The following is a 70,331-nucleotide window of genomic DNA, read 5'->3' as shown; positions in this document are numbered from 1 at the left end:
GTGCCAGAACCTGGAGTGAACTACGTGGTATACACATGCGCTTCGAAGGTGGGACTTGAATGTGTTGATGCAGAACAACAAAGTGATTGCTTATGCATCACGACAATTGAGGCCATACGAGTTGAACTATCCAATCCACGACTTGGAGTTAGCAGCGGTAGTACACGCCTTAAAGATTTGGAGACATAATCTCTACGGAGTTCGAAGTGAGATCCTTACGGATCACAAAAGCCTGAAGTATTTCTTCGAGCAGAAAGATTTGAACATGCGGCAACGAAGGTGGCTCGAAGTGGTGAAGGATAACGATCGTGGCATCAACTACCACCCTGGAAAACAGATGTAGTGGCAGATGCTTTGAGCCGGAAGGACCATTCCCAACTGGCTACTTTTCTCACTAGAGAAGAAAGCCTGATACACGAGTTTAGCAAGATGCGTTTGGAAGTGGTGAGAGCACCTGAAACAGTAGAAGCGCGAAGCGCCACCTTAGCTGTTGAATCTGATCTAAGGTTGAGAATTATGGAAACACAACGGATGGATGTGATAATGAGGGAAATTCATGTAGAAGTGCGAGCGGCCAATCTGTGAATTTTAGTGAAGAATGTGATAATGCCCTTACTTTTGAAGGAAGACTATGCATGCCGGATAACGAGGAACTAAAAAATGAGGTTATGAGTGAAGTTTCATGACTCCTTACACCGCCCACCCAAGAAGTACGAAAATGTATCAAGATCTGAAGAATTCCTTTTGGTGGAATGGTATGAGGAGAGACATAGCATCATTTTTCGAGAGATGTTTAGTCTGCCAGCAAGTGAAGATTCTACATCAACGACCGTGTGGGAAGTTACAACCACTAGAGATTCCAGAGTGGAAATGGGAGCACATCGCCATGGATTTCGTGACAGGTTTGCCAAGGACTCTAAGAGGGAACACTGCCATTTGGGTAGTTATAGATCGACTTACCAAGAGTGCGCATTTCATACCGATTCTCATCATCTATGGGTCCAATAAACTAGCTCAAATTTACATAAGGGAGATAGTTCGATTGCATGGAGTCCTAGTGACTATCACGTCCGACCGTGACCCAAAATTCACCTCAAGATTTTGGATAAGTCTACAAAAGGAGCTTGGAACCAAATTGAACTTCAGCACAACTTTCCACCCACAAACCGATGGACAGCCCGAAAGAACGATCCAAACTCTCGAAGATATGCTGAGAGCCGTGGTACTCGACCGAGGAGGAAGTTGGGAGGCAGCACTACCACTGATCGAGTTCGCCTATAACAATAGCTTCCAGGCAACGTTAAACATGGCGTTGTACGAGGCATTATACGGAAGAAAGTGCAGATCGCTGCTCTACTAGGACGAAGTTGGCGAGAGAAGAATACTTGGACCCGATGCAGTTGAAGAAATGGTGGGAATCGCGCGGCGAATTCGTGAAAGGATAAAAGAAGCTCAAGACAGACAAAAATCATACGCGGACGTCCGACGAACTGATTTACAATTCCAACCTGGCGACAAAGTTTTCCTGAAAGTATCCCCGTCAAAAGGGATAACACGATTCGGCGTCAAGGGCAAACTGAAGCTGCGATTTATTGGGCCTTATGAAATTCTTGAAAGAGTGGGCCCCGTTGTATACCGTTTGGCGTTACCACCATACCTTGGAAATGTGCACAACGTTTTTCATGTGTTACAATTACGAAAATACGTGTTCGACCCGAAGCACGTGATCCGTTTCGAAGAAGTCGCCTTGAATCCAGATTTGAGCCTCGAGGAGAGACCTCAATCTTTTGGACCGAAAGATCCAGAATGTGAGAAATAAACATGTTGTTTGTGTGAGAGTACTTTGGGAAAATCATGGGCATGAAGAAACCACGTGGGAGAATGAGAATAAAATGATGGATTTGTACCCATAATTCTTTACTTGAGGGTAACAAATTTCGGGACGAAATTTCTGTTAAGGTTGGTAGGATGTAACGCCCCGTTTTTCTAAACCTAATCTTTGAACCCTAAAGTACTTGCAATTAATGATATATTTATTGCGAAGTCCGTTAATTAATTGTTGAGTAGAATTGTTGTTGGACTAGAGTGTTGTGAAATAAATTATTACGCGGAATAAAATAATTCCTTTCCGTGAGGTATATATATATTGGACTCAATTCGCGAGCTGGATCGAAGAAATTGAATAAATAATATAACAATCCAGTCCGTGATAAATAAATTGTGAACTGCACAATTTAAAAATAAAATACAATGGACTGCGAATTAAACTAATCTAATCAAATATTTATTCTCCGTGTTGATTGATCATCAACCGACATTAATTCAAATATTAAATAAAGATTTTTTTTCAGAGATATTCCTCCTCCGTGATGAGATTTTCCTCCCCCGTGATCTGCAAATAAAATATTAAACAAATCAAAATAAGTAAACTAACGTCCAATTTGAAAGAAAGAAAAGAAGAAAAAAAATCGCCCCACTCCCTTTCCCACGTTGAAACCGTCCCTCTCTCCCATGAATCTCTCCCAATTCCCTAAATCTCTCCATATCAATTAACCACCCCCCTCTCTACAATACTCGTTCACAATCATTCTTCCCTATTTTCATTCCTCTGCAGCGACTCACAAGAACAAAGCAACTCTCACTCAATAGAGTACAAGCCGCAACTCAAAGATCGAATTCGAACTCAAGCCGCTTGCAAGGACAAAACTACCTTTCTCTCCATTCCAATCTAGCCGAGTTCAAGGTAATCTTCAAAACATTCCCTCTCACTATTCTACTAGTTTGGAAATCAAACCATTGCAATTTTCTCTGTCAGAAACTGAAAAATTAAGAGAAGAGAAAACGGAAGCAGAAATCTCTTTTGTTCGAGCCTTTTCGTTCCCAATCTGCAAAGGTACATCTATTTCCCTCTACAATAGCCTCAACTTTGTGCATCTCGTAAGCTATGTAACCAATCTAACAATCTGGTAATCAAAACAAAATCGAATAAAGATTTAACCTTTAACGAATCGGGTTGGTAACGGAGGAGTCGGGGCAGTTTCGGGGTAAATCGGGGCAACGGAGAGGCAGAGACTGACCGACGGACGCTGCTGACAGCAGCGGCGTCGCGTCTTCCCGGCGAGACAGCAGCAGCGTCGCGTCTCCCGGCACCTTCCCGGCGAGGGGGCTGCACAGCAGCGAACGCAGCTTGTAACAGACGTCGACGACAGCGTCGTTACCCCGGCGAGCAGAAGCCGACGGCTCTGTGCAGCGGCGTCGGGTACAGCGGAAAACAGCAGCGACGGCTGTGTGCTTCAACTGCCGACGGCAACGATGCCTACGATGCGATGGAGGAAGCAGCTGCTGTGGCCGAACCGACGACGACGGAGAAACGGAAGAGGCCGCCGGCGTGAAGATCGACGCGATGGTGGAGAGATACCTCCACTCCGACATCGACGACGGCTGCGGTGCACTACGGAGGGCGGAGCTCCGGGATGAACGCTGAGGACGAATCGGCGACTGGCGGAGTTGTGGTGGAGCGACGGGAATGTGGGATTTGTTGTGAATTGGGGATTTTTGTGAAATGGTGAAGATGGAGATAAGGAATGAGGCGTAAAGGAGGGATGAGTATATTGGGCTTTTTGTTTCATTTCAAGGAAATTGGGCCTCATTAAAAAAAATTGATGTTTTGTTAGTTGGGCTCTCTTGCTTTTTTTTTTCTTTGGGGCTTCATAATTAAATTGAAGATATAAGGTGGAGAAATAATTAAGTCTTGGGCTTTTAATTAAATCTTTGGGCCAATAACTAATTAAATCTTTTAGTAATAATTAAATTAATTATAGGGAATTATTTAGTTAATTCTCGGAATAATTCGATGTACAAATAATTTTCCCTAAGTTTCGAAATAAATATATTTGCGAGGGAAGGTATTTTCGACGATTAATTCATGTGCTTCAGAAAATCTTGGGATCTAATTCGATATCATTAAGAAAATACGAGGAGCCAACGGAGGAATTTTGGGCGCAAACGGCCGCCGAATAATCAAAAAAACGAGAGATAAATAACTTTAATTTGAATGCATGCATTTTTAGTTATTTGTTTGAAACAATGTGTTGATTTACCTATTATATAAATTGTTAAAGGTGAATCATCGCAAGGGAATCGTGATTGCAAAGGAAAGAACGTAATTTCAAATTAAGCACTCGAGGTGGGCTTTCTTTTACTAAACTATTTTACGTTTTCAAAAGTATGATTATGGTGGAATAAGGGTGGTTTAAATTGTTATGTCATGCCATGTTTGTTTTGATGATGAGATTGTTGTCTGATGCCTAGTTTGTGAGTTCGCTCCATTAGGCTATAGGGCTATGTTGAGATTGTTGCCTGATGCCTAGTTTGTGAGTTCGCTCCATTAGGCTATAGGGCTATGTTAAACGAATTCGGGTCTGAGTAGGGCCGAAAACCCTATCAGGCTAGTGTACACAGGTGAGATCGTGAGCCGTCCTTGCTAGTCGGCCGGTCTCGTGGGCGAATAGTGTGGCCACACTTTCGTCGCACCATGGAAAGAGAATGTGATTAAATGATGGAAAGAGGATGTGATTGAATGATTGATGAGAAAGTGGGGAGATTGTTTTGACTGGCCAGTCTATGAAATTGTTTGTGATACTCGATGATATTTCTTTTCTAAATGTAAAACTCGAGTTCACTATGGTATGGATGACATAACTTTCATCAAATGTTTTCGGCATAAGCCCACTGAGTATATTAAGTACTCAGCCCTGCATGTGTTTTCCCTATGTGCAGGTTGAGCGGCGACGAGCAGTTGGTGGTGTTGAGCAGTTTAAAATTGAAGCATGGTTGGTTAGTTGTGAACTACGAGTGTCGTTGTGTCTCCACACATGACGTCACTCTTTCTCTTGAACGCTTCCGCTGAGACATTGTCTTTACTCACCATTCTTTTAGCGTTGAACCTAATTATTTGGATAACGTCGACCTCTTGGCCCTTTGTTGTTAAATATTAATTATTGGTCAAACTCTTTATTAAAACCCTAGTTCTCTTCGTCTATTTATTAAATTCTTTTAATCACGATCGCCCGTATTTATTAACCCTAAAGGGCGGTCGTGACACACATTCTACTCATTTCATCAACCTATGTTCCCTAATATTTCTTAAAATCTTAGTGATTAACTTGTGACAAATAATGGTGGATGGGGAAGTACTTAGTATGAGTATACTTTAGTTTTTTCTGTGTTATGAATTGATTTCATTCCTTTGGGTCCATTCTATTTGAAAGATTATGTTTTATTTTATTTATTTTTTTGAAATGGTTGGAGTTGATTACAATTAAAAATTAAAAGATAATATCTCATGCATAATATGCATTATATTTGGTTCGTATGAGTCATAATCCCCTCTAAGTAAAATAATCTTACAATTTCATTTTAAATGAATAAATATGGTTTAGATCAATAAATACTATGGTTTAGATTAATAGATATTAGAAATAGTCAAATATATACTTTAGTGGGGTTGTTGAGAGAACAAAAGTTATATTATTCCAAATACTAGTATTAGGCATGCACAAATCGAATCGGACCGGCGGTTAACCACCGGTTCAGAACCGCCGGTTCATAAATCGGAACCGGCGCGATGGTTCACACAGTCCGGTTCAAGTTCAACGAAATGCGAAACCGGAACCGCCGGTTCAACGGTTAAACCGGCGGTTCAACCGAAATTTAAAAAAAATATTTTTTATTTATAAAAATTGATTTTTATATTTAAAAATAATTTTTACAAATAAATGAATACAAGAAATTCATAATAGCCCATATATATTTGATGGACTTGCGAATTTATGAAACTATTCTAGGTTGTTTCTCTTTTATAGAGACATCCTTGAATATTTTTGTTTCACTTTCAATGTGTGATAAAATATGTTGAAGTTTCTTTTATAACTACATGTTTGGATTATTCATTCATCTTTTTCCAATGTGGGATACAAAACTTTCTTTTGTTTTCTACTTTTCTTTATTTTTTACTACATTTTATTATTCACTAATTTTATCTTTATTTTTGTTATGATTCTTTTTCTAAGACAAATTTATAGATAATAATAGCATCAACTAGAATAGTTTAATTAAATTTGAATGTTGCATGTTGCTAATTATTTGTATATTTATAGAATGTGGACGTGTTCAAATAATTAGATTTAAATGTAAATATGTTGCTAATTTTTCTCAATATATTGATTAAAGCGTGAAAAAAATAATAATTAATATAATTGGTATAATAATGATAAAAATAGATAACTAAAGAATGATTTGTTTAGTGGTATAATATAGTTTATATATTTATATATTAGTAGTAGACTAATAGTAGGGATGTCAATTTAGCCCGCAATCCGTGGGCTGACCCGAATAGCCCGCCAAATTTATAGGGTTAGGGCTGAAAATTTCCAGCCCGATAAAATTACAGCCCGATTAGCCCGCACCCGATTAACCCGCAGCCCGTTAGGGCCAGACCCGAAAACCCGATGGGCTGGCCCGGAAACCCGATAAAATTTATATTGTTCTATTTGTTTGACTCTAATTTGACACTTCATTGATTATTTTATAATACAGATTACTGAAAAAATAACTTTCCATTTTATATATTAAATATATAAATTATATATTAAGTTTTTATTAATATAATAATAGATAATTGAATTAGAAACTTCAATTTCACTAAAAAAATATATTTAAATTTCTAAACATGCTTTAAAATTTCTTGATGTTTATGTTTTATGTTGCATAAATCTCAAATATTAGTATTTGATCATGTTAATATTTGAGTTTACGCATATATCTCAAATTTATCATAATTAAATATTTTACATTTTATAAATATAACTAATTTTCACCATTATTTATTGGATAGATCGCATGTTAATTTTATCGGTAGCCTGAAACCCGAGCTTTTAGGGTTAGGGCTGAACTTTTATAACCCGAAAAAATAACAATCCGATTAGCCCGCACCCGATTGACCCGCAACCCGAATACGGTTGGCCCGAAACCCGGTGGGCTGGCCCGATTGACATCCCTAACTAATAGTATGATTTTGTATAATAGTTGTTATTCTAATAGATGTAGTATAATTTATATAAATAAAATTATTATTTGTGAATATATTATTGATAGATAAGAATAAACAATTATTGAGTAATATGATTTGTATATATATAAATAATTATTCATATTATAGTTATCACTAGATTAATATAATTTGTATAATAATTATTCTCTTAATGTGTATAATGGTATTTATTAGTTAACATACACATAAACTTACACAAACAAATCGATAATGATAAAGACTTAAAGAATAATACTTTATGTAATTATATTTGTTGTTAAGTTGTAATAATAGAAGATAGTCAAGATATAAACTAATATAAACAAAGATGATGGAGATGTATCATGTAGTTATAAATAAGGAGTTTTATCTCACATTGAAAGAAAGAGAAACACATCCAGGAACAAGTAGCTATAAAAGGGAATTATCTAATACACTATCTTTTCAATCCAAAGGCTCAAGTCCAACATTAAGTGTAAATTGTAACTTATAAGTTGTGACTTGTGACTTGTAGTCTCGTTGAAATAAACACTAAAACGTGAAGAAAAAAATTACGAACCGCCGAACCGGCCCGGAACCGACTGTTTCGGCCAAAAACCGGCGGATTTGAACCGCCGCCAGAACCGCCGGTTTTTTTAACCGGAACCGGAACCGGAACCGCCGGGGACCTTGGCGGGCCGGTTCAGGTTCAAGGAAATCTTGAACTGTGAACCGCCGGTTCTGAACCGGAACTGGCGGTTTTCGCACACGTCGGAACCGGCAGTTTTCGAACCGTGTGCATACCTAACTAGTATATTATTGTACTCCAGTATTGTTTAGAGTTCTGGTAATTGAGGTGCAAGTATAACTAACCTTATCGCCAACTATGACAAATGATACGCAATTAAATAATTGAATTTAACTTATGCTTGACAAACGGAACCACGTGGCAGTATTGCGCTCTGCGATCAATAGGGATGTCAATCGCGCCAACTCGTTCGGGTTCGGGCCAACCCGTTCGGGTTGTCGGGCTATTCGGGTTATAAAAGTTCAACTCTAACCCTAACCCTTAGGGTTTTGGGCTAACCTATCGGGTTATTCGGGCCAACCTGGAACATGACCGGGTCAACCCGAATAGCCCGATTTCAAATTCGGACTGCGAAATTGCAACCCTAACCCTGTATTTTTATCGGGTTGTTCTGGTCGGCCCGCGGGTTCCGGATTACATTGATATCCCTAGCGACCAATATTTCATTAATAAACTGAAGCACAAATAATAATAATAATAATAATAATAATAATAATATTATTATTATTATTATTATTATTATGTCATCATCTCTTCTTATGCTTAGTAGAATAATCCCTCTCAAAGATTATGATATCTAAGGATAAAACTGATGATAGTAAAGGTAGTAAACAATGACAAACATCAATTTCCTAAATAGGTAATTTTGTAAGGATTTCGGATTCTGTTTATTTAATGTAATAAATCGACGATTAATTTATTGGATCGTATTGAATTTCCATATTGTGCAAGTGACAATAATTGCCCTTGATATTAATCACAGCGGTACATTATCTTAGATGTGTATGAATTGTGATCGATGTAGTACCGTATATTTTTCGATAAACATTTTAAAGCCGTTCACTGTAACGGTGTCTATTGTCTATACTCTTACAAAATTCCCTATAGTAGTTATCTTTTAATAATATTATTATTATAAATTTGTTTTTTTATTTGTTCTAAACATTTTGGAGGCTTGACTTGATCAATGGAGGATTTTTTTTTGGGTCAGCAAGTTTGGGCTTTTCGATAATTACTTATTATTGGGCCTTTAAATATGAACTAGGAACTGAGAGCCAACCCAGCTTAGAGCCAGCCCAACAATTTTTTCATTTTAGCTATTTTTTTTCTAAGGACAAATTGTCCATTGACTATATATCCGCAACGCTGTCTCTTATCCGTCTCATCCTTTAACTATTCATGGGTCTACTGTACTTTTCACTCCATCTCTTAACTAAGAGACAGAACCTGCAACCCTCCATCTGTTATCCGTCTCTTAACCATCTCTTAACTTACTATTCATTCAATTTCATTTTTTATTTTTTTTCCAGCAAATTCAATTAATAAAAAACACACTTCATTAAATAAAATAAAAATACAACTTAAAATCCTAAAAAATACATAATTAAATTCGTGGCAAAATAAAAAAAACATAATTTAAAATACAATTTTATAGAAATTAAAAAAACTACTCCGCCGGCGAATCATCTCCTGAAGGCGGTGGCGGTGTACTCAAGCTACCTGGAGGCGGAATACCAATTTGTCTTGCCATATACTCAATTCTGGCAAGATGAGCTTGGTATTGTGAAGGCGTCTGCGGGAAGTGTCCGCCATCGTGGCGGTCAAGATGAGCTTGATTCGCCTCGGCCCTTCCTCCCTCTAGCCGCCTTGGTCCCTTGCGGCCGACGGCGCACACGGGAGGACTCCCCGACATCGTCTGCCATGCCCTCAACCTCCTGCGATGCAGCCTCTTGTGCGGCGCTGCCCGAACCGCCCCCACTAGACGAGTATTGGCTACCCGCCGTGTGCTTCGTGCGCTTCAAGGTCGAGCCCGAGCTGGACCGCACACCGTCGGCCCACCTTTCCTTGTCTTTGACGGCCTCCCAGACATCGATGTCTGAATTCTTTACCGGTGTCGTCGAAGTAGACTGGCAAAACCGATCTCAGAAGGTCGGCTCTCGTGGCTCCGCTTTGGTGATGAGCCGCTTCGTTCTTGTAGATGCCGCAGAATTTTTTGACCTCTATGTCGACTCGGTCAAAGTGAGCGCGGAGCATCTTCAATGTGCGGCGGCGGGACCCTCTTGGCTTGATCTCGTTGTAGGCCCCGGTGACCTATTCCCATAAGCACTTCCGGGATTGTTGATTCCCGACGATGGGATCGTACGAGACGCTTATCCAGGCGTTGTACACCGCCATCGTGTCCTTGCGGCTGTACTAATGCCGGCCTACATCCTCCTCCTCCTCGGTCGCCTCCGCCTCTTCCTCCACGGCGTCGAATGCCCTGGAGCTTTCACCGCCTCGTCCTCCTTCCGAATGGGGTTCATCCGGACAATCCTCCCGAATTTGGGATAATCCATGCGAATACCTCGGGGCGGAGGGACGAGCGTATGCATCCACATCAAAATGGGGTGGTTGGTACCCCCCGGCGTCGACGAGCCCTGGGTGCCCGGCGTAGACAAACCGGAACCGGAACCACCCAACACGTTGTACATGCCCCCCAGTCGCCAAACGCGTTGATGTCAAATCCGCCGGAGCCGCCACCGCCAGAATTTCCGTCGCCGGATATTTTGTAATGAGAGGTTAGATGAAAATTGGAGAGGAAATGGAGATGATTTGGAGGATTTGATGTGTATTTGTGTGGGAAATGTGGATGAAATATGAGTATTTATAGCGTAAAAAAAGGAAAACGGTCGGGCCGACGAAGTGGGCGTCACGATGTGTATTATATATATATATATATATATATATATATATATATATATATATATATATATATATATAAAAATTAAATTTGAATTTAAAAAAATATTTATTGCGTCAGCGTGACGAAGCCCACTCGCGGGCCGACGAGTGGGCGTCACGCATGGCCTCGGAGCACGCCACGTCGCGCAAGCATGTGGGGAGATAGCCCGCGAGGTGTCTCGGTGGGACGGGCGTCGCAGCGAGACCGAGACGAGACGGGGTGTGCAACGCGTCTCGCCGCCCTCTCGTCTCGGCGAGACGAGATACGAGCCACCCGCGAGACGCGTTGCAGGTGGCCTAAGCAAATAGGTACGGAATATCATCCAGTGGATATTGACTATCAATCATAGTAAAACATTTATTAATTATGCATAAATTTAAATCTATCATTACATGTACGATACTTTAATAGTAATTAAAATAAAATTGATGGTTTGAATTGATATTGATTCAAAATGTTTGTTGGATTCGAATAAGCAGTAGTCCACATTCTATGTTTCGCAAGATGATAACCTATCATTGGTGATAAATTATTTACTTATCCTCACTGAAATTTACACCAAATAAAAAAATTTACTGAATTCCTTAATTTGAATATTTTTTTGTGCAATTGAATTTCGAGTTATCTACGCCAAATTACACATTTATGTTGTCCTTTAATATGGATTAATATTCATACGATACTGCGAATTTTGCCAGATAATGACATCAATCTTTTCAACAAACAAAAGAGACAAATAAATATTTTCCCATAAAAGATATTTTATGAAAATGAGCAATCTACTAATCCAATACAGGCCATACAATTTAAACTGGTACTCCAAAATAAAAAAAAAAAATCGGAAAACAAAAAAGAGAGTGGAAAAGAAAATAAAGACCTTTTTCAGCTACAAAAATTATATAATCATCATCTTATCTCTCTCTACTCATCACTTTCTTGTCTTTTTGACTTGTGCTTTTTTTCATATTTATATGTTTCTTTCTCAATTATTTAGGCAATCTATACCTTTGTTCTTCATTTTTGTCTCTCAATCCCTATTCCATTTCACCTTTTCCCTTTCTCTAAATTTCATCATTAGAAGCAACTAATTTCATCCTCAACTTCATCATAATTAAAAGCGGGCAAATTTAATCGCAGCATGCAAAAGCTGTTCGCCATTTCAGATCTGTCTCACTGATTTGATTTTTCATTTTTCAGGTATCCTATGTTTATAATTTCATCCATCTACAGTAAAGTGCAGTTTTGTTTCTGCATAAATTTCTCTCAGATCTGAGGCTTCTCTGTTTGTTTGATTTTTAGTAGTACCTGTTCTTGTTCTCTGTTGTTTGGCTGAATTGATTTTTTTTTGCAGTTTTCAGATTTCGAGAAATCTCTTCGCGTTTGCCTATGAAGGAAGCTTCAATTCCTTAAATTCCCAAGGAAGAAGAAGTATTATTAGTTTCTTGTTTCTCTCTCTTGAAATTCCGCCTCATTAATTGGCGTCAATTCCGCTAAAAATTCAATCGATTCTTCTGATAAATCGGTGATTAATTCACGGCAATGGAAATCGTCGCCGCCGGCGAGAAGCTCTATTCTCAGAATCTGAGAGACTTTCTGAGAATCAAGGAAGAAGATCATCGGAGGAATCTCAACCAGGGCACATCATCCAGTAACGGCAGCTCCTCCCGCCTGACACTAAGCGCCATTCTCAGCGATAAAATCGGCCAGCCTCCGCCGCCGGCCGAGGAGGAGCCGCTGCGGCGCGTCGAGTCGAACCGGACACTGCTCGACGTCATCCGCGAGGACCAAACCATCAGTCTAGGCCGCGGCCGGGGAGATAGCCGCAGGAGTTGGCGGAATTTGAAGGACAAACTCCGCCTTCGCCGCCGCAGAGGTGCCGGCGCCAACAACCGCCATCACCAGTCTTTCCGGTCCGACGACTCGGGCGAGTCGACTCAGCCCGAGTCCAGAGCTCCGATTCCACTCAGAAACCCTAGGCGGTCAACGGAGACCGCGAGCGAGAGATTCGAGCCATCGATTTCGCCTCCGAGGAGGCAATCGACAGCTGAGGAGGACAACGGTTCGGCGGCGGAGCAGCCGGTGAGGATGTCCCTGATGGCTTTGCTGGCGGAGAATGATCGGCAAATGGGGTATGAGAGCTCTGCGTACGTGATGGGAAGTGAGGAGGAGAGTGATAAGGATGCAAAAGAGGAAATCGGCGTGGAATTGGAAAAGTGCTGCGTTTGCATGGTGAGGCATAAGGGGGCAGCTTTTATCCCCTGCGGGCATACATTTTGCAGGCTGTGCTCACGGGAGCTTTGGCTACAGAGAGGAAACTGCCCTCTTTGCAACAATTTCATTGTTGAAATTCTTGACATCTTTTGATCACTTTTCTGCTGGATTCTTGACATCTTCTTGTTGCAATTCTCTTTTCTTTTTATTTTTTTTATCATTCAATTTTTGGTTTTAGTGGTCAACGGAAATTCTTTTTGCTTTTAACTGCTGGAAATTATTGAATTTTGGAAAGGAATTCTGTTTGTCTTTCAGTATTTTGGGTTGTTTTAAATTATAGATGGAATACTTTCTGTAGACAGTTTTTTTGTAAAACGAGTTTTAAAATTGAATTGCAATAATTAATAAATTATTCACAAACAGAATAAATATTTGCATATAAAATGAATTATTATCAAATTTATTATTATAAAGTTAAATTTCTATCCTATTGATGGAGTACGTACTAAACAAGCCCAACAGCAGTAAAGCCCATCAGCCTAAAGCCCAAGAAAGAATATCAGTTCGGCATGACTAAAGAGTATCAGTCCGGCATGATTAAAGAGTTCAGTTCGGCACAACCAAAGAGTTCGGCCCCAGCCTACAGCTCGGTAAAAGCCAACCAATCAAACTCTGCTCTCAGGTCGGCATCAAGCTCTACTCTCAGATCGGCAAAAGCTGCTCGGCAATAATTCAGCAGTTCGGTCTCAGTATTCGACCGAACTAGGAGATAGTGGACTCATGCAGGATTTCCACCTCCACTACACCCACGATCTATTTAGTGGTGTCAAGCAGTCATTAACTCATGCAGGATAGTGGACCCATGCAAGATCGCCACGATCTCCACGACATCCACTACCTAGTAAATGGCTGCATGCCACGATCTTGGTTCAATGTATAAATAGAACCTAGATCAGATAGATAGGGTTAGACTCTCTCGCTTTCTAGAGATAAAATATAAAATAGCAAGTCTGTATTGTAAGCTGTAGAAAACAGATCAAGCAATACAACTCTGCCCTCTTTTCTTCCCGTGGACGTAGATTTACCTCAGTAAATCGAACCACGTAAATTCATTGTGTCGTGATCTGCATTTTCCTGCATTCATCACCATCAAAAATTCGCGGATTCATGCATTCATCACCATCAAAAATTCGCGGATTCATCACTGGCGCCGTCTGTGGGAAACAGAGAACCAAATTTGTGATAAAGCGAATTTTTGACCCTTTTTCCACCCCAAAAAAATGCATACCAGATCACATACCACCCGTAATACCGTTCGTGATCACCGTGAGGAAGCTAGTCCAGCTCGCAGGTCTGAAAAACGGCCTCGGGAGACATCTACCTCCGGTTCTCACGAAGGAGGAACAAGCCACTCCAGGAGTCATCGCACCGAGTCTTCCCAGCAGCCCGATTTAAATGAAGCTGTCAAGCTGTTCTTGGCCGAGAAGCAGGAGGAGTTCTTAACCTTCCTGCAGAAGAGCCAACAGCCGGAGAAGACAACGGCGGATTCTCCCTCCTCATCCAGACATGAAAGTCACTACCGCAGTAGTGACGTGTCTTCCAGGAGAAAGAATCCTCAACCCCGACATGTTCCTGTTCCTCCTCGGTACCGGAACCACAGGAGAACTCCATCTCCTCCGTACCGAAGAGATGTCGGGTTCGCCATGTACGGAGCATTAAAGACTCCGTTCTCGGACGATATCACCCGAACTCCTCTGCCGCGGAACTACCGGACACCGTCAATGACTTATGACGGGCTAGTGGATCCTCATGACTTCTTGGGACGCTATCAGTATAATATGGCGAACCAGGGTCTCAATGAGGTCCATATGTGCAAGCTGTTCCCCGAGCTGCTCATCGGGAACGCCAGAAGGTGGTTCGACAGCCTTCCTCAAGGCAGCATTAGATCCTACCGAGATCTAATGGATGCTTTCCACAGGAGGTTCTTTCAGAAAGCGGAAGCCCGGATCACTTCGGCTCAGCTGCTTTCTATACGTCAAGGTCGCGACGAAAAGATCAGCGACTTCATGACGAGATTTCACAAGGAATGCCTACAAGTAGATGATCTCAACGATCTACTTATCATTTCGGCATTCCAAAATGGAATCCTGCCCGGAGCTCTCTACAGAAAGCTCGTGGAGTGCGGTCCGCAAACAGCTCAAGAAATGTGGGACATTGCGGACCAGTTTTCCCGTGCGGATGAGGCAGACCGTCGAAAACGGTCTTTAGACAGCTCATCCCGAGAAGAGAAAAAGAAGCCCGATCAAAGCGGCCAGGTGCTTCCTCGCCGAACTCCTTTTGAAAGAATTCAAAGGGCACCGGTACAAGGCAGATTGGGGCCACGTCTCAATCCTGAGAAGCCGCCCGCTCAGTTCGTACCATTAAACAAGTCAAGAGCGGAAATTTTCGAACTACATTCCGATATGTTCGAAAAACCAAAGCGGATGACGAAATCAGCCGCGCGGCGACCTCAGGATCAATATTGCTCCTTCCATCAAGCCCACGGTCACGATACCGAGGAGTGCCGAAATTTGGCTGCAGGTATTGATGTTCTTGTGAAAACAGGAACGTTAAAAGAATACCAAAGCAAGCAGCCGAAAAAGAACAAAAGGCAGAGAGGTGCGAACTGCAATCCTCAGGATCCGAAAAGGCATGAGGATCCCGAAGACGACGACGAGCCGCAATATGATGGAGTAATCCAGACTATTGATGCTCTCCCTGCCGGGAAGACTAAGTCGTCCCTAAAAGCAGAACGCAGAGGTTCCAATCAAGAGGAGCCAACACATAAAAGGCTAAAGAAAGACGAAGTGATTACATTTTCAGATGCCGATCCCGTCCCAGCCATCTCTCCTCACCAAGACGCTATTGTCATTCAAGCCGGAGTGGCAAACAAACTGATCCACAGAGTATTTGTGGATACAGGAGCGTCAGTCAGCATTCTTTTTAAAGAATGTTTCGATAAAATGGAAGTGGATCCAGCTCGGCTCAGTCCGGCTCCACTTCCTCTGAAAAGTTTCGCCCAGGAGGACACCCGCCCTGAAGGTATTATCAGCCTTCCGATCACGGTGGGAAAAGCGCCTACAAGCTCCAATACGATGATCGAGTTCTTTGTGGTGAAAGCTCGGTCCCCTTACAACATCATCCTGGGGAGAGACTGGCTCAACACAGTTCGGGCCGTTTGCTCTACTTATCACCTCACCATCAAGATCCCTACTAAAGGTGGGATAGCGGTCATCCGAGGTGATCAAAAGAGAGCGAAAGAATGTCTGCAGATTGCGCTTAAAAGTGCCGAGCAATCAGTTCGGCATCATCAAGCATAGCAATCACAGCAACCGGAGTCAGAGGCAAGCGAGATGACCGAAGTCACTTCAGAGCCAAACTCAATGACCGTTCAGTTATACGAAGATGATCCATCCAGAACGGTCAAGATCGGCTTCGCAGGAACGCCTCTACTCCGGAAAAAGACCATTCAGCTCCTCAAGGAGTACAAAGATGTCTTTGCATGGTCTCCGATGGACATGACCGGAGTGCCCCCCGAGGTAATCATTCATCGATTAAATATTGATCCTTCAATCCGGCCAGTAAAACAGAAGCAAAGACTCTTTGCGGCAGAAAGAAGCCAAGTCATCCATGACGAAGTCCGCCAATTACTAAAAGCGGATGTACTATTCGAGGTGAAATATCCTTCTTGGGTGGCTAATCCTGTGATGATCAAGAAAAAAGGAGGAGGATGGCGGATGTGCATAGATTTTACCGATCTAAACAAGCACTGTCCTAAAGATTGCTATCCCCTTCCGAATATAGATAAAAAAGTAGAAGCTTTGATCGGCTTCGAAATTTTCTGTTTTCTTGATTTATACAAAGGATATCACCAAGTGTTGATGGATGAGAGTGACGCTCCGAAAACAGCTTTCATTACCGATTTCGGCATTTTCGCTTATAAAAAGATGCCATTCGGTTTAAAGAATGCCGGAGCCACTTATCAAAGGATGGTAGACAAGCTTTTTCGGCACCTAATCGGAAAACAGGTTGAAGTGTATGTCGACGACATAGTTGTCAAAAGCAAAAGCACTTCGGAGTACGAAGACAACCTCAAATCCACTCTCGACGTGCTCCGAAAAGCCAACCTCAAACTCAACCCCCAAAAATGTACCTTTTTGGTAGATTCGGGAAAATTTCTAGGTTGTTGGGTTTCAAAGGACGGACTCAAGGCAAACCCCTCAAAAGTTCAAGTCGTTCAGAACATGGCAATGCCGAAGTCCATACATGACGTGCAAAGGCTAACCGGATGTCTAGCCGCACTGAATCGATTCCTTTCCCAAGCAGCCGAAAAGCAACTGCCGTTCTTCCAAGTGTTAAAAAAGGCACCAAAGTTCGAGTGGGGAGCCGAGCAGAAAAAGGCCTTTGACGAGCTCAAAAGTTATTTAGCCGAGCTTCCTATTCTCTCTGCTCCAACCGAAGCCGAAGTAATATTCTTATACTTAGCGGCATCCGATCAAACCATTAGCGCGGTGCTTGTACGAGAAGAAGGCCTAAAGCAGTTTCCCATCTACTTTACAAGCCGAGCATTAAGAGGTCCAGAAACAAGGTATCAACCTCTGGAAAAAATTGCTCTGGCGTTAGTAAATGCAGCAAGGAGACTGCGGCCATACTTCTATGCTCACAAGGTATGTGTCTTAACCGATCTGCCTCTTCGGCAAGTTTTGACCAAGCCAGAAGCATCAGGCAGAATCGCCAAATGGGCCATAGAGCTGGGAGAACACTCAATCGAATACCTACCTCGGAAAGCCATCAAGGGACAAGCCTTGGCAGATTTTCTTGCAGAAGCAAAGTTCGATCAAGCAATTCCTGTTATTGCCGAACAGAAGAATTCTGCCAATGCCGAACTAGCACAGCCCTTGGAATCCGAAGTAGAGCCGCCGGACTTGGAGCGGATTCGTAGATGGAGCTTCAAACAAGATGGGAAGTGGAGCTGGTATTTTACTTGTCGCTCCCGACGGACACGAGGTAACCTACTCACTTCGGTTCCTATTCCTCACTACTAATAATGAAGCCGAGTATGAAGCCCTCCTGGCCGGACTCCAGTTAGCGCAAAGTCTGCTCGTCAAATCTCTCAAAGTCCATTGTGATTCACAAGTCATAGTAAATCACATGTTGGGTACAAGTGAAGCTCGTGACGAGAGAATGAAGAAGTATTTGGACAAAGCGCAAAGCATCAGCCGAAGTTTCTCCTATTTTCGGATAATCCGCATTCCCAGAGCGGAAAATAGCCGAGCAGATACCTTAAGTAAGTTGGCCTCAGATCCGAGCTCAAAGGCGGAAGAATTAATGCATCGAAGCATTGATGAAGCCGAGGTACATTCAGTATCCAGCTCGCCGAACTGGATGACGCCGATCTTGCAGTATCTGGATCAAGGACAATTGCCCGAGGATAAGAGAGAAGCTCGGAAGATCACGTGCCGAGCACTTCGGTACGAACTTCATGAAGGAGTCCTCTTTAGAAAGTCTTACCTCCAGCCGTTATTGCGGTGCGTAGGACCAGAAGAGACGGACTACATCCTCAGAGAAGTTCATGAAGGATCGTGCGGTAGCCACATCGGAGCTAGAGCTTTAGCTAAAAAAGTTCTAAGATGGGGATATTATTGGCCAACCATGGTACAAGAGGCAGTGCAGCTCATCAAGAAGTGTACGAAGTGCCAAATCCATGCAAATGTCCCAAGGATGCCGCAGACCGATCTATACACTATGCAAAGCCCTTGGCCTTTCATGCAATGGGGCATAGACATAGTGGGACCACTTCCTCAAGCTCCTCGGCAAATGAAATTCCTTATCGTTGCCGTGGACTACTTTACGAAGTGGGTGGAAGCTGAACCATTAGCTGCGATAACGAGCTCAAAGGCATTGGACTTCGTCTGGAAGAACATAGTGTGCCGATTTGGCATACCCCACATCCTCATCTCGGATAACGGGACTCAGTTCACCGACAAGACGTTCAAGAATTGGTGCCAAGAGCTGAATATTCAACAGCGGTTCACTTCGGTCTTTCATCCACAAGCAAACGGACAAACGGAGGTAACAAATCGTATCCTGGTGAAAGGGTTAAAAGCTCGGTTAGAACAAGCCAAAGGACAATGGGTAGAAAATCTCCCTCAAGTCCTATGGTCCTACCGAACTACACCCACAACCTCCAACGGTGAAACTCCGTACAGTCTTGTGTACGGCACTGAAGCCGTGATTCCGGTGGAGATCGGCATACCCAGTCCCCGAACTCTAAATTTCTCAGCAGAAATGAATGACGACGGACTGAGAGCCGAGCTAGATCTTGCCGAAGAAAGAAGAGAATTGGCATGCATAAAAGCAGCCAAGTACAAGGAGCAAGTATCCCGGTATTACAACAAAAGGGTGAAGAAGCTGCAATTTCAAGTGGGAGATCTCGTCTTGAGAAACAACGAAGTAAGCCGAGCAGAAAAGCTGGGCAAGCTCGAACCCACATGGGAAGGTCCGTATCGGGTGTCAGAAGTCCTCGGCAAAGGGTCTTACAAATTGGCTCACATGTCAGGAGAACAGGTACCCCGAACATGGCACATTTCCAACCTCAAAAAGTTCCATTTGTAAGAGACAGTCCGGTCAGTCAGTCTTGAGTCCTGTTTGGTCAATGTGCTTTCTGTGGTTTGCTTGGTCTTTTGTTTGTCTCTGTGCGTTTTGTCTGTGTGTTTTGTCTCTCTGTGCGTGTCGTCTCTTACAAATGTTACTGAGGTATCTTGTTCTTCGAAGGCTGATCCCCTTCTTAGAACATATACAAGCCAACGATTGTGAGTCAAAGCTTCTAAAGAGGATACAAGACCAGAATTCAGCTTAAACAAGCAGTTCGTCTGAAACGAGCTGCAATAAGCCAACAATTGTGAAGTCAAAGCTTCTAAAGAAGATACAAGACCACAATTCAGCTTAAACAAGCAGTTCGTCTGAAACGAGCTGCAATAAGCCAACGATTGTGAGTCAAAGCTTCTAAAGAGGATACAAGACCACAATTCAGCTTAAACAAGCAGTTCGTCTGAAACGAGCTGCAATAAGCCAACAATTGTGAAGTCAAAGCTTCTAAAGAAGATACAAGGCCACAATTCAGCTTAAACAAGCAGTTCGTCTGAAACGAACTGCAATAAGCCAACGATTGTGAAGTCCAAGCTTCTAAAGAGGATACAAGACCGCAATTCAGCTTAAGAATCAAGCACTTCGTCTGAAACGAACTGCAACGAAAGTCCGATTCTCGCGATAAAACTTGCCTGAATTAGGACAAGGGAAAGTCCGATCCACGCGATAAAACTCGCCGAATTAGGACAAGGGAAAGTCCGATCCCCAAATTAGGACAACGGAAAGTCCGATCCGAGCGATAAAACTCGCCAAATTAGGACACAAGCTTAGTCCGGTCAAAGATGTTTATTTCATCAACCCAAAGACGAGTCCGGTCAAAGATGTTTATTTCATCAGACCAAAGACGAGTCCGGTCAAAGATGTTTATTTCATCAGACCAAAGACGAGTCCGGTCAAAGATGTTTATTTCATCAACCCAAAGACGAGTCCGGTCAAAGATGTTTATTTCATCAGACCAAAGACGAGTCCGGTCAAAGATGTTTATTTCATCAGACCAAAGACGAGTCCGGTCAAAGATGTTTATTTCATCAGACCAAAGACGAGTCCGGTCAAAGATGTTTATTTCATCAGACCAAAGACGAGTCCGGTCAAAGAAGAGTTCACTTCATAAGACCGAGGACAAACATCAACTTACCCCGTACCTTTATCCAGAATGCCGAAGTAATTCACTTCGCTTTCCGGGGGGGGGTAGTGATGGAGTACGTACTAAACAAGCCCAACAGCAGTAAAGCCCATCAGCCTAAAGCCCAAGAAAGAATATCAGTTCGGCATGACTAAAGAGTATCAGTCCGGCATGACTAAAGAGTTCAGTTCGGCACAACCAAAGAGTTCGGCCCCAGCCTACAGCTCGGTAAAAGCCAACCAATCAAACTCTGCTCTCAGGTCGGCATCAAGCTCTACTCTCAGATCGGCAAAAGCTGCTCGGCAATAATTCAGCAGTTCGGTCTCAGTATTCGACCGAACTAGGAGATAGTGGACTCATGCAGGATTTCCACCTCCACTACACCCACGATCTATTTAGTGGTGTCAAGCAGTCATTAACTCATGCAGGATAGTGGACCCATGCAAGATCGCCACGATCTCCACGACATCCACTACCTAGTAAATGGCTGCATGCCACGATCTTGGTTCAATGTATAAATAGAACCTAGATCAGATAGATAGGGTTAGACTCTCTCGCTTTCTAGAGATAAAATATAAAATAGCAAGTCTGTATTGTAAGCTGTAGAAAACAGATCAAGCAATACAACTCTGCCCTCTTTTCTTCCCGTGGACGTAGATTTACCTCAGTAAATCGAACCACGTAAATTCATTGTGTCGTGATCTGCATTTTCCTGCATTCATCACCATCAAAAATTCGCGGATTCATCACCTATGAAATTATTTGTATTTTTATAAGCTGAAAAATAAACTCATGATGTGCTATTGATAGTAGTTAATTTTTCAGAATTGTATTGGAGAAATAATTATCGATTCAAATGGTGTAAACATTTTAAATACTTGAAAAAAATAGAGTTCACAAATTTAACACAATTTAAATTTTAAAAACACTCAATATGTCAAAATTAATTCAACTGAGTTAAATTTATGAGCCTGCTTTTGCAAATGCTTATAAAGGTGGATTAAAATGAGCCTGCATTTGAATGAAAAAGGGCATTCGTGGTATATTCTTCTTGTAGATTTATGAGGATTTTTATGGGACCATTTTCTGCATTTTTTATTTTTTGAAAGCGTATATGTCGGTGATTTCTTGATAGAGAAATTACGGTGTGTACAAGTGCAAGGAGTATTTAAAAATGTTATTTGTAGTTTTTACTTTTTTTATATCTGATAATTGATACGGATTAATTTTATTGAAGAGCATCGATAAATATACCGCTTACTTTTAAATTGGACATCAAGCAGCAATTACTCCGTACATGATGCCACTATTTGCTCAATGCTTAGTTCATCCACAACGCGGTTGTTATACTGTTCCTTAAACTACTATTTGCGGGTCCTACTGTATTTTTTAACTCCGTTCCTTATCCGTCCCTTAATCGTTCCTTAAATTACTATTCATTCAATTTCATTTTTTAATTTTATTTCCAACCAAATTCAATTAAAAAAAACACACTTCATTAAATAAAATAAACTTACAACAAACAAACATAAAATTCATAAAAAAAACATAATTTAATAATTTCCTAAAAAATAGAAGTACACAATTTAATAATTTCATCCGCCAAAGTTTGCTCAAATGTGCTCAATTAGATCCTCTTGGAGTTGGGTGTGGGCGCTAGAGTCGCGTGTCATTGCACGAATAGATAACCGTTCTTGTATAGACGGATGCGCTCCACTTCGAGGCGGACTACTTGCGGTTGAGCTTCCGGGGGATTCGGGGCCGAACCAATTTCCCGTCTCGGGTCCTTCGTCTTGAACAATCATGTTGTGCAAGATTATGCACGTATACATGATGTCGATCATGCTCTCCATGAACCACGTACGAGTCGGGGCTTTGATGATGTTGAAGCGCGCTTGGAGAACCCCGAACATCCTCTCCACATCCTTGCGAGCAGCCTCCTGCTTCTGCGCAAAAAGCGCATGCTTTGGGTTCGCAGGCCTGCTACACGTCTTCACGAAGGTAGGCCACTTCGGGTGGATGCTGTGGCGAGATAGTACCCCATTTTATAAAGCCGGTTGTTGGCGACGAAGTTGATGGCCGACGCTTTACCATCCAAAACTTCGGTAAAGAGGTCGGATTGGTGGAGCACGTTTACGTCGTTGTTCGACCCAGAGACCCCGAAGTACGCGTGCCAGATCCAAAGCCGGTAGTCGGCAACGGCCTCGAGTATAACGGTTGGGTGGGTGTCTTTGTGGCCGCTCGTGTACGACCCCCTCCACGCCACCGGACAATTCTTTCATTGCTAGTGCATGCAATCGATGCTGCCGAGCATTCCGGAGAATCTGTGAACTATTTCGTGAAGGTCGAGCAGGAACTGACAATCGGTCGTGCTTGGCCTCCGGAGAAATTCGTCGGTGAAGGCTGCCCGGACGCCTTTGCAGAATTTGAGCAAGCACATTCGCCCAGTTGTGTCTCCGATGTGGAGGTATTCGTCGAACATGTCGGCCGTTTGTCCAGTCGCAAGCTGACGGATTGCTGCAGCATCGTGTGGCTGGGACGGCCGACCGCGTTGAACCCTTCTTGGAAGTACTCTTCCCGGGCTGCCAAAGTATTCGCGATGTGGAGAAATAGCGGTTTCCCCATGCGGAAACGGCGACGGAAGTACGTATCTCCCCAAACAGGGTTATCGCAGAAGTAGTCGCGTACTAACCTTGCGGCGGCTTCCTCCCGGCTACGATGGATGTAAGTACGGGAGCGTCGTTGGGACGGCGCGGCTTCCTCCGCCTCCCGTCGTCGATCTTCTTCAAGTGATTGTTCCATTATTGGACGCATTTGTTCAAAAGGATCCATTAGTTTGATTAAATTTGGGAGAAGAAAAACAAAGTTGATTTGAGATGAAAATTGGGGTGGAAATAGAGAGGATTTTGAGAGGAATAGATGTGTGTTTGTGAGTGAAATGAGTATGAAATATGAGTATTAGAGTAAAGAAATAAACAAAAATTGAAAAACGGCTATAAAAAACGGTAACATTATCGTTGTAAAAAGTTTTTTTTATTTAAATTCGATTTATTTTTTAAAAAATGAATTATTGCGTCATCGTGACGAAACCCACTCGCGGGCCAGGGAGTGGGCGTCACGCATGGCCTGGGAGCTCGCCACGTCGCCTCGGCGCGTGGCGAGACGTCGCGTGCCGCGTCTCGTGGTGGCGGGTCTCGGGACGGGCTTGGAACGGACTGGGGACGAAATGGCCGGCTGCAACGTGTTTCTCCGCGGTTTCGTTCCTCCATCACGAAACGCGGCCCGGTTACGCCACGCGTTGTGGATGCCCTTAGAGCATCCCATCCGTGCTCTTGCCAAAGAGTACGGATGTGGGCCCCAAGAGCACACACTCACATTCATGCTCTTCCGTAAGGACATGCTCAAGGGTCCCACCATTAGATCATTCGATTTAAATAAAAACATTTCCACAATATTAAAATGCATTTAAAAAATCCGGAATACTATTACAAATTACAAAAAAAAAAATTAAAAATTACATAATTAAAATACTAAAAATTTAAAATTACATAATTAAAATCCTAAATAATAAAAAATACATAATTAAAGGCTAAAAAATATCCCCGTGGAAGACTATTCCTCTGGCCCTATCCCCAATGTTCTTCGGAGACCCCGTATCATTGCCAAATGTGAATCAAGTTGCTCGGGGGTCATATTTGACCTATCAGCCAAATTGAGTTGGGCCAAAAGGGTCCACAACGAGTTGGTGGGGGGTTGAGGTGGCACAAAGGGAGCGGGAGCGGGGGCGGATGGAGTCGCGGCGCGACGACGGTTGGTCGTCGCCTTCTTCCTTCCTTGCGGCCGGCGTTGGGAACTGCTCGGGCCGGCGTAGGGCTACCCAAATTAGCTCCGGCGAGCTGGCTAGCCACCTCATCCTCGCCGGCGTCGGATAGGGATACCGACCTCGACCGTTTGCTGAAGGAGGATGATATGCCTCCCCTATATTTCGGATGCACACGCACCTCCTGCCAAGCGCTGAGGTACTTGAACGGTTTGTAATTTATGGATTGGTAGGTCGCCAAGGGGGCACTGATGATGTCGAGCTCGCTCCTACCGTTCCCCTCCGACCGTTCTTCCTGGAGGTAATACCCCTGGAACTTTTGGATTTCTTCGTTGGCTCTGAATATGACATTGCGCACCATACTCTCATTGCGCTCGGTGGTTCCAGCCGGGCGGTTTTCATTGTACCGGCGAGAGACGCGCCACCAAAACTTATCCCCGTTTTGGTTCGTGCCTATCTCCGGATCTTCGGAGATAATCAAATAGGCTTTGAATAATTGATCCATCTCTGCCGGAGTATGCGGGGTGCGGACACCACGAGGAGTAGGAGTACGAAGAGGAGGAGTGTGAGAGCCGCCGCCGCAGCTCCCTCCCGATCTGGGTTCGGGTGCCCACCCGTATCGACCATCGGGGGCATCTTGGTCGTCCACCGGGTAAGGCCGGTAGCCACTCGGAACTTGAGAACCTTGGGTTTGAGGAGGGGCTGAAAATTGCGTTTCCGGACTAGGAAATGTTTGTGAGCCGAACCATTCGTGGTTTCAACCGCAGGAGTCGGAGGGGTGATCGCCGAAGCCCGACATTTTTTTTTGTAAGTAAGAGTGAAAGATTGAGAATTGATAAGAGAAGATGAGAGAATTTAGATGAGAATTGTGTAGTGTAGTGTGAAATTTTTGGTGTGGAAGTGAGGGTATTTGTAGATGAAAATGTGAATTTTGGGGGGAAAAATTGAAAAAAAATTAAAAGTGGGGATAAAAACGGATATAATTTATTGGGAAGTGAGAATTTTTTTTATTTAATTCAGATTTTTTAAATTAAATCCGTTTTTTTTAAAAAGAAAAAATTAAATTGCCAACGGCATTGCCGTTGGCCAATCAGGCGCCGCCACGTCACCTCTCAGCGGCACAGACGTGCACGATGCATCGAGCAGCGCCGTGCCAGCGGCAAGAGCACAACGACGAGCAGGGGTCAGCCGCGCCAGCGGCACGGACGCCGTCCTTGCCAGCGAGCACCGTTGCGGATGCTCTTAATAATTTATAGATAACGGCTTTTTAAATTAAATAATTCACACGCACTTACAAGAATTTTTTGTTGAAATAATGGAAGGTGCAATTACATAAAATATTCTTTAATAACTAATAAGAACAAAGGAGAAATAACTAATAAGAACAAAGGAGAAAGAATATAAATCATAGAGCGAAAGAATACTTTGATTCATATTCAATTAAATGAAGAATTACTTCAAAATAATTATTTTACTACATAAATAAGTGTATTTATTATACTCATATTAGAAACATGCATTATTATAATACTCTTGATCATATCCTAGTTTCAACATAGTGTTGGACATTAAAATATCTTAGAGAAACATCTAGTATAGAAAAAAATAAAAAATCTAAAAAATTTAGAGAAAATAAAAAATAATCTGAAAACTTTATATATTTACAAGTATCTTTTATATATATATATATATAATAACTATGTTGTTTTAATGGACATTGTTTTGCCATTATGACATTTTCAATCGGACGAGACAACTTCAATTTAGAGCAAAAAATGTGAAATTCGTATATTCAGATTAAAAAAAATAAAATTTAGAAAAATATTGCTCTCTCCGTCCCTTAATTTTGTCACATTTTTCCATTTCCGTTCGTCCCACAAAATTTGTCACATTTCACTTTTGACCATTTTTGGTAGTGGACCTGTATTCCACTAATTCTTTCCAACTCATATTTTATTATAAAACTAATATATAAAAGTAGAACCCACTATCTTCTAACTTTTTAACTCACTTTCCATTACATTTCTTAAAGCTCATGCCCGGTCAAAGTGTGTCAAAATTTAAAAGGTGAAGGGAGTAAAAAATTATGTATCTGCAAGAAAATAATTCATTTCTAATCGTTTCTAATGTACACATTGAGCGAATCCCGTTTTTACCCAATGATATGTAAACTACAATACATATTATTAGGGGTGCTTATTCGGTTATTTGGTTCTTGGTTAACTAAGAATCGAATTAGTTTTAACTGGTTATTTGAAGAGCTGAGAACTGGAAAATCGATTTTCGGTTCGATAACGGTTACAAGATTTTGACTTAATCAACTCTCGATTCTAACCGGAGCCGATCATTTCTTACCTAAAAATCATATTAAATTTCAATTTTCTATTTTACTTTTATATTTTACTAATGTTAATAACTTAATAGACACTATTTCAAATTCATAAATTCTAACCCTACATTCCACGCATTGGTTTATTGAAATTTGTTAAGGTTGGATTTTCTTTAGAGCATCAGCAATGGCGCCCGTCCCTGCGGACGCCCGCCATTGTGCAAGGTGGCGACGGATACGGACGTCCGCTGCGGACATCGGAGTTCCGCGGCGTTCCGCCGACGTCCGCCATTGCGGAGACATGACGGACGTCCGTGCGGACGTCCCAAGTTTAAAAGTCTATATACGGACGTCCGTGCGGACGTCCCAAGTTTTAATTTTTTTTGTTTAAAAGTCTATATATGGCTCGTTGAACTTCATTTCATTCGCACCACTTATTTTAACAAGTTTCTCTCTCTCTAAATTTCTTTTATATATCCGTAATGGCTGGTAGTGGTAGTGGTGGGCATTATGAACACATGATGCGGCTGATTCATGCACGTGTGCGGGAGGCAGCGGATAGGGAGGAACAAGCGGCCTTGGAGCCGGTGGTACCTCGACCCATCCATCTTCGATCTATAGTACCCCGGAACCACCTCGCTGCACACCGTCGGTTGTACGAGGATTACTTCGCTCCGAAGCCACGATATGGGGAGAACATGTTCCGGCGACATTTTAGGATGCATCGTCCGCTCTTTCTGCGTATCGTGGACACTTTAGAGCGTCGATACAGGTATTTCAGGGTGTGGGAGGATGCGGCTGGTAAACCCGGCCACACGCCGATTCAGAAGTGCATTGCCGCAATCATGCAGTTGGCATACAGAGGTGCGGCCGACATGTTCGATGAGTACCTCCACATCGGCGAGACGACTGCCCGCGAGTGCCTGAAGTATTTTTGTCAGGGCGTTAGGGAGATATTCGAGGATAGGTATCTTCGGAAGCCTACCTCCGAAGATTGTCAGGCTCTGTTGGATATGCACGGGAATCAACACGGGTTTCCGGGAATGTTAGGCAGCATAGATTGTATGCACTGGGAATGGAAGAACTGTCCCGCTGCTTGGAAAAGGATGTACACTACTGGATTTAAGGTCAAGAATCCAACGATGATCCTTAAAGATGTAGCTGACTACCGGTTGTGGATTTGGCATGCCTATTTTGGAGTAGCCGGGTCTAACAACGACATCAACGTCCTCCAGTCGTCGCCCCTTTTCAACGACCAGTGAAGGGTCCATCACGGCTGTGGTATGTTGACAGCATCGCCGACATCATGTAAGCATGTATTATCATGCACAACATGATTGTCGAAGATGAAGATCCAACGCTGACTGATTGGGCCAATGATGATGCTGATGCTGCTGATCCAAGCCACGGCGTGACCACTGGCAATGTATGTATGGGGATACCCCATGACGATATTGATCGAGTCCGTGCATTCGCCGACATGCGCCAAAAACAAGCCCATGTTCGACTCCAGAACGATATAATTGAAGAAGTATGGCAGCGGAGGGGTCGTCGTTGATGGAGTTTTTAATTGTTGAAATGTATTTTTTTTTTATTTTGGTGTAATGTACTTTTCTTTTTTTTAATTAATGAAATTTGTATTCCGTATTCGTTTCGAATTTTTAATTCTGTAAATTGTTTAAATCCGTAAATTCTTTAATTTGTGAATTTGTGAATTTTTATTAATGTGGGAAGTCCGTCGGGGATATCCTTGGGGATGTCCGTCACTGTGCAGTGGGATGCCCGTATGACATGGCATCCGCAGTGGGAAGTCCGTATGACGTGGCAGGAGGTGTTTTTGGGATGTCTGCCGGGACATCCGCACCACTACGGATGCCCTTAGGTATTAAATTGTATTGGAGATATTGAATGATGAATATTGTTGGTTTGTACATTTTGTTGTTAGCTGATTTCAATTTGTAGGTATTAAATTCATGATTTATTTTATTTTTAGTTGTTTGATTGTTAATTTTTTTCGCACTGAGTTGTTAATATTTTTATCCGAATAAATTCGAATTAAAAGAACAATTCCTTGGTTTCTACACACAACTAATGTATGAATCCAAATTATTTTTGAGCTAATTCCATTTCCTGGAATGCTAAAATTTCACAATTGGTTAACTGGTACGATTAGAAACGGGATCGGCTGAATAAGTAGGCCCACATATTATGTAGCCTTTATGTTAATGAACAACGGATGCAATTCTAGTTTAGAGCATCATCTTCAAGAGGAGAAAGGTATATAGAAAATGTATATTATGTATTTACTCTATTAAAAAGTGAAATATACCCTTTTAAAAAGTAACACATTCCAAAAGGAAAAAATGTATGTAGAAAGGTAAATTATTTTTTAAAAATAAAATAATGGTACAAAATGCATTAAAAAACATAATACATTCTCAAATACCTTTCCACTACAATGGGGAGGTAAAGATACCTTTTTAAAATGCATTAAAGGAAGAATGATTTTTCATGAAAAGAAGGCAAATATGATAGTTATAAGATTTTACCTCTTCATTGATGGGGAGGTAAAGATACCTTTTTAAAATGAGAAAATGTATAATACCTTCTCAAATACCTCTCCCTTGAAGAATGGTTTTTCATGAAAAAAACTAAATATAATAGTTATATTAGTTTACATCTCCCTCTGCTCTTAGTGTCTGTCGTAAAGAAAAGGTAGGAAACAAGGTAAAAGTGAAAGTGAAATGTATCACTACAATGTGAATATAATTAATTTTGTAGCTTTCCAATTAAAATTTATGGGAATAATGTGTATGCTGACATTCTAGTTAGAATTTGTTGTGACAATAAATGCAAGTGTAAATTCATGGATGCAGAAAATGGATGGTGAAAATGACCCTGCCCAAAGAGAGGAAAAAGGTAGCGTCTTAGTTTGATCATACATTTTGTTCATCGATAACTACTTTCCCACATTAAAACAATGCTTCACCACAAATATTAAGCTGTCAATCTATCATCAGTTACGTAAAATAAGAAAATACTTAATAAAAAAAGTATACAATATTTTGCTGTGAAGATGCCTGGACCCAACCCATATTTTATAATGTAACATTTTGTAATATACTGCAAAATATATTTACTCAATATATGGTTTTTTCTTTTGGCGTATTCTAAATGTTTGGAGTAGGTACCACCAATTATCTACTTTCTTGAAAAATTAATTGATATGTACTTGAATTATTAGTATAATATTCAATGACATAAAGACAAATCACATAGAAACAGATTTTATGCCAAATGGCAGTTTACCTGAACTACATAATTTTCAACTACTTTAGGTGCATGCTAACATGATCCCATGTTTTTAGTTATAAAGAAGTGTAATATTTAAACTAGTTATACTTCATATTCAAAAGCAGTTTATTATTTCTAATTTTCGAATATTCATGAAAATAAAAATTAAAACTGTTTAAAAGACCGAGCCCATTATATTCAGGCCTCGACAAATATTGAAAGCCCAATAAGCTTAACCGGATATGTATTTGACCCGGGCAAGTAATACATAAACCGGGTCATTAGATCCGGATCTCCCAATTTGAAATCGGGTTAATTGAGCACTTCATCGAGCTCTGATCGATCTTCCATGGCGGAAACTGCAGTCACCATACCTTCGTTATTCGAATTAACAATATTTTAAATCCTGTTATATTCTAGCAGTTTGATGAGACGCGATGAGCCGCTTAGAATCCTGCTTGTTGATGTTTCTCGCGCTGTGTTCGGTCACTCAATCGATAAATGTAGAAGAGCTGAATGAAGAGTTTACGGAGTCGTTGCTGCTGAGGCCACTGCCCGATCGAAAAGTTTTGGCTCATTTCCACTTCAGAAGCAGTGCGCCGCCATCTAAAACATATGGCCGCCACCATCACATCTTCCCCAAATCTATTTACCAGCTGGTAAAATTTGTTAGATTAAAGCTAATTTTTCTAATTCAGCACTAAATTTAATATCTGGACAATTGTTTGTCTTGTTGATTCGTTTATCACGAATACCTATTGCTAGTTCCCGGGAATGAGTTTGTTTTGTTTGTGTTTGAATTTTGGATTATTTGGATTGATTAATGCTGAGACATAGATATGGATGCACTGGATCGAACTATTAATTAGACCACAAATTATTTTGAACTAGCGACATCTGGCCAGTTTATCAAAACTGGGTAAAAAGTGCAAAATTTTGAAGTGTTGTTTTGCACAAACAGGTTCATAAATTCCAGGTTCGAGAGATGGAGCTTTCATTCACGCAAGGACGCTGGAATTACGAAAGATGGGGAGGATTTGACCCGATTTCGAGCAGCAATGCAAAGCCTCCTGGAGTAGAACTATGGGCTGAGTTTGATGTTCCTCAAGATCAAGTTGATGAATCATGGAAGAATTTGACTCATGCTCTTTCGGGACTCTTCTGCGCCTCAATCAATTTCTTGGAGCATTCGACTAGTTACTCTGCACCTCAGTGGAGTTTTGGATCGGCTTCAGGCAAACTACGGTATGGCACATTGCCTCGTGAAGCTGTTTGCACAGAGAATCTCACGCCGTGGTTGAAGTTGCTTCCCTGCAGAGACAAAGCTGGCCTTTCTTTACTGATGGACAGGCCTTCCATATACCGAGGGTATTATCATTCCCAGAGGTTGCATTTGAAATCAGATGAATTTGGTGCATCTGAGATGAGTACTGGAATGGTGCTTGAACAAACCCTTACAGTTGTTCTTCGACCAGACACATTTTCTGGGAAAGCACTGCAACCGAGTTGGTCTTTGAGCTCATTATTTGGAAGGTCAGTTAGCAGGAAATGCTCTCTTTCTAGTTCTAGTAATGTCTATGCGCAATTTGAGCAGAATTTATTATTTGAGGGGGATAAATTAAAGGAAGATAGAGAAGCATTGGAGAATGCTATTTCTGTTGGTGATGGCTTCGAAGATAATCCCCTATTTGAATTATCACTTGCTCCAAAAAGGGTTATAAAAGAATCAGGGAACTTGCAGAAAGCAGGCTCTATCCTTTATGAATTTTCAGTTGAGGATTCCAATGAATTCAAACCATTTGATTTGGGATTAAACTGGAAGGTTCCTGTAGCCTGGTCATGCCCGCAGGCACCCTTACAAGCTAGCCGATTTTTATTAGGAAGTGGGAACGAAAGGGGAGCTATCGCTATCTCAATGAAATCTACGAGGAGCAACAATGTAGAAAGAACTAGTAGTTATGATGAGAATGAATGTTGGCTCAGAGTGGGCATCTTCCAAATGGTACCTTGGTATGTTAAGGTCTACTATCATACGCTGAAATTGTTTCTCGATGGAGAACCTCAATCTTCCATGGAAAACATAGAGAAAATACTTGTTTCACCTTCTGAAGACAAGGTGTCCACTGGAGTGCTGGAAATGATCTTGAGATTACCCTGTAGTGTTAATACGGCGGCATTAACATTGGAGTTTGATAAGGTATGTTCTGTCAATATCTTCTTTAGTTACTATATGAATTATTATCTCTGTGCTGCTCAGGAAATAAATTTAACTAAGTTTAAAGCAACCATTTTATATGTAAAGACTACCTTTTTTATGCATGAGATCTAATTTATACTACTGAAGAAATGAAACGTGGAGCTATAGTGCCTTTATTTGCCATTTTCCCTTTAAGCTCTTAGTTGCTAATGCAATTAATCTCTTGACAGTTAATTCCAGGTGCAAAAAAATTATTTTGACTCATTACTTAGAAACATTTAAGTGTGAAAACTTATTTTCACCATCGTGAGTGCTTCTCAAATGGTCCGAAAGTAGTTTTTATTAGGGAAATTGGTCCCTAAAATCATAAACTTTGCCTAAAATTTGGTATTTCCCACGAACTTTAAAATTGGTATATAATATCACAAAGTTTGCACTTTGTTTGGTATTTCCCACGACATGTCTATTACTATATTTGACTAACTTACGAGATATTTTTATCATAATTGACACAATTAAATCAACGTGGTTTTCAACGTGACCTTTTATCCTACTTGTTATGAACTTGTTTAATATATCATAAAACGTATTACGGTTGCCTACGTAAAATAAGATTTTGTTATGATTTGCACTCAAGGCTCATACACACTAGAGTTGATCACACACACTCACAGCAATATGATAAACTCACACACTCTGCAGAGAACACACACACTCACACTTGGAGTAGTAAAGAAGATTGTTTCTTGGAGAAAACTGATTTTTCTTTATTGAATGAATTACTCTGACTACATACACATTCGAATCTGAGCTATTTAAATCTCTACAATCAGGTAGCAACTGCTACTAACCAACTACTAATCAAGAATCAAGAAAACAAGAAGAATAACTGCTACATCTTAACAGACTAACTGCTACTCCAACGGCTAGTTCTTCTAGGCTTCTTCTTTTCTTGATCAGCCTTTAGATTCTCTTCTAGTAACTGAATGAGCACTCTTCTTCTTACAATTCTCCACCTGAGGGCTCATCTTAGTTCTTGCAGGAAACATTTATCAGTTTCTTGCAATGATCAAACTTATCTCTACTTAGAGATTTAGTTAGCATATCTGCTGGATTGTGCAAGGTGTTAATCTTTATCACCTTCACCTTTCCTCTTTCAATCTCATCTCTAATAAAATGTAGTCTTATGTCTATGTGCTTGCCCCTCTCATGGAAAAACTGAAGTTTAGCCAAGCACATAGCTGAACTACCGTCACAATGAATCACCATTGTCTTCTGGTCAAAACCAAAATCAGAAATCACTCCCTGGATCCAAAAGCTCTCCTGTACAGCTGCAGTGAGAGCCATATACTCTGATTCTGTTGTTGAGAGAGCAACAACACTTTGTAGACTTGATTTCCAACTGATCACAGTTCCAAACATGGTGAAAAGGTAGCCAGTTTGGGACTTTCTGTTGTCCAGATTTGCAGCATAGTCTGCATCACAATAACCCTGAACAACCTCCTCAGAATCACCTTCCCAGCTATTGAAAACAACTCCCCAGCCACTGGTTGACTTCATGTACCTCAGAATCCACTTAAGAGCATTCCAATGCTCCTTCCCCGGGTCTGCCATGTATCTGCTAGTCACTGAAATAGCATGTGCAAGGTCTGGCCTGGTACAAATCATGGTATACATGATGCTTCCAACAACACTAGCATAAGTAATATAGACTCCATCTCCACAGCCTCTTGCTTAGTTTTAGGTGTCTGCTCCTTAGAAAGCTTAAAACTCTGGGATAAAGGAGTTGATGCAGCTTTTGCATTTTCCATTTTGAATCTCTGCAAAACTTTCTCAATATAGTCAGTTTGAAGCATCCACAGCTTCTTACAGCCTCTGTCTCTCTGAAATCTGAATATTTATGCCTAGGATCTTCCTTGCTTCTCCTAGATCTTTCATTTCAAAACTAGACTTCAAATCCTCCTTGACTTGCTGTATTTCTGTCATAGAAGGCCCTGCAAGTAGCATATCATCTACATAGAGCAATAGATAGGCAATAGGTGTTCTGCCCTTCTTCTTGATGTAGATGCAATCATCAAACTCTGATCTAATGAAGCCAATCTTCTTCATCTGTGCATCAAACTTCTTGTTCCACTGCCTAGGACTTTGCTTAAGACCATAAAGGCTCTTTTGTAGTAAGCACACCTTGCTTTCTTCTCCACTCTTCACATAGCCCTCTGGCTGATCCATGAAGATGGTCTCCTCTAGGTCTCTATTTAGGAAAGCAGTCTTCACATCAAGCTGCTGCAATTCTCAATCTAGCTGATTCACCACAGCCAACAAAATCCTAATAGATGTGTGTTTAACAACTGGAGCAAACACTTCATTGAAGTCAACTCCTTGCTGTGTAAATCCCCTTGCCACCAGCCTTGCCTTGAATCTGATTCTGTCTTTATCAGTGGTCTCCACCTTCTTTTTAAACAACCACTTGCAACTGATCAGCCTCCTTTCCTTTCCATCTATATTCAGCTTGGATTTGTCCACCAAAATCCAGGTTTTGTTCTTGAGTATAGACTCTATTTCTTCATTCATTGCTTCTATCCATCTTTCTTTGTCTTTACTTCTCATGGCCTCTTTGTAGGTGAGAGGATCTGCAATATCAATACTCTCAGCAGCACAAAGTGCATAGTAGACCACATCAGAAAATTTCTCTGGAGGCTTTGCTTTTCTCCTCCCCCTATCTCTTGCAATCTGGTACTCTCTAGTAGGATCTGCTGTAGGCTCATCATTCCTTCTACCCTGAGCTGGAGCACCACCACTCTCTGGATCAGACTCACTCTCTGAGTCAATAGCTCCACCTACTCCTAGGCCAAGCCCCATAGGCTCCACCTTGAAGAAATCACTCTCTGCTTCACTAGAGTCCAGCTTCTCTTTCAAGTAGGGCATCTGGTCCTCCATGAACACAACATCCCTGCTCACAATCACCTTTTGCTTGCCAGGCTCAATGCACCAGAGCCTATACCCCTTAACTCTCCTCTGATATCCCAGCAAGATACATTTCAGAGCCCTAGCTTCAAGCTTAGTTTGCCTAGCATGAGCACAGGCTGCACACCTAAACACCTTGTACTTTGAGTAGTCACTATGGGCTCCATACCACAAGAAGTCAGGAGTCTCAGATTTTAGAGCAGTGGATGGACATTTGTTGATGAGATAGGCAGTTGTGTACACTGCCTCACCCCAGAATCTGCCACTCAGGCCAGAACTAAGTAGCAAGCACCTTACCCTCTCTAGGATAGTCCTATTCATCCTCTCTGCAACCCCATTCTGCTGGGGGTTGCAAGGGACAGTCCGGTGTCTTTTCATTCCCTTCTCTCTACAGAACATATCAAACTCAGCAGACAAGTATTCCAACCCATTGTCAGTTCTAAGACTCTTTACACTCCTCCCCTTCTCTAGTTCCACCTCTTTACACCACATCTTGAACTTTGTGAATGTCTCTGATTTTTCTTTCAATATATACACCCACAACTTTCTAGTGTAGTCATCGATAATAGAAAGATAGTATTTCCCACCACCAATTGAGCTTATAGGTGAAGGGCCCCAGAGATCACTATGTATATAGTCTAGGGGAGATGTAGATGAGTGAACACCTGTTGGATAGGGAGTTTTCTTTGCCTTTCCAAGGATGCACCGTTCACAGGGATCCATCTTCTTGATTTCTCCAGGAATTAGGCCTTTCTTAATGAGTTCCTTCATGGTCCCTTCAGCTGGATGGCCCAGCCTCATGTGCCACAGCCCCAAGGACTCCTCTGAAACCGCATTGCTCTCTCCATCAACAGCCTTTGCATTAAGATAGTAAAGAACATGCTCTCTGTCAGCCTCCATCATCACTTCATTCCCAGATTTCACAAGCAGTTTTCCCTGACACATCACTATGGTGAACCCTTTCTGCTCCAACATTCCTAATGATATGAGATTCCTTTTTACTTTTGGAATGAACCTCACTCCAGTCAGAATCTTCATGGAGCCATCTTGTAGACATAGCTTCACCTTCCCTATCCCTCTGATCTGACAAACATGATTATTGCCAAGAACCACAGTACCTGATGCTTCTTGAAGATCATGAAACCAGACGTTGTTGGGGCACATATGGAAGCTGCACCCTGAGTCCATAATCCACCTGTGACTGACCCCATTATCACTGATATTCATGACTTGAGCTAGGGGTCAGTACTCTCCACACAATCAGAAGTGTTGTGGCCTTCAGAAGCTAGCTTTCTCTTCCATGCATGGCAATCTTTCTTCAAGTGCCCTGGTTTCTTGCACCAATAACATGCTCTGGTTTCCTTCTGAGCATCAGAGCTTGAGGGTTTTGAATCCTCAAACTTTTTCTTGAACTTCTGCTTCTTGAACTTCTTAACATTCAAGGCCTCTGCAACTTGAACATTAGAGCTAGCAGAGCCTCTGCAGGTTGTTTTCTGGAGTTCTTTGGCCATCAAAGCTGAGTATACTTCTGCATAGGTGATGGGCTTGTCTCTGCCATAGATTATGGCATCACTCAACTGATCATGAGAGCTAGGCAAGGCATTCAATGTGAGAATTGCCTTGTCTTCATCTGAGACCTTGACATCCACCGAGCCCAGATCATCAATGATCTTATTGAACTCCTCTAACTGTTCTATGATGGTTTTTTCTCCAGAAAAACTATAGGCATATAGCTTCTTCTTGAGATACAGCCGGTTAGCTAAAGATTTGGCCAAGTAAACTTCATCCAGCTTATCCAAGATCTCCACTGCAGCCTTGGCTTCTTGAACATCCCTCAGGACTTTGTCTCCAAGGCTCCAAGGCACAGAATTACTGCAGAGTGTGCCTTGAGTTGCATCTCCTCCATCTTTATCTGGGCTTTATCATCAAGCACTAGAGCCTTTCCCTTCTCTTCTGGTTTTGAAAGGACTGCAGCCAAGCCTTGCTGGATCAAAACCGCCTTCATCTTCATCTTCCACAAGCCATAATCATTCTTGCCTGTGAATTTCTCTGCATCAAGCCTTGCTGCCATCTCTGAAACCGTTTGATCTTCTGCAAACCAGCTTCAATCTTCCCACCGGACGGCGCCACTTATTATGATTTGCACTCAAGGCTCATACACACTAGAGTTGATCACACACACTCACAACAATATGATAAACTCACACACTTTGCAGAGAACACACACTCACACTTGGAGTAGTAAAGAAGATGGTTTCTTGGAGAAAACTGATTTTTCTTTATTGAATGAATTACTCTGACTACATACATTCGAATCTGAGCTATTTAAAGCTCTACAATCAGGTAGCAACTGCTACTAACCAACTACTAATCAAGAATCAAGAAAACAAGAAGAATAACTGCTACATCTTAACATACTAACTGCTACTCCAATGGCTAGTTCTTCTAGGCTTCTTCTTTTCTTGATCAGCCTTTAGATTCTCTTCTAGTAACTGAATTAGTAACTGAATGAGCACTCTTCTTCTTACAGATTTTGATGAAAAAATCTTATTTGAGTGAGTTTGGGAAATACCAAACAAAATGCAAAGTTTGTGATATTATAGACCAATTTCAAAGTTCATGGGAAATACCAAATTTTAGGCAAAGTTCATGATTTTAGAGACCAATATCCCTTTTTATTATTTCCACTATTTATTTCTTTAATTTGAGTTTAATTCAGCTCACTCTTTGGTGATACTCTATTCAGCATTGTTTTCCCTGTGTTTAATTCTTATTGCTGTTCCGACAGGGGTTTCTTCACATCGATGAATATCCTCCTGATGCAAATCAGGGCTTTGACATTCCATCAGCAGTGATACACTTTGCTGATTTTGTAGCAAACATGAGTTTTCATGATGACTCCTTAAAACAAGTACCTATATTGTCCAAGTTACAGGTACTGATACAAATAATTGGTTGCATTTAATGTATTTCTTCATAGTTTGGTTCACTATGTAATTCATTGCTTCTCCTCTTAGGAAGAAGTTCCAGTTGTCTCATACACAGAAGTACTCCTTGTGCCTTTGACAACGCCAGATTTTAGCATGCCTTACAATGTGATAACAATTACATGCACGGTTTTTGCTTTATACTTTGGATCACTCCTGAATGCACTAAGAAGGCGAGTGGGTGAGGAAGAAAGGCTTCTAAATGGAAAAGGTAATGTTGCACTTTCCTCTTGATATACTAGCAACTATTTCCATGTTAGTCCACCTCTTATAATTAGAAACTGTTTATTTTGGGAAAATTTTCCCTCTCTAATGAGGTGGGCACATTCCCCACTAACATTCCTTCAATGACTTTTTTTTCTCTCTCTTAAATTTAATTTACAATTGTGCATTAAAACTCTTGTTGATTAAAAAGTTTCGATTTGTAAAGGACAGAGGAAGTATTCAGTAACCAAATATCAATTACCAAGAGATAGAAAGATCACTTATTGATAGGTTTTTGACAAATCGAATAACAGTAAAAAGTTGTCCTGATCAATAAACACTTTCAGTTAGGCTGATAAGATGATTAGTATCGTGAAACATTGACACAGTCGATTTCTGCTGCTGATTCTCGCATATTGTCCTATTCATATATGCTACTGCTTGAGTTTCTTGGCATTTCAGCACAGTTCTGACAAGCTTGAGGTATTGTCTCCTTGCAGGTGCAAGGAAGGCAGGCCCGTTGACGCTGATGATATCTAAACTCTCTGCTAAGTTGCGAGGGAAGAAATGGGAACCTCCGAAACAATCAGAGTCTGGGAGGTCCTCCTCAAAGTATAAGCTACTAGCAAAAGTCGTGTTGGTAGCCGGTGTAGCTGCTGCTTGGCAATTCTATTTTCAATGACAGCAGCAACCTCCCATGTATGATCATGTATCATGAAGAGAGGGATTAGCTAGTTTGAAACCTCGTACATTTTTTGTTTCCTAATTCAGTTAGTGATCAGTTTTCTGTCCTTGTGATTAACACATATTCCAGTACCATAGATTTGTTGTCATATATCAAAAGATGATAGTTTCATAGCACGCACACACATCATTTTACAACAGAAGCAAACAATTGGCAATTTTCAGGTTCTACTTATCTTAGTTTCTTGAAAGGTGTAGCAGCAACGATCTCATCAATTCGCATTCGTTTCAAGTTTCTGCTGATAAAACTGCACGAAAACTGGCCTTCATCTGATCTTGCTCTCTTCACATGACTTTCGTCTTCCAACCCCCACTCTCTCTTCAGACACAACCCACTAGATTTGTTGAGATTACCTGGATTGCTACTAGTGCTGCAATGGTGCCTCTTACTATCTCTGGTGACATCTGCAGCATCTTCAACTTGGTGGGATCCTAATCAAGAAAAAGAAGGAAAATTCAGATAAATCAATCTGGAAAGACGAAAATAAGTAGTATGAGACAGACTTTTGGAGCAAATCTTGCCGTGGACGAGGAGAGGGGCAGCGCCGGAGGGCAAGCCACGGGCGGTGAAGAAACGAAGAAGAGAGTTCCAGGTTAGAGAAGAAGCGATGTGATGGGGGGTTGTAGCGATGAAGTAGCCGTTGAGCTTGAGGGTGTTCGGGTCGAGCCCGAATGCGCGGGCTATGGACCCGAGGTCCAGTTTCTGGTCATCTACTGCAACTATTTCGATTGCTTTGGGTAGGGATGGGCAATACAGCTTTACTCTTCTCTCTCCTCCTTCCATCGCCTCTTCTATACAGAGAAGCTGTAGTTTGTGTGATAAGAGTTTTGATTCTGGCTTTCACTTCATTCTCGAATCGTCTAAAACAGTATCTCAATTTCTCAAACAAATTTAATTATTAGTATTTTTTAATTAAAATATAGTACTAGAATTAAACAAATCTTAATTAAACTACCACAAATATGAGTCCATAAAATACTCCAAAAAATGCATTAAACATAAATTAATATTAATTTGATTCACGTAAATAATTCATTCTGAAAACAATTTGATTTCTACTCACTAATTTGTATGTGCTTCATTATTAATTTTAATTAACAAAACTTAACCCTATAATAAGTGTCACGTTTTCTCCGCTTTCAGATAAAAATTGTTGTGTCAACCTTTTATTTTACAGAATGTTCGTCCCCAAAATTTTTACATTTTTTATTGGTCTCAAATTTGCTAAAAATCTAAAATGGGATTTCTTATTAAAGATTTGCCAAAACCTCACAAAACTCAAGAATAAAAAGGAAAGAATTTAAAGTTTTGAACTAAAAGAAGAGACCGGAGAAATCAAGAAGGTGAATTGGGTTAGGAGTTAGGGCAAGGAATCGGAATCTCAATGCTTCCAATGGCGGACTCTCATTCACAAACCATCCTGCACCGCCTATTCTTTCAGCCGCGGAAAAATTGTTTTCTCAACCCTGCGAGTCGGAAAGAGTAAGCAATCTCTCTCTCTCTCTCTCTCTCTCTCTGTTAGTTACTATCATTTTCATTTATGGAAAAAATAATCATATCCCCATTTTTCTTCACCTAGATTGTTGTAGTTCACGTGGCTGATTGTTGTTTGTTGCTTTTGTGGTTAATACTGGATATTAGAAATGGAAGTAGATGAGAGAATGCTGGGTGAACTCGAAGCGATGGGATTCTCCAAGGCACTGGCCGCAAAGGCACTTGCTTCTTCTGGTATATCTGCATCCTAATAGAAAAATAAATGTTGAATCTTTCTGATAGTTAAGAGGATTAACTATCTGCATTTGGCCTCCTTTGATGCTTGCATATTTTATCATTCATGAATTAACTCCTAAATTTCTGCAGGTAATTCAAGTATTGAGGATGCTATTAATTGGCTTGTTGATCATGAGGATGATGCACCTACGAGTGAACCTTTACCTGTACATCTCTTTGTAGTTTGTATGAGCTTTATTAGTATGCGTTCCTGTGATTTTACATATTCCCGTGATCTGTCTTGTATAAAACTGCGCTTCATTTTATGCAATATCACACCATTTCATACCTCTTTCTTCATATGCTACAAGGGGCCTGAGGTTCTCGAAAACATAGTCATTGAAGCATCTCTCCCCATTCAGATTTCCGAACAAGTTAAGTTGAGAGCGCAGGAGCTGAGGTTAGTTTTATGTGCTCTTTAATCTTTATGAGGAAGTTTGCTTTATGATAAATATATATTTGACCCTGTACTGTATACCCTTTTCACCTTTTGCTTTCGCTGATCATCTTCAAAGTCAAATTAAATCATTATACACAAATTACGTGAATCTGGTCAAAATTTGTTATCATAACTGATTGTAGCAAAATTATCCTTGAACGTTTTGCTTAGTTAAATATGGGTAACATGTGGCATCACGGTTTGATTCTGCAATCCTAAGATTGATATTTAGTCTTAGTTAGACTTTCTTACTTGAAGACTGGTTTTTCCTTTTCTGATATTTTTAACATGTTCTGAACTTATCTAAATTTAGGGGTCAAGCACGTAAAAGGAGAGCTGAGCAAGATGCGAGACTAGATAGAGAAAGGGAGAAGGTATCACAGACAACTTCTCTTTATATCTTACATTGGTGCCCCAATATTAGCACATGTACACTGAGGTTCCGTTCGGTTGCTATGACTCATTATCACATGATCATCCATCTAGGATATATCCATTTAGGATTTGTGAGATTATTTTAGTTGAACGGGGGTGGCTATGAATGTCCATCCGGGATTAAGTTGGGAGATTCAATCTCATGAACCAAACATAATACATATTCAATCATGAGATATAATCTTTCACACTGAATGGGCCCTGACTAGTTTACATCACCTTCCGTGTTGTACTGAAGCATTTTAAATTGTTGGTCAAATAGTCCTTTAGCAATTGTTGAGGACTTCAGGAAGATAGATAATAAAAGAGAAGCTCATAGATCCTATATTTATTCTATTAATTAATATGTTTCATGAATCTTGAGTAAAATAGGCATTATATCTGTGCCTTGTTGTTTCATTTGAAGTCACAATATGTTTTAGCTTCCTTTCTCTGATCAACAGTATAGACTTACAAGTTCAGATGATTGGGTTTACTTCAGTCAATCTATTTGGTATTCTCTCACCAGATACCTTTGCTATATGCAGGAAAGAATTCGAACAGGGAAAGAACTGTTAGAGGCTAAAAGGATGGCGGAAGAAAGTGAAAGGAAAAGGTTTGCATTTTTGTTACACGTTCAGTCTTCAATCTGCATATGTTCGTCTTTTGTGCTTTTGGTTCCTACCATATTTCTTTCATTTGCTTGGAGTCGGTTTCAGGCTTCTATCACAACGAAAAGCAGATAAAGAGGAAGAGAAAAGAGCACGCGAAAGAATTCGTAAAAAACTGCAGCAGGACAAGGTACACCCAAATTATTGCATGCCAGGCTCCCTGCAATTAACAAAGTCTCATTTCTACCAGTTCGTTGCATTATAAATAAATACTGTGAAGCTAGAAATATAGGGGCAAAAAGTAAAGGAACATTGAACACTAGTAAATTTATTATACTCCTCACCACACTAAATTGCTTTGTGAGTTTGCTTCATGATTTCACTCAAAATGGCTGAACTCTGAGATTATGAAATTATCGATTTCCACACCAAAATGGCTGAGCTCTGAGATTATAAAATTATCGATTTCCTACCAATTGAAACGTTGTTATTTCTTATACTATATTTCCTTCCATATGGTAGTTAGAAAGACGCCGGATGCTGGGATTGCCTATGGAGATTCCTGCATCAGTGAATACTGAATCGCCACAACAAACAAATGTATGAAACACTTAAATTTGTGTCACCTTTAGTACTACTTAGCACTGCTAAGTTAGCAGGTCTCGTGGCTCCTTACATATTCATATTTGTAATGCAGAACCCAGAGCTAGTTGATCCTGCTGCTTTGCCCGAAATGCCTGCGTCAGCAAGAGAGTGCATGAGAGAATGTTTACGAACTCTTAAACATCAAAATAAGGTATCTAATCTCAACCCTCCAATCAATGTGAGGATATTACTTGTACACTGAGAGAAGGGATATGAATTGCTCCTATTTCTTTTTTTTCCCTTTCCAAATGACTGAAGTACTAATGCATTTTTCTAATACTCCACAAAATATAATTGCATCTGATATGCTAGGATGACAATACCCGAGCTATGAGAGCATTTCAAACTCTCTTGATCTATGTTAAAAACGTCTTCAAGGATCCTGATGAGGGGAAGTTCAGAAAGATCCGCATCAGCAATCCTGCATTCCAGGTAACTTGCTCATTTCCCTGGTGGGGTCCATTTCCCTCTCTTGAGAACGGAAAACAGTTATAGCGATGTTGATGTGTGTTTCTTGGCCTTTCAACAGGAGAGAGTCGGCAGATTCGAGGAAGGCGTGGAGTTTCTTGAGCTCTGTGGGTTTGAGAGAGTTGAGGGAGGCAACTTTCTGTTTCTGGCTCGAGAAAGAGTTGACAGAAGCTTGTTGAAGTCTGCTGCGGCAGAGTTGCATAATGCATTGACAAATCCTTTCTTTGGACTCTTCTCAGCATAACTTGGCCTTGAATCTATTTTATTACTATTTGATATAAATAGATGTATAGTATAATATTGATTTGATGAAATGAATGTGAAATTTGAATCTCGAATTTTAAGTACTCCAAAATAAGCGAGGATGGATGAAAATGAAACCATTTTCTGATGTCATGTTTTCAGAATAAGTATCATCTTTTAATACACAATGCGTTAAATTGTCAATTGCATTCTTTGAAATCCCAAATATATAAGACTATTAGTTATCTTATGACATCCGTACTCATATTTCAATCATTCTTGTATAAGAGCATCCATAATGGTAATAGGTCAGCCATATGTTAGTCACAAACTCCTCCTGTCACATCATCAGCACTAAAAACTCTTCCTATCACATCATCAAGATAAACAATTGGACAAGCAATAGGCTAGCCACAATAAACAAAATTATAAAAAATAAATAATTAATAATCACACAAAATACGGAATTAAATTTACGACACAGATATGGGAAAATTCAATAATAATATTTAAATTAAAAAAAATTCATTAATTAAAAAATTACATTAATTAAAAAAATCTAACGACGTGCAGTCCTCCGCACCCACAACTCTTCAATTAAATCATTTTGGAGTCGAATATGAGCATCCACTTGGCGCTTGTCGGCATGTGCCTTGAGGCGGCCGACTTCATCGTGAGGTACCCCCTTCGTACGTTGGGAGCGGCCATGCCATGGCTTGGGCCGGCTTCATTAGCATCGTCATTGGCCCAACTAGTCAGTTGTACACCTTCATCTTCGACAATCATGTTGTGCAGGATAATACAGACGTACATTATATCAGCAATGCAGTCGACATGCCACAAACGCGTTGGACCCCTAATTGCCGCCCATCGAGACTGGAGCACACCAAATGCGACCTCCACGCCCTTGCGCGCCCACTCCTTCCGTTCAGCAAAGTAGGTCTTCCTCTCATCTGATGCGCATCTGATCGTGTTCACAAAGACGGGCCACCTAGGGTATATCCCATCCACCAAGTAGTAGCCCATATCATGCTGGTTCCTGTTGGCGATAAAACCGATGGCCGGACCGACACCCTGGCACTGCTCGTTGAAAAGGGGCGACGAGTTGAGGACGTTGAGGTCGTTGTTCTACCCGGCTACCCCAAAATATGCAAGCTAAATCCACAGCCGGTAATCAGCTACGGCCTCGAGGATCATCGTGGGATTCTTTCCCTTGTAGCCGGTCGTGTAGAATCCTTTCCAGGCAGCGGGGCAGTTCTTCCACTCCCAATGCATACAATGTATGCTGCCCAACATCCCGGGGAACCCATGCTTCTCCCCGTGCATCTGCATCAGATCCTGGCACTCTTCAAGGGTAGGGCTTCGAAGATACTGATCACGGAATATTTCAATGACGCCATGACAGAAATACTTCAGACAATCCAGGGCAGTCGTCTCACCGATGTGGAGGTATTCGTCCCACATGTCTGCCGCGCCTCCGTAGGCCAACTGTCTGATTGCCGCAGTGCACTTTTGTATAGGTGTGTGGTCGGATTTGCCAGCGGCATCGTACCTGAACCGAAAACACAAATATCGACGCTCCAAAGCATCAACGATACGCATAAACACTGCCCTACGCATCCTAAAAAGCCGCTTCTAAAGAGGCGCCCCAAACCGCGGCTCATCCGCAAAGTAGTCTTCATATAGCCTCTGATGTGCAGCTACGTGATCCCGATCAATCACTGCTAGTCGGTGGACAACGGGTGGAGGTCGAGGTACCGCCGGCTGCAAGGCCATTTGTATCAACCGGTTTATCTCACGGGACGTATAGGCCTCCAACTCTTCGTTCATTTGCCGTTCGCACTCCACAACATCACCACCACTACCACCACTACTACCACCCGCGTTACTCATTTCACGTTGTTGCTCTTGTACAGAAATTAAGATGGAGAGAAAACTTGTTAAAACAAGTGGTGCGAATGAAAATGACGTGCAAATCGCATATATATAGTGTTTCGAAAAAAAAATTGAGATGGCCGATCGCTCGCCGTTCGGGAGCCTGCAATGGTGGCCAGCCGACCGGCGAGCGGATCGGCCAGAGCCCGAAAATCGGCGTCGGGTCACTGATTTTTTCACCGAAATGGCGCTCGCCGGTTCTAATGGTTCGGGGAGCGGACCGGTCAGCGCCGGGAATCGGCTAGCCTGTCCGCTCGCCACCATTGGAGATGCTCTAAAAAAATACTACTCCACTAAAGAGATAGAAATATTAATATTTCACATTAAATTTTTACCAAATACTAACTCATAGTGAAATGCATGGTGGAAACTATGGTATCTTAATCAACCCATTATAAAAAGTTGCAAAAATTATACCTTTAATTTGAAATCCATAGAGATGTATACTGCATCTAAGAGCATCCACAATGGCGGAGAGCGGACCGGCTAGCAGATCTCCGGCACTCAGCGGTTCGCTCGCCGAACCATTGTAACCGGCGAGCGCCATTTCGGCAAAAAAATCGGTGAGCACACGCCGATCCGCGAGCGCTGGGCGATGCGCTCGCCGGTCCACTCGCCGCCATTGCAGGCTCCGGACCGGCGAGCGATCGTCGATCGATTTTATTTATTTTTTAATTTTCGAAACACTATATATACGCGCTTTGCACGTTATTTTCATTCGCACCACTTGTTTTAACGAGTACTCTCTCTATCTTAATTTCTGTACAAGATCAACAACAGGAAATGAGCAACGTTGGTGGTAGTGTTGGGGATGCTGAGGAGTACGAACGTCGAATGAACGAAGCGTTAGAGGCCTATACGAACCGTGAGATTGATTGGCTGATGTAGAGAGCCTTGCAGCCGGCGGTACCTCGACCTCGACCACGATCAGTTGGCCACCGCCGAACAGTGATTGAACGTGATCATGTAGCTGCAAATCAGTGCCTATACGAAGACTACTTCGCACAAGAGCCGCGGTTCAACTCCAGTCTCGATGGGCGGCAATTAGGGGTCCAACGCGTTTGTGGCTTATCGACTGCATTGCTGATATAATGTACTCCTGTATTATCATGCACAACATGATTGTCGAAGATGAAGGTGTACAACTGACTAGTTGGGCCAACGACGATAATGAAGCCGGTCCAAGCCACGGCATGGCCGCCCCCAACGTACAAAGTGGGGTCCCGCACGATGAAGCCGACCTCCTCCAAGCACATGCCGACATGCGCCAAACGAATGCTCATATTCGACTCCAAAAGGATTTAATTGATGAGTTGTGGGCGCGGAGGACTGCACGACATTAGTTTTTTTTTAATTATGTAATTTTTTTAAATGTACTTTTTTTAATTTTTTTAAATGTACTTTTTTTAATTCCGTTATTTGTGTGATTGTCAATTATTCAGCTTATATAATTTTGAGTGATGTGACTAGGCTATTGCTGGGCTATTTGCTTGTCCTGATGATGTGACAGGAGGATTTTTAGTGATGATGATGTGACAGAAGGAGTTTGTGGCTTGACTATGGTTATGGCTATGGCTAAGCTATTGCTTGCAAAAGCCATTGCGGATGCTCTAATTCCAAAGGGCTGGCACCTGGCCTATCAGATTTTATGCATTTTCACTAAAATCGCAAAAACATATATTCCCCCTCTTTTCCCTTTTGATTAGGCTATTTGGAGTTTAGGGCTTTTGAGCAGGAAAATTTGTCGATTTTAGTGCACAATGTACGCTGATCAAATTGAGGCTCAAGCTAATAGCCATAGGTCGGTCAAGGATCGCCTTGAAGGAAATTCAGCCGCTGGTCCCGGCCGCCGCCAACCTATCTTCGCCAAGAGGTTAACTTCCACTTACTCTTCCTCTTAGCAGATGGAAGTTTCGTGACTTGCAGTGGTAGCGCAGCTGTTTTTCTTTCAATTAGAAGTAGTGTGAAACTTCATGATTAGTGGCTATGAATTACTTTAGATTTTGGAAAATGTTATGCACTAATTTGGGAGAATTCGATAGGTTTGTGCATAAAAGTTACGTTGTTTGTAGTTTTTTATAAGTTCAGATGCCAAACTTCCTTGTGTTATTGGTAAATTATGAGTTGAGGTTGGGTGGTTTTGGATAGAATAGTCTCTTTCTTGTAGAGGACATTGAACTCGAGAGGTGCAGATCTATTCGTGAAGTTGGTAGCATCTAGAGAGCCCATGACAATATGTTGTAAGATTCAGTGTGAAATCTGTTTAATTGGAATGAATCAGGGCAACTTTTCTTGTGGAAGAAGTGTCTAGAAGATCACTGTTTTTCCTTTCCTGGAGCAAATGAGGCCCCTTATTTAGCAAATTCAATTATTTCATGCAGACAAAGAGAAGATGATGACAAATGGGCACATGACCTTTACGAGGATAATGAACCCCTAGTCTCAAGTATGGATATTTTTTCTAGTTAAAGCCTCATTAAATCTTGTTAGTGCTGTGTTGCTTTGGCTGATATGGCTCTGGTTTTTATCCATGGCCTGTAAAGGTCGAAAGGTTGGTTCCAGAGATCTTCGCCTGAAGCTCCAAAGAAAGAGTATCGATCAACCTTCACAAAGTGTGCGGGAACCTGGAGGTGGAAGGGATCTACGTGAGAAGCTCACTGGTGCACTCTATTCTCGTCCTGTTGAGAACAAGCCTCCAGCAGTGCGGCCAAAGCCTGCAATCGAATCCAGTAAACCACCTAGGAAGAGTGTCATATCTCAAGCCCCTGCACAAGAAGTAAAGGTTTCTAGCTCTGTATCAAAGAAAAAGGTTCAGGAGAAGGTAAAACACTATCATCTTATCCATTGACTGTCTGAGGGTGTGAGAGATGCATGTCACTCAGCTTCTTCTTGTAACTTGGCATGAGTATTATCCGTCAGGATGAAGAAGTATAATGGTGTATTCTATATGCAGGTCAATTCTGTGGAGAGTTTCCTGCAGTCTTTGGGTCTCGATAAATATTCGATTACATTTCTGGCTGAAGAAGTACGATTATTTTATTTCTGTTTCCTTTTAATTATCAGTCCTGTTTTTGGTTTGTTCAATTAGTTCTTTGCTCTTATTTCACAGGTCGATATGGCAGCACTAGTACACATGAGTGATGAAGATCTTAAAGCTATGGGAATTCCTATGGTGATTATTTCCTATTAAGCTCTTCTTATTAATTAGCACTTCCTTATTTCCACTCTAGAGTCCCAGCTTGCTTGTTAAGTAGGAGTATGTCCGATATTAGTTTGATTGTGTTTTCTTGTGGTGCTACCATAACTATAAAAAATGAGAGAGATTAAGAGGAGGGTTCCTTAAATGGTGCCAGGTTGTTTTCCTTAACAATAATATAAATAATTGTCTAGTCATCATTGCTGATGTAAGAATTGCAGCTATTCGAGCTCTAGTAAACTACTATAAGGAAAGGAAAATCTAAATAACTTTGTAGAGCTTGGAAGCCATAGACATTTGACAGTATAAAAACTCATTTCAAAAGGTAAAAGTGTCTCTTGAGGGCCTCCTCATGTACATTTTCTGATCCTTCATTTTCCAGCTGTCCTTGATTACCCTTTTGTTATCAAGATATGAGGGGCTATTTTTTACCGCACTGTTTTGTTATACTTACATTCAGGCTTCTGTTCTTTGCATTCTGAGATTTTTTGTCCCTAGAGTTTGTCTGGTCATATCACAAGTTCTGCCACTAATGTTTCAGGGTCCAAGAAAAAAAATACTTCTGGAATTGGAGTCGAAGCGTGAGGCCTGAGTGCAGTATGAGGGGCCGTATCAATTGTTGGTGAGCCCTAAGCAAGGTTTTCATTTTTTTTTATGTTTCTACAACTTCCATGGCAATTAGTTATCTATTGTAGTTTCATGTTTTTGTTGGTGAAAGTTTGGCTTGAACGAGATATAAATCATATATTCGAACCTTTAGATGTTCAGTTGGTCATTTGTTGCATAATGATCCTATGATATTCAATCAATAAAAACTTGTTATAGTGTGGGGTGTGTGAGTTATAATTTTATAACTCAATACATATATATAGGTAGACCGTAGACGTGTGAGGAATCTCAAACTACCACTACTCGTATCAGTCATGGCCTTATCTTTTGTAAAACAAAAAATCTATGTCACCAAATTTTGTACAAAAAAAACTAGTTTATTTGAGAAAAAAACTAGTGTATTTATGCATTTAATTAAAATATATGGACACATATATAGTACATGGAACATGTATAATATTATAGTCATATATTAATGATTTGCGTATAATTTTTTCACTTTTTTAGAACATAAAATGTAATTAATGCGTACTTTAATTCAAATTTGAAAAATAATAAAGAGATAATTCAAATATAAAAATTAAAAATTAAAAATGAGGCCGAAGACTAATAAAGTCTTTTTAACTTATCCACTAACTACATTTATTATTTTAATATATAATTAATACATCAAAATTACTAATATAATTTTATTTTGATTGTACAAAATTTGGTTGTTTATTGAAATTTAGGGTTTAGGAGGATATTGAAATTTGGTTGTTTATCATCACTCTTCGTAAAAATACACATTATTGAAATTACTTAATTATGTTTAATGTAGGAGGGTATTAATACTGTGTGATGTATGATCAAGTAAAGCTGAATTGACTATTTTTTTTTCTTGAACAATTTTGGGAATTGACTATTTTCATCATTCAAGTCTGCTGTGTTATTATTAGTGATATATCCAGAATTTTGGATTTTAAATTAAGACAAATAATTACATAATGTCATGTTGGAGCATGTAGCATCGCCATCAATAGGAGATTAGGAGTGGTGAGAGTCAACTCTCTTTTTATTTTTCGCTACTTTTCGTATATAATATTATAAGAAACTCGTGGGGACAATTATACCTTCCTGTTTACACATAAATACACTACTGATTATCATTACCGTACAATCAGTCACTAAAAACTTTTGTAATATCAACCGAATTTGATTTTGATTTCTTATAGGGCTATTTCCATTTGTCTATAGTTGAAGTGTTTTTTTTGGACACAAAGATTAAAGAATGATGCATTTAGTAAATTAAGTAGAAAGAATGTAAAATATAAAAGTGAAAATGCATAAATGATGAGAGAACAAATTAGGAGAGAGAATAAAATAAATAAATAAACTTAAAAATAGAATTATATAAAATATGATAATTTTTATGTCAAACTAAAAATGACTCAACTATAATAACATAACCCAAAAATAAATACCAAGTAAGTACGTAATGGGAGTGTGAGACGGATGAACTAGGGAGTATTAATTAGGGCCTTAATTTAGTATTTTGTCTGTTTCATGACGATTGCCAATGTATTCAGCAGAAACTTTTCTGATGAACACGAAATAAAAACCTACTAATACTGATCACTTAATAGGCAAGATCAGTATTTGTGACGCGTATAATTTATTTAGAATTATTATGAATAACAAGCCGTCTTAGCTCAGCTGGTAGAGCGCGTGGCTTTTAACCACATGGTCGTGGGCTCTCGATTACCACAGACGGCGTTTTTTGATGAAGAGTTCTGCTACAGAGACCTGATAGCCTATCTCTTGTCTTTTCCTCTTTTCTTTAGTAATATACATTTATGTCTGTAATAAAAACAAGAATGGTTCTATTTGGCTTAGATTCAATGTGAAAACTCAAATGAACAATGGTAGTAGAAACTTGAGCAAAATCAGAAGTCTAGCAACACTGACAACTAATCTGTGAAACGAACAAAATAATATGTGAACACACTAATCCCCAATCTATTCCACGAAAACGTGCCTCTAATTCCTGATGCTTAATGAAATTTCAAGATTTGATTCCAACCCTCAACTTCTGTGACCTAGAGCTTGGTTCTGAATATTCTGGTTATCTTCCAAAAGTCTGTCGTATTCAAGTAGTAGATCTGCTGCTTGTTTCTGGAGTGCAGCAACGTGGCCTTCTGCAGTCTCGACTTTCTTGTCCTTTTCAGCTGACTCCGACTTTAGCCTGTTCAAATTCTCAGTCAAACTCGATATCTCCTTCCGTATCTTCTTGGCTTCAGCAGAAGCTTTTTCTTCCTTGGCCTTCAGCTGCAGCTTCTCTTTCTCAAGATTCTCCACTTCTTGCTTTGAAACTCCGGTGTCGCTCCTCACTTTTATCAATTTCTGTATGTAATGATGCATACGATCAATCAAGAACCCGAGGAACAGAGAAAAGCCTGCAAGATCATATACAGTCAATGTTGAGACAGTATTGCATTGCAGCGAGCCAACGGCATAAGGGAGTCCATTCGTTTACCATTAGTAACAAAAATCTAAAATCATCTCATAACTTTTTATTCAGTAAAACTACACACAGCTATCCATGAGCAAATATATAATTTAGATGAAAATGACACTTTCTATCTCATCTTTCCCCTCTCCCTTACAAATGCAAAGCCGGTTGGATATGATCATCGTTGTTTACATGTTTAAAGAGAGAATGAGTATAACACTAAATCACACAAACAAACTGGAAATCATGTGATAAGCCCTCACAATATAAGCAAAAAAATGTGAAAATCTAAGAAGGCAAAATTATCACTTTTCCACCACATGATTTCACTGCCTCCCCCTTCTTTGCTTATTCCAACTCTTTTCACTACTTTAAGCTACGAATTTACAAATATTGTGAGTATCATCCACTCAAGAGTCTTTCCCTAGTAGCATTTAGTTCTGACAGAGTAATTCTAGACATACTCAGTAAACACAAAACCAACACATTTCACTACATCATACACACAATTAACATAGACATTAACGAAACAATACAGAATTGGAAGGATACATGAATCAGTCAAGAACTAAAACAAGAAAACATGATCCATGAAGCAGCCAAGGATGCAAGAACCATACCCATAAGAGTTGCCTCTAGCAAGTTTGTCCTCCAAAGAACTTGATCCATTGGCGTCATAGTGCCATGTTTGGCGCCCTTGTTCTGAATATTGAGAATGCTATATAAATCAGACAACAAAATGGCAAAGATAGTTCCAGCAATGGTTAGAACTGTAGCCCTTCTCATCTTCACTTGATCTAAACCCTTTATCACAAGCTCCCTAAACGGACCAATCTTCACCATTAAAAGGAATGCGATCAAACCCTCCGCACTCACAACCAGAAAGAACAAAGGAATCATCTTTGTAACAACCAAAATCACTCCTATCCCAAAAGGCTAAACCAAGTTTCAATTTTTTCTGAACTGGGATCAATTTTCATGGAAAATAAGGAAACCCCACATCGCCGTCGGGTAGAATTTTTCAAGAAATGTGCGGGCAAGAAGAAGTACAGAGAGCAAATCGTTTTCTAGATTGATAAAAACCCTTTCGTTCTAGATATCTATTCAGAGTCGAGTAAGAAACTGTGTTCGAAAAGAAAAAAAGAAAAATCGAATCTTTGAACTAGGTGGTATGCGATGGAGGAGAATCTTGAATTCCTATTTATCCTCTTCCAAGAAAGTAAAACCCCACTTCTCTTTCAGCTGAATGCGAGGGGTTAAGGCAACAGATCTGTGAAAAAAAGTGAGCTGCAAAGCTAAAAAGAAAGTAAAACCCCACTTCTCTCTCTGGACTCTGGTTATTATTCCATCAATTCAAGATTACAGATTTGAAATCATACTGGAAACTCATAAGTCGGATCTAGCGCCGGCTAGGCTTGTCTGATGAGGATTTGGCAGGGGCGGCCGGCGGCAACGGGGGAGGCAGCGGAGAAGAGGAGTTATTATTGGGGAGTGAATTCAACCATTCGTCTAGTTGTGTAGTGAACTTTTCATACACCAACTCAAAATAGTTTGAGTTGTTGGGTTTTGGCACACAGAATTATGAAATTTATCACAAGGTTTTAGGAAATGCAAAATGCAGATTTTACAATTTTGTGGGGATCGAATTTGAATGTTGGCAAACATCCCTCCACGAACAGGGGTTCTGTTCTTTTTTGCATTTGTTTTATAAAAATGATACTAATAAATAGTTTAAGGGTAGAAATGATAAAGAAAAAGAGAGAATAATGTAGACAAGAATCTTGTCTACTTTATCATTTCTTCACTTTAACTATTTATTACACCCGTCCCTGAAAATTTGTCACATATTTCCATTTTCGTCCGTCCCTAAAAATTTGTCACCTTTCACTTTTATCATTTTTTATAGTGGACTCTACATTCCACTAACTCATTCACACTCACATTTTATTACTATAAAACTAATATATAAAAGTAGGACCCACGTGCCACCAACTTTTTAAATCCACTTTCTATTACATTTCTTAAAACCCGTGACATGAAGAATATCATTTTTATAAAACAAGTGTAAAAAAGTAAACGAGACTCCTATTCGTAAACGGAAGGAGTACTGCTCATAGTATTAGACTCTTTGTCCCCACCCTCAAGGAAATGCTATGGGGCGATCTTCGATTTGGGAAGGTTCTAGAAGCCATGACAATAATCATGGCACGCCTTTAGGTTGCGCCTGAGACTGGGTCGTTCGGATAAAAGTGTAAGATTTCAGGGATTGACTCAGGAAATGATCTTCGATATATTTGAAGTATTTGAGGAGGGGCATTTAATGAAGAAATCAATATTTATTTTTTTCAATAATATGTTTCATACATAAATATGAAAATTTTGAGCGAAGGCATTTTCCCCTCATAATCACATTAGATCCGTCCCTGTAAGATTTCAGTCCACTATAGGGGCGGCGTGCCGGCTGGCCCATTCCGTCGTCGCCCCGCCGGCCTATAGTGCAGGCAGCGTCCGCCCCGAGGCGGCCGCCATTTCTGGGGCGGAGGGCCCTCCGACGAGAAGAGTGCGAGGACGCGCCGGTCACGCCTCGCCGCGCCGGCCGCCCCTCGGAAATTATTATTATTTTATTTTATTTTCGAAAATTGTATTATAAATACCACCCCCCCACCACCCATTTTACACCATTTTCAAACACTCTCCATTAATTCACTCTCTACACTTTCAATCTAAAAAAGTGCACGGTGGAGACGACGAATCACCCGACACTGACGAATCGGGATATGACGACTATCCTTCCCAGCCGTGGGGTTGGAGTCAAACTCCCTCTCTGTGGGGATCGAGTCCAACTCCTCTTCCATCTCAGCCGTGGAGGTCGAGTCCCACGCCCCAACCTTTTCAGAGGAATTTGAGCCGCTCGGCATTTGGAGATTACAGACCCAACCTGGACGCGCTTAACCATCCGCGACCGGAGACCCCTTTCCATTCCAGCCAATCTCCTTTCACCGATGCAGATCGAGATGCACTGGAGACAATGATGGGTCTGCTCAGTCTGGGCATACCGGATACGCCGGTAGCACGAGTGGATACGTCCGTTCCGACGAGAGTCGGCGGGTCCGATGGGGTGGGTGGGAGCAGTGGCGGCGGGGGCGGCGGAAAAGGCGGCAGCGGCGGTGGCAGCGGCGCCGGCAGCGGCGGTGGCGGTGAGGGCGGCGGTGGCGGTGAGGGCAGCGGTGGCGGTGGACGAGCCACGCACTACACCAAAGCGGAGTCCATTGCTGTGGCGCGGGCGTGGGATGCCGTCGCATCGGACCCCATAGTGGGCACCGATCAGACCGATGGGAGCTTTTGGAAGCGCGTCCTGTTGGCATACAACGGGTTCAAACCTCGAGGCGCCAAACCGCGTGACGGGAAATAGCTCCGCAAAAAGTGGTCTAGGATTCTGCATGCAACTAAGCGGTTCGCGGGCATATACGAGAACAACCTGCTCAGTGCCGAGAGTGGCCGAAGCGAAGCCGACGTGAAGGCGTTGTCTATGACCCAATTCAACACGGAAGGCTGGCCGAAGTTCACCATGTGGGAGGAGTATCTTGTTCTCGAGCACTGTCCGAAATTCAAGGCCATCTGTGTGCAAGAGCGGACAGGAGCTCATGGGACGAAGCGTACTAGACACAACATAGCCGGGGACTACAGCAGCGGCAGCGGCTCGCCCACCGAGTAGACGGTGGTGTTTTTATTTGTATTATTTTAAAATGTTCGTTGTATAACTTTACCCTTTCCAATACAACGAATATTCGGTCCCAATTACCTCGTTTTCTAATTATTTACATTCCGATAATTTTAATTATAATTGATTTAAAATAAACGAAAAAAAATAAAATAAAAAGTGGCTAAATTTGGGGCTATTGGAAGTGTCCACCTTATAGCTGTGGATACTTTTTTTTATGAGCGCGGACAAATAAACTGGGGTTGTGGATAAAAAAAAAGGGGGCCTATTGGAAGTGTCCGCCTTATAGTGGATGCCCTAAGAGTTTATTTCCCTGTACACATGATTTCCACTCTAGTATTGTCAATCACCTCAAAGTAAACAGCTCTTCTCATTGATGTAATATGAAAAAGTAGCGACGTTTCCAGGATTTGGGGACTGAGATGACAACGACCCTCTTAAAATTTCACACACATATTCAACAAAGTGAGAGATGATCAAAATAGCAAAGCAGGGAAAAGTTCAACTACTTTGAAAACATCATTCATCATACACTCGGGACCGCTCTCAAACGAGCCTAAGGTTAGACCAACTGTTATGATTAAAATTCCGGAGCGATACGAAATCACGTCGAACGTCGCGGGAGCTTTGCCCGTCGATCAATCCGGCATCGAATTCTAGGGTTCGTGCTTTGTGCACGAAGGAAAAAAATGATAAATTGCGTAAAAAAGGATTTTATTTCTTGAGGGAAAAATTAAAGTATGCGCCTATTTATAAGCTAAGGACCCTAGGGTTGATTCGACTTCGATCCGAGAAAGAATCAATAAAGAAAACCCGGAAAGGAGCTTAACGAGCACTCAACGATTAAAATAATAAACTTAAATTATTCCTACTTAATTTCCAAAAATAAAAGACGCCTAATTAACTTAAAAATATAATCTTGTGATATGCACTCAACGTGTGACAAAGTCGCCATAGCGCGAAGGGCTTCTCGTCTGCCTTCTCTCCGCTCGATCCCTTCGAGCTGTTTCCGTCCCTCGCTGCTTCGCCGGCACGTTGGTGTCGGCATCCAATTCCACATCTTGCGACGCCCCGCGCTCCTTGAGCCTAGCCGACGGGGGTGCCGTAACAACCCCCCCATCGCAATGCTCCTTGTCCTCAAGGAGAGAAGGAAACTTTCTGCGTACCAAGTCCGCTAGCTCTCAAGTGGGGCTATCCCCCGAGTCATCCGACCACTCGAGCCGAACCTCCTCTACCGCCGCGCCATCATGCCAAACCGTTCTCCTGTCTAAGACGCGCACAGGCCGTGCCACTGGCCTACCCATGGCGAATACGGGCGGTAGTTCTGAAGACACCCCCCTAGCATTCTCCACAAACGGCTTCAACAGCCCTACATGGAACACATTATGCACACGGCTTCCCTCGGGCAGTGCCAAGCGGTAGGCCACCTCACCAATCCGTTCCAGCACCTCGAAAGGGCCATAATAACGCTGAGATAACTTGGAAGACAACGGTTTTGCTACGGAATGCTGCCTGTATTGCTGAAGCTTGAGCAAAACCTTATCCCCCACGTTAAACTCCACCTCGCGAAGAAGCGTATTTGCTGCCTTTCGCATTCGCTGCTGCGCCCTATCTAGATTCTGCCGAAGCAACCCGATAATCTCCCGTCGTTTCTGGAGCTGCGCTACCACATCAGGAGGAGTCCGTGCCAAGTGTTGCGCCACAATCAAGGAAGGGGGCTCGCGTCCGTACAGAGCCTCAAAAGGTGACGTTCCCAAGCCCTCATGATGGAAACAGTTCAAGGCGAGCTCGACCCACGGTAAAAAATTTGCCCACTTAGTCGGACTATCTGCGGTGAACGCCCGGAGATACTGCTCTAGTCCTCGATTCCTAACCTCCGTCTGGCCGTCTGTTTGTGGGTGATATGCTGTGGAAAAATAAAGTTTAGTGCCGCTCAACCTCAACATCTCCTCCCAAACCTCATTCAAGAAAACAGGGTCCCAATCCGATACCAAGGTCTTAGGAAACCCATGGTGTTTGACTACCGTCTCGATGAACAAGTTCACGATCTTCAAAGCATTGTAGCAAACTGGCAGTAAAGCGAAGTGAGCGTACTTTGAAAGGCGATCCACCACGACCATGATGCCCGTGTAACCGCGAGACGGTGGGAGCCCAGTGATGAAGTCCATCGAAACATCCTCCCACACTTGTAAATGAATCGGCAATGGTTGCAACAGTCCTGCCGGCTTCTGAGTAGAGTATTTCGTGGTTTGGCAAACATAACAAGAGTTGACAAACCTCTTAACTTCCTTACGCATCCCTTTCCAGTAGAACGAGGCCGCAATACGCTTAAACGTCCTATCCACGCCCGGGTGACCCGCAGTTGGAGACGAGTGATGTTCGTGTAAGATGGGTATTTTGGCTTCGGAGTCTCGGCTCACATATACGCGACGGTTAAAGTACAACAAGCCATCCACTAGGGAAATCGCTGGGTCCGCCTTTCCATGTTGTAGTGCCTCCTGTAACTCAATCAAGTCAGCTGTATTTTGGGTCTCACGTCGCAGCAAATCCCAGATGTCCGGAATCGGGTGTGCGATGGCCATAAGCGCCTGGCCGATATCATCCGCTGAAGTTGCGGAAGTGGTGTTGTTCGCGGCCTCCACCGTCGATCCCCCGTCTGCCGAGGACGCCGTTTCACACTCTGTGACGTTGACATCTCGCCTGGACAGTGCATCCGCCACTTTGTTGGATGCGCCGGTCTTGTACTCAATACGGAATTTGTACCCCATCAATTTCCGTGCGTAAAATTGTTGATCTGGTGTTTGAATTATTTGTTGCAATAATTCTTTTAGACTCTTCTGATCGCTGCGAATGCCGAACTCCCTGCCCAACAAATATTGCCGCCATTTCTGCACCGCCTCAACGATGGCATATAACTCCTTATGATAGGTCGATGTGACTCGCCGCCTTGGACCCAATTTCTTACTAAAGAATGCCAAAGGATGGCCGTCCTGAAGCAAAACTGCCCCGATCCCGAAATCTGATTCATCAGTCTCCACGTAAAAGGTCCGTTCAAAGTTTGGAAGCCTAAGGACGGGGGCGGACGACATTGCGTGTTTCAGTGCCGCGAAGCTGTCGGCAGCCGCTAGAGTCCACTCGAAGCTATCCTTTTTTAAAAGCTCTGTCAAGGGGCCCGCGATGGATGTATAATGTTCAATGAAGCGACGGTAATACCCTGTCAATTCGAGAAAGCCTCGTAACTACTTCACAGTCTTGGGTTCCGGCCACGCCACCATAGCTTCAATCTTTCCCGGGTCTGCCTTCAGATTACCTTCCGACAGAAGGTGACCTAGATATTCCACCGTGGAACAAGCGAACGTGCACTTCGACATCTTCACAAAAAAATGATGAGTCTTGAGGATAGACAGAACCTCATGAATATGACGGGCATGGGCAAGCAACGACGAGCTATAGATGAGTATATCGTCAAAAAACACTATCACCGAATGCCGCAAAAGTGGCCTGAAGATTTCATTCATCGCAGCCTGGAATGTTGAGGGAGCGTTCGTCAGCCCGAATGGCATCACCAAAAACTCAAAGTGGCCGTCATGAGTACGAAATGCTGTCTTGAAGATATCCTCATCGCTCATACGAATCTGTTGGTAGCCTGAACGCAAGTCCAACTTCGTAAAGAACCTTGTTGCTCCCAATTCGTCAAACAGCTCGTCCGTCGTGGGGATGGGAAAGTGATCGGGTACCATTGCCGCATTCAGTGCCCTGTAGTCGATGCAAAACCTGAATGACCCATCTTTCTTCCTGATCAACCGAACCGGGGATGAGAATGGGCTCTGGCTCGGGCGAATCAAACCGGACTCTAACATTTCCTGCACCTGCTTCTCTATCTCATTCTTCTGGAAATATGGATAACGGTATGGCCTCACATTCACCGGTTTAGAGTTCGGTAATAGGTGTATCTTATGATCAAAGCGGCGTCTAGGGGGGATGCCCGTCGGTAGACCAAATACCTCACCGTGCGATTTGAGCACGCTCCGAATCTCATCCGGGATGTCCCGGGGAAACGACACTGCTCAGTCAGCCGCCGCCGAATCATCATTCTCTGACGGAGCCCGTACTAATTCATACAACTCCGCTCCCCCTTGCAGCGTCAACAAGGACGAGAATGTCCTCGAAGAGACCTCCTTCCCTGACGGGGGCACAAGTTTAAGACAAATTCTCTTCCCATTTCTGGTAAACTCTAGTGTGCCGTCGATATAGTCGCTTGTCACCCTGCGCATCTGTTTGTGCCAAATCCTCCCCAAAATCACATCAGGACCGTGTACGGGCAGGATGTGTAGGTCGACTAAGAATACATGTTTCTGAATCACTAATCTGGTCTGGACGATGGCGAAAGAGCACAACAAGGACTCTCCGTTTCCTACATACACCCGGAAGGGTCGTATCTGCCTTAGGGGAAGGGCCAATTCCTCCGCTACATCAGGGTGCAAAAAATTGTGGGAGCTCCCTGTGTCCACCAACACTCGCACGGTGCGGTCACCAATCAACCTCCGTAACTCAATGTCATCCTCTCTCTGCCGGCCATCCAGGGCGTAGGTGTGAGATAAATCTGCAGATATAACTGGCGTCTCATCATGCCCCACCTGGAAATCCTCTGTCTCCTCGTCGGAATCCATATCCGCCCCCATGTATACCAAGAAGCGGCCCCTGCAGGAGTGTCCTGCAACCCACTTCTCCGGACAATACCAGCATAGACCGAGCTTAGATCGCTCTGCTCGTTCCGCCGCTGTTAATCGTACCACCGGGAACTTGCCATACTCCGAGGCCTTTGCCAGAGGGGGCCGATTAGGCTGAACGGGGGGTGCCGGCAAAGCCAACTGTTGATGTGGGTGTGCCTGTGGTCGCGGGTCGCGGTTCTGCCATACACGATGCTGTCCGCCTGTCGCCGGGGCAGGGCGTTCCAAACAGCTGTCGTACTCCGTCGCCAAAGCCATTGCCGCTGCCACCGAAGCTAGATTCTGGTGTTTAACTTGATTTTTAACCGGTTGCTGAAGACCTTCGATGTAAATCGGGAGCAGAATATACTCCGGTACCCCGCGAACCCTGTTAAGCATCGTCTCAAAAGCAGTATGGTACTCCGCCACGGACCCCGTTTGACACAACTTGGCAATCAAGCCAATGAAGTTCCGAAAGTACTGGGGATCGAATCGACGACGCACATCCTCCAAAAAATCCGGCCACCGTACCTGCGGGTTATTCGCGCGATAGTTAAAAACCCATTATGAGGCTGGGGGTCGAATAACATCACCACATAGTGCAATCGCTGATCCTCCGGCATCAGCAAGTGCTCGAAGTAGTATTGCACTCTCGAAATCCAGTTTGCCGCATCCGAGCCATCAAATCGAGGTTGTTGCATCTTAAACTGTCTCGAGAACTCGGGCTGATGACCATAATTTTGGCGTACAGCAGGATTATCCCAACTCGTCGGTTGACGTTGGAAATCCCCCTCCGAATTCAGTCCCGGGGGATCCCACGATGTTGAGCGCGGACCCTTCCACGCTGCCATCCCCGGGTTGAGTGTAGGCTGCTGCTGCAACCCCGGATACCCCCCTGACGCAGGCGTGTGCTGCCCCAAATTAGGATTCGGCTGGAACCCAGGAGATTTCCGCTCGACGCCGTCGGAACTCCAAGATTTTGGCTAGGGTTCGAAGGAAACCCTAGAAACCCGCCAGTGGCAGATTCGCCCAGCATGGGTAGCGAGGGTCCAGGATGAGACCCGCTGGTTGCTGGCGCGAGGGAAGGCAGACCGAACCTCCCCGACGGCGGTTCTGGATCGGGGCGCTGGGGCGCGGTCGTCGTGACTGGGCCGCGATCATGCTGCATGCCCTCTTTTAAATCCTTGAATTGCGCCTCCATGCGTGCCAACGATGCGAGCACGTGTTCCATCGCGATAGACCCCACGTCCATTGGTTTCGTGGACGGAGGCAGCGGCTCCAGACCGCGGATAGTCATCAGTTACGTACGTTCCGACATGCTTCCGTGAGTTCAGGATGAAAGCACCACTTGTTATGATTAAAATTCCGAAGCGATACGAAATCGCGTCGAACGTCGCGGGAGCTTTGCCCGTCGATCAATCCGGCGTCAAATTCTAGGGTTCGTGCTTTGTGCACGAAGGAAAAAAAAACGATAAATTGCGTAAAAAAGGATTTTATTTCTTGAGGGAAAAATTAAAGTATACGCCTATTTATAAGCTAAGGACCCTAGGGTTGATTCGACTCCGATGCGGGAGAGAATCAACAAAGAAAACCCGGAAAGGAGCTTAACGAGCACTCAACTATTAAAATAATAAACTTAAATTATTCCTACTTAATTACCAAAAATAAAAGACGCCTAATTAACTTAAAATATAATCTTGTGATATGCACTCAACGTATGACAAAGTCGCCATAGCGCGAAGGCCTTCTCGTCTGCCTTCTCTCCGCTCGATCCCTTCGCGCTGTTTCCGTCCCTCGCTGCTTCGCCGGCACGTTGGTGTCGGCATCCAATTCCACATCTTGCGACGCCCCGCGCTCCTTGAGCCTAGCCGACGGGGGTGCCGTACCACAAACTCTATCAATCTATTTAGTGCTCAAGCCTTTGACGTGCTTCTGGTCTCATCTCTTGCTTTTTTTCTTGTAGCAATACTGCTTTCCTCGGTGATAAAAACCAACGATCGATTCTTCAGCATTTGCTTCCTCTACTCATTCTTGTTAACTTTCCGCAATAAATATGGTGTGGTGTTAGTTTATGTTTTTTTCAGGTGTTTTTTAGTAATTTCATTCTTTATCACTTTTGTTTTGGAATAGATATGAGTTGTTTGTATCATTAGATGAATCGTTTTTTGGTTATTGCACTTCAATTTATCTGTTTATGTACCTTGTTCTCATTTGCGAATTGCATTGCTACTCCTTCCATCCCATAAAAATAGACACTTTTGGGATGACATAAATTTTGTTGAAGAATGAAGTCCACTTGATTAGGGAGAAAGAAGTTATCGGAAATAGAAGTAGACTATTTTTATATGACCACTTAAAATGAAAAAAATGTCTATTTATATGGAACAAAAGAGTACCTTTTTCCCATTTCAGAGAAATTATTGTTCTTATAAATCATGTATGGACGAGGAAAATCAGAGATGGTTAAGAACATCCACAAAGTGTGGACATCCTAACGGACTAGCACTAGGACATCCCAAAAACACCTTATGTCACGTCATTAGGACATCTCGCTCCACTGCCACATCACTAGTACATTCCACTGCACAATAGTGGACAAGCACTAGGACTAGCCGACGCCCTAGCCAATAAACTAAATTGAAAATTATGATTAATTCATTTTAATTGTTGTTGTTTATCAAATATACAAAAAATGCAATGCAATGAGTTGTAAATATTGAGTATAAATAAAAAAAAATTAAAAATAAAAATAAAAAAATAACAAAATAAAATAAATGGGACGTTCTACCTCTTGTCCGTCGCCTGCCCACAATAACGGACGAACGCACAGACAAGGAGACGGACGTCCGCCTTTTACGACGGACGACCTCGTGTCCGTCACCCTCTCGCCGCATGCAATAGTGGACGTCTGCGACGGACGAGCCGCTAGGCAGTGGGATGTCCGCTATTGTGAATGCTCTAAATGTGTATAATGTGCTCAAACTAAATATTCACGTACAATTTTATAGCTATCTTGTGAAATTTTCAAAAGATTATTATTTCACTTATATTCTATTTAGTAGACTTATATACACAATTACAAAATTTTAACATATGTACACCATATTCTTCAATGACGAAACTAAATTGTGTTTTATTATTTTGAATAAATATATTCTCCGTTCCATAAAAATGAATTTGTTTAATCATTTTGAATTAGTTATTAGTCTATCAAATTAGTCCATTTGTAATATTAATGTTTTTTACTTTACTATTATTAATAACATTTCCCTTACTATCACCATTTTAAGTTTATTTTCTCTAATAATTTATTAGTAATAAAGGTGAGTTTTAGTTGTATTTTAATTCTTGTAGGAAAAATGCAATTCCAATATGAATAATATGAATAAATAGATGGGTCAGTTTCCTCCAATGACTAAGTTTTTAGCCCAATTATTTTAATGAGTATTTAATTAGACTATTTGAGGATCTGAACTATGAGAAGTAGGGGTGTGCATTCGGGTTTCGGTTCAGTTTTTTGCCAAAACCGAATCAAAACCGAAAAACTGAATTTAGTTCAAAATCCAAACCGAACCGAACCCGAAAAACCGAAAAACCGAAACCGAAAAACCGAAAACCGAACTTAAAAAACCGAAAAAACCCGAACAAAACCGAAAAAACCCGAAAAAAAAACCGAAAAACCTGAAAAAAATAAATATAATATAAATATATATTTATATATGTGTATTTTATTTTATTTTATATATACTAATAGAATTTTTTTATATAATATAAAATTAATAATACATATAATATATATTATATAGTAGAATATATTAAAAGAATATATATATTATATATAATATAATACATTAAATTAATAGAATATATATATAATTCGGTTTTTTGGTTTTTTTCTTCGCCCGAACCGAACCGAACCGAAACGAAAAATCGAAATTTTTTTATTTTTAAAACTGAACCGAACCGAAAAACCGAACCGAATTTCAAAATTTCGGTTTGGTTCGGTTCGGATATTCGGTTTCTGATTTTTTTGCTCACCCTTAATGAGAAGCATCGAACAAAACATGTTTAAATCCTAAATGCAGCGCCAATTTATGGAGGCAAATCGAAATTTCAACACATTTCCAAATTTCCAATCTCCACAGCCAGCTTAACAGTAACCACAGTCAAATTTAATTCAAAGTTTCAAACCACTTTCTCCTTCCCTCTCTCTTTCATGTCCAATTACCAAAAGCAGCAACCGCACCTGAATCTGGGAAATTCAGGTAAATTTGCGAAACCCTGAATCAGTTCTCGTCGTGTTTTTCGGCGTCAGCTCAGTGTCTATGTCGGCCCCAAGATAATCGATTGTGCTTTGTAAATTTTGTGCATTTTTTTTGGGTCGGGTTTGACTCGTAGCTGAGGTGACTCATCGCTATTCGATGGGAACTGGTCGCAAAGATTTGTCTTTTTTTTTTCGGTGGGATTTTGATTCCAGATTGTAATCATGGACTTCGCGAATGTGCTTTGGCTTAGCAAAACCCTGGGTAGATTACAATTGTTATAAACCCCTCTTTTGTTGTTTGATTGAGGGTTTCATATAATTTGATATTTGCTGGTTGTCAATTTAGGAAAATTCCCCCTTTCTCTCGTTTTATGCATTTTCTTTCTTATTCCCCTTCTTGTTGATTGGATCTAGGTTTTGTTTGGGGGTAGTATTGAATTCCAGTTTTTGATTGGGAATGAGGGAGCTAAGTATTGAGTCGTTTTACGCACGGCTAAGAGAGTCCGCAATAGCCTCAGCTTCATCTGCCCCTCTTCTAATTTTCCCTTCAACGTCAGATGTTGATTCACTCTGTGCGTTGAAAATTATAGGCAATGTTCTTGAATCTGATTCAATTAGGTATGCATGCTACCCAGTTTCGAGTTTCAAGGAAATCCACAAGTATGCAGGGCCTAACCTGAGTTCATCCTCGAATGAGCCCATAACCATTTTGTTGATTAATTGGGGTTGCCATAGGGATCTTAGGAGGGACCTGCAGATTGGCCCCTTAGCTCGAATTTTTGTCGTTGATAGTCATAGGCCAATTCATTTACATAATTTGAGTGACCAGAATGACTGCGTGGTAGTGATTTACACGAGGGATGATGAGAACCAGGCTGATCTGGTTTATGATTTTGACGTGTCCACTGTTGCAAATGCAAGTGAATTGAACAGTGATGGCGAGGTTGAAGAAGATTCGGAGAGTGAGGATGAAAATGAGAGTGATATTGAGGAGGGTGGGGAAGTAGGTAGAAAGAGGAGGAGAGATTCTGAAAATGAGGGGAACCCTGATAAGTTGTTCAAGAAGTTGAAGAGAGACTATTACTATATGGGAACTTACCATGGGAAGCCATCAGGATGCTTGATGTATGAGCTGTCGCATTCCCTAAGGAAGAACACAAATGAGTTGCTCTGGTTGGCTTGTGTGGCTTTAACTGACCAGTTTGTACACGAGAGGTTAACTGAAGAGAGATACCAGGCTGGGGTTATGGAACTTGAGCAGCATATTAACAGCTCAGGAAACTTGGATGCTATTACATCAGTCACGCTCAAGGATGGCACAAAGGTCACTGTGCCCGATTCTTCCAGAATTGCTTATGAGGACGAGCCTAGGTTGATGTTATTGCAAGAGTGGAACTTGTTTGATTCAATGCTGTGCTCATCATACGTTGCAACTAAACTGAAGACTTGGAGTGACCCTGGGTTGAAAAATATGCAGCTTCATTTGGCTCGGATGGGGTTTGCAAGAGAAGAATGCAAACAGAAATACCAATACATGAGTGTAGAGATCAAACAGAGAATGAAGGATATGTTTCAAAAGTTCCTTCCTGAGATTGGGCTCAGGGATTTCTACTATAGGGGCTTCCTGCTATTGCAGGGGTATAGCTCAAAAGTCTCTGCTGCAGATGTGGTGTATGGGGTTACAGCTCTTCTAGAGTCATTTGTGGAGGCGGATGGCTCTTCTGGCTCGAGGCAGTTTGGTGTGGCATATGATGCTTTGTCCTTCAACAAGGTTGAGAAGCTGGGACTGGGAATGAGACAGGCCATTAAGGTGCAACGGGCTGTTCTCAGACAAGGAAGCACGGCCATAACAAAGAAGGGATCAATAAGAAGTGGGAGTAAATTCAGATGGGTAAAGCTTGAAGACTCTGCAGATTCAAAGCTTTTATGTCACCCTCAGGCTCTGACTAAATTAGGGTTCTTTCTGATGGATGCTCTACGAGAGAAGGGAGCGAGAATGAAACCTCTGATATGTGTTTGCTACACTCAAGAACAGAAGGAAGTGCTGATAGTTGGTATATGTGGGAAGCCACGGCTTGGTGCACGAAATGGAAATGCATTTGGAATTGCATTCAGAAGTGCAGCTGAAGAAACTGGAGCTGAGTACTTCCACGAGCTCTTTGAATCATCATGGATAGTCTTGGAGGCGGCTGCAGTAAATTCATTCATGATCAGGTTAACTGAGAAACTATTGTAATTGTGACATTGTTTCAAATTTGTTTTACTGTGTCTTTTTTCATTTAACAGCAATTCTGTAATTCATAAATGTCTTTCTTGTTCTGCTAGACTAATGATTTCTCTAAATAGTTTTTTAGCTTACATGTAACATTATTTACCACTATTCAATAACTAGATTGAATACTTCCAGGCTATAATTTCTTTTTTCAATACAACTCCAGAATTGGTTTATAGCAGAGGGCATGAGATGTGTGTCTTGATCAACTCTATATCACCTGAATATATGAATGTATTGGACAGCTCTTGATATCTTATGAATTACTCTGTATTTACTTGTTTTCTTAGCGTAAATATCCTTTCAAAACCTTGCATCTCCATCCCAAGATAGTTGGAGCATTTCTTTTGGGCACAATATATAAGAGTAAATAAAGTAAGAGTATAAGAGAGAGGAAGATAGTAAACTTTGAGGTATGATAAAATTTTTGTCAAAAAAGGAATACGACTCAACTACAGTAGTTGGGACGGAGAGAGTAGTATTGATTGTATCACTGCAATATTTGAGCCAAAAATTAGGGCTCCTTTTTATTAATTTAATTTTTGTGTTTAAGATTAGTAGAGGAGAGTTATAACTAGTACCAGAAACTCAATGTTACTTGTATAGATTTAAAAGTAAATAATCGTCGAGATCCATACTTGGTTTAAGTAGTGTAATTTGTTTCTTCGTGATTTACTTGATCAGCACACAAAGTTATTAGTGAATTACAAATTTTTAAATGTTAATTAATAATTTCGAGGCTATCGATAATTCCATATTTCTCATAACAACTAGCGCCAATTATAAAAACATAAATATTGTGAAATTTAATAATTAATGCAAAACCTGAATCCCACCTTTTCTTCTAATTATATATCCGTTAGTTAAACTACAGTAATTTTGGAAAGAAAAAAACTAACTAGTTGATAGTAAATAGAATTGAGTTGCATAGATGGAAATAAACATCCGAGATAGATTGATATCTAATCCATTCCCCTACAAGGAAACGGACACTTCCCATCTATAAATAGCAGTAGTTGGATACATTAGATCATTGATCTGGCCAAGAATTATGGAGAGCAAGAAAAGCGTTGTTGAATTGAGGCTATGCGGTGGAACTGCTCCGAATCCGGGCATGGTAATCGACGCGGTGCCTCTCCGGTGGGCCTATCCCGCTGCCGGCAACAAAAGAAGGCAGGGCGAGGCGGATGATGATCAAAGGGGCAAGCGCCGTAAGGTTAAAAAAGATAAAGATGGCGGAGAAGAATTGGTTCCTACGCAGGGGCTGCTGCGGGGGATCGAGGCGAGGGGAGGGAGCGAGCCTGTGTTCTTGTTCAAGAAAGAACTGGAGAAGTCTGACGTCGAGGCGCACCACAACAGGCTGATGGTGACGGGGAGGAAGAGAGTGTTGGAGTTTTTGACGGAGGAGGAGGCGGCGGCGGTGGAGAGCGGAGGGATGGGGTTTGTGGGAGTTGACGACATTGGGAATGTGTATCACGAGCTGGTGTTGAAGAAGTGGGCGAGCATGGGTGCGATGGTCGTCAACTCTGTGGATTGGAAGAAACTGGTTTCGAATAATAATGGGGTCAAAGGGGATGTGTTGGAGATTTGGGGTTTCAGAGATCAGAATGACAAGGCTTGTTTCGCTTTCTATTTTAGAGTTCGTTTGGATTTAACATTGTAGAAATTTTGTGTTTTTTTATTTTATTTTATTTCTGCCTTTTTGTTTGAATTGATATGATATTCTTTGTTTGAATTTTAAAAATATTGGTTAATCAGCATATGCATTACTATTTACATATTGAATTAAACAATTTCTGTGAATGCTGTAATTAATCATAACTAGAAGCCTTGATCTAGGGTAGCTAATTGTTTATTTTAATTAATTAATAAAACTACAAATTACCTAATCTTACTAAGTGAGTCGTCTTTCTATCTTTGTAGAGGTAAAATATAACACTATGTAAAGAGTTGGAAGGTGATAGAGTTGATATCCGAATATAATACAACGTAATCTTTACAATTACTTTGATCTTTAATTATCGACATCTAATTTCTATTATAGTATTAGAGCGATTAATGATCAATAATTAACTGTTAATTAACTCATTCATTATAATACCTAAATTGAAAGTTTAATCCTTGTCCCTGTATATCAAAACACACGTTTGATACAACAGAAAACAACTGAAATTTTTAAGTGGATCCTTCACGCGAGTGGAATTTGTCAATTCAAAATAAAGTGGTTCTTGAATGTATGCAAAACGGCTTAGATTAGCTACTCCTTCCGAGTCAAAACTGTTTGATTTAGCTTCATAACACATGTCAAAACTTAAAACCAGCATTGATGAATTGAAAAAGCTTTTCATTATTGTGTATAGAAACACTCATGAATACGAGCATGGGCGGATCCAGGATTTAAAAATCGTGGGGTCGGACGAGATAATTAATATAATAATATTAAATATATTATAAAAATACATTACAAAAAAATTATCTTTGTTTTATCACGATAGTTGACTTTTACGAGTTCATATTTTTAACTTTTACGAATATTCATATTTTGAAGCTGGCCGAAATTTTATCATTGGAAATAATTGCAAACATATCTTTCAGTCGTTGATTGTGTTCAACATTAGCACCAGAAGAACAGATAAAACTCATGAGAACAGATACAAACTCAAGATATTTTTAAAATAAATTTATCCATTAATTTAATATGGATGGTAATTAAAATCAATAATAAAAAAAATAAGTATATAATTATTATATTCATAAAAATTAGGTCAAATAAACAAAATAAAAGTAAAAAATAATAAAACATGATTAAAAGAATATCAATAACGCACCAATTTTTTTTGTGCAAAGCCTATGCCCCTCAAAAATCTTAATCTTAGTCTCCTACTATAACTTTCTATTTAATCAAAATAATAATTGGGTAGAAATATAGAATTTTTATTTATAAAGAAAGTTGTAACTCTTGTAATAAAGATAAAATTATTTAAAAAGGACAGTATTGACTGATTTTTTTAACTAATAAACTTAAATAAATTAGGAATTTATGTAAATTTGTGGGAAATTAAGGAGAAAAAAAGTTAATACTACATGGCTTAGAAAATTATTGGCAGACGAATTAAATGAAAAGCAGTATTAACGGCGAGTGACCAGAGGCAATCAATTAGATTTTTTACTTATAGATTTTCTAACCCAACAATCAATAGGAGTATTAACCACTCTTCAGCCCAAAAATCAATATTAACCTCTCTGTTCATCTTCTTCGTTGAGAATACATCAAATTCTTCTGCAACCCCTCTCCTTATCTATCTCTACTCTATTCTTATTAGTATTGTTCCTTTCTCCTCTTAGTTTTTGGAAAATGCGGAAGGCTTCGGGTAGAGTTGAAGC

General features: G+C 41.4%; 7 protein-coding genes, 2 long non-coding RNA genes and 1 other non-coding gene across 11 annotated transcripts; 7 read left to right on the top strand and 3 right to left on the bottom strand.

The window, feature by feature from the left end:
* Nucleotides 1-2,165: 2,165 nt before the first annotated feature.
* LOC121789143 lies at nt 2,166-4,113 on the bottom strand. The gene is made up of 2 exons (XR_006047985.1): nt 2,999-4,113; nt 2,166-2,392 (listed from the first exon to the last, which is right to left on the bottom strand). It is a non-coding gene; the product is annotated as an uncharacterized LOC121789143 (long non-coding RNA).
* LOC121789136 lies at nt 2,468-5,022 on the top strand. The gene is made up of 4 exons (XR_006047984.1): nt 2,468-2,743; nt 2,816-2,893; nt 4,122-4,186; nt 4,780-5,022. It is a non-coding gene; the product is annotated as an uncharacterized LOC121789136 (long non-coding RNA).
* A 6,493-nt stretch (nt 5,023-11,515) lies between these two features.
* On the top strand, nt 11,516-13,127 carry LOC121761529. Its single transcript, XM_042157175.1, has 2 exons — nt 11,516-11,796; nt 11,951-13,127. The coding sequence occupies exon 2, from the start codon at nt 12,139-12,141 to the stop codon at nt 12,961-12,963; it is 825 nt and encodes a 274-aa protein (XP_042013109.1). The 5' UTR covers nt 11,516-11,796; nt 11,951-12,138; the 3' UTR covers nt 12,964-13,127.
* A 17,223-nt stretch (nt 13,128-30,350) lies between these two features.
* Nucleotides 30,351-39,276, top strand: LOC121789096 (GPI transamidase component PIG-T). Its single transcript, XM_042187624.1, has 5 exons — nt 30,351-30,722; nt 31,025-32,260; nt 38,013-38,159; nt 38,242-38,422; nt 38,916-39,276. Exons 1-5 carry the CDS (start codon nt 30,501-30,503, stop codon nt 39,095-39,097), a joined length of 1,968 nt encoding a protein of 655 aa, XP_042043558.1. The 5' UTR covers nt 30,351-30,500; the 3' UTR covers nt 39,098-39,276.
* On the bottom strand, nt 39,222-40,032 carry LOC121789117. Of its 2 annotated transcripts, none has more exons than XM_042187639.1 (2): nt 39,664-40,032; nt 39,222-39,591 (listed from the first exon to the last, which is right to left on the bottom strand). In XM_042187639.1, the coding sequence occupies exons 1-2, from the start codon at nt 39,941-39,943 to the stop codon at nt 39,332-39,334; spliced, it is 540 nt and encodes a 179-aa protein (XP_042043573.1). In that variant the 5' UTR covers nt 39,944-40,032; the 3' UTR covers nt 39,222-39,331. The 2 variants fall into 2 exon arrangements, with proteins under 2 accessions (XP_042043573.1, XP_042043578.1); XM_042187644.1 differs by having other exon boundaries at nt 39,682-40,032.
* Nucleotides 40,033-40,172: 140 nt separating this feature from the next.
* LOC121789108 (UBX domain-containing protein 1-like) lies at nt 40,173-43,898 on the top strand. Its single transcript, XM_042187634.1, has 11 exons — nt 40,173-40,642; nt 40,802-40,888; nt 41,021-41,097; nt 41,242-41,330; nt 41,683-41,743; nt 42,332-42,399; nt 42,503-42,584; nt 42,917-42,994; nt 43,092-43,190; nt 43,352-43,471; nt 43,569-43,898. Exons 2-11 carry the CDS (start codon nt 40,804-40,806, stop codon nt 43,749-43,751), a joined length of 942 nt encoding a protein of 313 aa, XP_042043568.1. The 5' UTR covers nt 40,173-40,642; nt 40,802-40,803; the 3' UTR covers nt 43,752-43,898.
* A 3,435-nt stretch (nt 43,899-47,333) lies between these two features.
* LOC121762226 lies at nt 47,334-49,705 on the top strand. Its single transcript, XM_042158042.1, has 6 exons — nt 47,334-47,558; nt 48,067-48,131; nt 48,229-48,506; nt 48,639-48,710; nt 48,795-48,857; nt 49,423-49,705. Exons 1-6 carry the CDS (start codon nt 47,446-47,448, stop codon nt 49,471-49,473), a joined length of 642 nt encoding a protein of 213 aa, XP_042013976.1. The 5' UTR covers nt 47,334-47,445; the 3' UTR covers nt 49,474-49,705.
* A 1,465-nt stretch (nt 49,706-51,170) lies between these two features.
* On the top strand, nt 51,171-51,245 carry TRNAK-UUU. Its single transcript has one exon. It is a non-coding gene; the product is annotated as a tRNA-Lys (tRNA).
* Nucleotides 51,246-51,332: 87 nt separating this feature from the next.
* LOC121761511 lies at nt 51,333-53,585 on the bottom strand. Its single transcript, XM_042157154.1, has 2 exons — nt 52,602-53,585; nt 51,333-51,925 (listed from the first exon to the last, which is right to left on the bottom strand). Exons 1-2 carry the CDS (start codon nt 52,879-52,881, stop codon nt 51,555-51,557), a joined length of 651 nt encoding a protein of 216 aa, XP_042013088.1. The 5' UTR covers nt 52,882-53,585; the 3' UTR covers nt 51,333-51,554.
* Nucleotides 53,586-64,567: 10,982 nt separating this feature from the next.
* Nucleotides 64,568-67,089, top strand: LOC121761500 (cell division control protein 45 homolog). The gene has a single exon (XM_042157148.1). The coding sequence runs from the start codon at nt 65,133-65,135 to the stop codon at nt 66,909-66,911; it is 1,779 nt and encodes a 592-aa protein (XP_042013082.1). The 5' UTR covers nt 64,568-65,132; the 3' UTR covers nt 66,912-67,089.
* The last annotated feature ends 3,242 nt before the right edge of the window (nt 67,090-70,331 follow it).

Source organism: Salvia splendens, chromosome 2, assembly GCF_004379255.2.
Source record: "Salvia splendens isolate huo1 chromosome 2, SspV2, whole genome shotgun sequence".
In the NCBI taxonomy this organism is placed as follows: Eukaryota; Viridiplantae; Streptophyta; class Magnoliopsida; order Lamiales; family Lamiaceae; genus Salvia; species Salvia splendens.
This window is presented reverse-complemented; position numbering and strand designations above follow the sequence as displayed.

Bases quoted from the DNA above. Each gene is read 5' to 3' on its own strand.
- LOC121761529 (XM_042157175.1), top strand. From the start codon at position 12,139: ATGGAAATCGTCGCCGCCGGCGAGAAGCTCTATTCTCAGAATCTGAGA.
- LOC121789096 (XM_042187624.1), top strand. From the start codon at position 30,501: ATGAGCCGCTTAGAATCCTGCTTGTTGATGTTTCTCGCGCTGTGTTCG. The intron at 38,160-38,241 runs GTACTGATACAA...TTCTCCTCTTAG, and splicing joins CTATATTGTCCAAGTTACAG to GAAGAAGTTCCAGTTGTCTC. The intron at 38,423-38,915 runs GTAATGTTGCAC...GTCTCCTTGCAG, and splicing joins AAGGCTTCTAAATGGAAAAG to GTGCAAGGAAGGCAGGCCCG.
- LOC121761500 (XM_042157148.1), top strand. From the start codon at position 65,133: ATGAGGGAGCTAAGTATTGAGTCGTTTTACGCACGGCTAAGAGAGTCC.
- LOC121789117 (XM_042187639.1), bottom strand. From the start codon at position 39,943: ATGGAAGGAGGAGAGAGAAGAGTAAAGCTGTATTGCCCATCCCTACCC. The intron at 39,592-39,663 runs GTCTGTCTCATA...TTTCTTGATTAG, and splicing joins CGGCAAGATTTGCTCCAAAA to GATCCCACCAAGTTGAAGAT.
- LOC121789108 (XM_042187634.1), top strand. From the start codon at position 40,804: ATGGAAGTAGATGAGAGAATGCTGGGTGAACTCGAAGCGATGGGATTC. The intron at 42,400-42,502 runs GTTTGCATTTTT...AGTCGGTTTCAG, and splicing joins GAAGAAAGTGAAAGGAAAAG to GCTTCTATCACAACGAAAAG. The intron at 43,472-43,568 runs GTAACTTGCTCA...GCCTTTCAACAG, and splicing joins TCAGCAATCCTGCATTCCAG to GAGAGAGTCGGCAGATTCGA.
- LOC121762226 (XM_042158042.1), top strand. From the start codon at position 47,446: ATGTACGCTGATCAAATTGAGGCTCAAGCTAATAGCCATAGGTCGGTC. The intron at 48,711-48,794 runs GTACGATTATTT...CTTATTTCACAG, and splicing joins TTACATTTCTGGCTGAAGAA to GTCGATATGGCAGCACTAGT. The intron at 48,858-49,422 runs GTGATTATTTCC...CTAATGTTTCAG, and splicing joins AAGCTATGGGAATTCCTATG to GGTCCAAGAAAAAAAATACT.
- LOC121761511 (XM_042157154.1), bottom strand. From the start codon at position 52,881: ATGATTCCTTTGTTCTTTCTGGTTGTGAGTGCGGAGGGTTTGATCGCA. The intron at 51,926-52,601 runs GTATGGTTCTTG...ATGATCTTGCAG, and splicing joins GCTAGAGGCAACTCTTATGG to GCTTTTCTCTGTTCCTCGGG.